The sequence below is a fragment of the Lissotriton helveticus genome, chromosome 1_1 (assembly GCF_964261635.1).
Source record: "Lissotriton helveticus chromosome 1_1, aLisHel1.1, whole genome shotgun sequence".
In the NCBI taxonomy this organism is placed as follows: Eukaryota; Metazoa; Chordata; class Amphibia; order Caudata; family Salamandridae; genus Lissotriton; species Lissotriton helveticus.
Genome location: NC_136057.1, coordinates 1,526,336,303 through 1,526,408,391, shown reverse-complemented (window position 1 = coordinate 1,526,408,391; position 72,089 = coordinate 1,526,336,303).

Here is a 72,089-nt window from a genome sequence, read left to right as displayed (position 1 = left end):
ATAACTTTACATAGGCCTGATATTCGTAGTATTCACGAGGACTGGAAAATGACATACCAGAGGTGGACACAACTGTAATTGCGTCATTAATCGGACATGGGGAATAACATATGCATATTGGTCATGCACACATAACATATGATGGATGAAGCGTAGGGACACAGAACATGGCAAAATTTACTTTTCCACATTCCCTCCTTGTCACTACGTTTCCATCAGGAAACATCAATATTCATGATACCATCTATCATTTCATACAGTACCATTTGCTCGTCTCGAATTGTCTTGGAACGGGATTTAGAACGGGGCTTGGGACTAGGAATACAAGAGGTAGCACACATGCTGCAAATCGCAGGGCCACATTGTATACAGAGGCAGCAGCTGAATATGATCGCTACTGCAATACCTAGAAAGGACAGGACTTTCCATCCCCATGCGGAAATTATATTCCAGAACCAACCGGACCATGTCCAGGTGCCTGGATCTTGGTGTAACAGATGGGCAATTTTATGGAGTCTGGTTATAGCTGAATAAACAGACGGCGCGTTATTTGGAATGAAAATGCAGCAACTAGATCCGATGACTCTACAGGCCCCGCCCCTATCGGCCAGTATGACGTCAAGGACGAGACGATTTTGCAAAACGACAAATCTCATAGCAGATTGTTCTTCGGTTAGGTTACCTAGAGCAGAGGCAGTCTCATTTACTACAGCTTCAAGGGTTCTTGTTAACCTACGGATCAGTTTACTATTCTGGACAGGTCCTACAAAGAAGAAGAAACCTTTATTGAAATCTGTATACTGTTCTAGAGTAGTTTCAGTATAATCGACAATTGGGGACTCCCTTCTATGTCTAATGTGTACTAGATGTGTGTTTCTGTGATAATCAGATGGGGCTAGGAAAACAGGTGGCAGTAGGAAGGCAATGTAACAGGTTCCCTCCCAATCGAGGGGCAGACGAACATATGCGGTCTGACCACAAATAAATAAGAATGACGTGAAGCTTTGAAAACAGATTTCCCACTGTCACTATACTGGATAACAGTAATACATTCACTATGACCTACATGTATGGAACCATAACTACGGACACATAATTCGCCTTTGACAGGTAGTACTGAAATAGCAGGTAAGTCTGGAGTAGTATCAGACTGAACATTCAGGACCATGAATTTCGACGAATAATTACCTAAATTATACACTTCATTTTCTAGATCTAAACCTGTTCTGTGGGGGAAACCTTGCTTGTCTGAGAAACATGTACTGTTAAGAAAAGACATATCTGTTGAGGATGACGTTAACGTGGACCATGCTCCACACGAACCATTGTGTGAGAATGGATAAGGAAAGAGTGGCAGAACTCCCTTCGGCATCTGGAAAGGGGGGAGTCGACCACACACCCAACAATTAGTGGCATTGCTGGTCTGGTGTGAATAATGTAACATACGGATAAATGTGTTGTTACGCATAGCGAGGCGGTAAGAATATTCGTGAGGAGGCAGATCACTAAACGTGTGCTCTACTGTAGCATTAGCAGACATATTAGCATGAGGAACTGGAAAATACAGATAGAATGCATAGCTGGTGCAGGAAATCATTATGCTGATGAATAATACGAAACTCAGAAAAACGATACATGGAATTGAACTTCGACTGACTCTCTCACTATGGGGGTCTATTTTATACATGTCAGAAACAGTCTAACCGTTTCACCTAGGGGAGGACTTATACAATCAAACTGACTGACTTATTTTACTAGACCTGAGCTTTAACTTATACTCCTGCTGCGGAGTTTTCTCTAACAAGGGAGGGGTTGTAATAATGTCTTGTGCGGGACAGTCCTTAAGAGCAATATTCTGGCAGTCCTTCAAATCCTGGGAAATGTTTTTAGAAACGGATTTCAGTCCTTTAAAAAGTTTAATATGAGAAAGGTGGATCCATCCTTTTCTGCCTTCCAACTTGACGGCAGTACGGGTGGTCAAGAGGACCTGACGTGGCTCCTTCCAACGTGGTTCCAGCGGACTTGATCTGTCAAAATTTCTGATCATCACCAAGGAGCCTGGAACGATCTCGTGCGGTGCCACCTCGGTATTGTCTGGAAATGCGGCGGCAACCTGTGAACGACATGAGTTGAGGGCAGACATCAAGGAAGCTAGGTAATCTGTCAGCATATTACATGAAACATCGGTAATACTTCGGGGTCTAGGAGAACCCCACATGTTAGGGGGGCGGCCGAATACGACCTCATACGGGGACAGACCTGATCTGGAATGTGCGACCATGCGCATATAAAACAAAGCGACTGGCAGAGCTACTAGCCAGTCCACACCTTTTTCTTTACAGACTTTTGCAATTCGGATTTTCAGAGTCTGATTATGTCTCTCTACGAGACCGGCTGCTTCAGGATGGCGTACACAATGGAACTTCCACTGGTACCCTAACAAAAGGGAAACGTGCTTCATTAACTCTGAGGAGAATGGCTGACCGTTATCAGAATATACGACTCTAGGGAGTCCGTATCTAGGGAAGAATTCACGAACCAACTGCTTGGCAGTGGTCGCGGCTGTGTAATCTGGGACTGGATATGCTTCTGTCCACCTGGACAAAGCGCATACAACTACAAGGACATACTTGAAACCTCGACATCGCTCCATTTGAATATAATCCATCTGGAGGACTTCAAAAGGGTGGTCAGGGGGCTGGAAACCACCTTGTTCCACCGGGACACTTTTACCTGGATTAAACTGACAACATATCATACAGGTACGGACTTTCTGCTTGGCTGCAGCTCGTAAATGCTTGTTGAACCAAATGTTCTGGATACTGTCTAACATAGCTTTTTCTCCTAAATGTGCTGGACTATGTGCGGTATTGATAATGACTTGAACCATAGAATCGGGAAGAAACCATGTGGCTCTACCCTTCGTTAACCATCCTTGATCTGTCTGGACCCCTCCTTGTTCAGCCCATTTCTTGATTTCATCGGGAGTAGCATGTAACTGGATATCTATGACATCTTGAGTAGGGTCCTTAACTGTCATGCATGTAATCGGATCTGGAATATGTGTCTGATTAACTGGAATGTCTGGAGTCTGTGCTGTAAGCTTAGCTGTGCGGTCTGCTAGATCATTACCTTGGGAAATAATGTCAGTAACTTTCGTATGTGCTTTGCACTTCATGATAGCAATAGATGTCGGTAAATGTATGGCATCTAACAGGGCTTGAATAAGGAGACCATGCTGAATCTTGGTTCCATGAGAAGTCATGAAACCTCTCTCCTGCCAGAGCACTCCGAAGTCGTGTACAACTCCGAATGCGTAACGTGAATCTGTGTAAACATTAACTTTCAGGTTCTTGGCATGTATACAGGCTTGTGTCAGAGCGACTAGCTCTGCTGCTTGAGCGGACAGGGTATCAATACGGTGTGTTTCAATAACTTCGGTGTCGGTAGTCACTGCATACGCGGCGACTAGTTCTCCTGTACTAGTTCTCATACATGAACCATCCACATAAAGTGTCAGGTCAGGATCTGGTAACGGAATGTCTGTCAGATCATGTCTTGGCTTAGTCGTAATGTCAACCACTTCCACACAGTCATGTGGGTCTGGATTTGAATTAACTGATGGTAACAGTGTAGCAGGATTCAGAACGTTGCAGCGTCTAATTTCTATGTGTGGCTGGAACAGTGTCAATTCATAACCTGTTAAACGTGCAATTGTCAAGTGCTGTGTTTGTGTTCGGTTTAAAAGAACTTCTACTGAATGTGGGACTTGTACTGTCAGAGTATGCCCTAAAACTATGGAATCACTTTGTCTGATAGCTAGTGCTGTGGCTGCAGCTGACTTGAGGCACGCAGGCAACGCCTGGGCGACTGGATCTAATGTGCTCGAAAAATAAGCACAGGGCTTGTATTGTCCTGCTTGATCTTGTGTGAGAACAGATAATGCTGTACCTTCGCGTTCAGTAACGAAAAGTGTAAAAGGCTTACTGTAGTTCGGTGTAGCTAGAACTGGAGCTTGGCATAGGGCTTTCTTTAACTCATTGAAACTAAGTGTATGTTCAGATGTCCAAGGGAGGACAGTCGATACGGCTGCCTCCTGTGTCGTTAACTGTATCAGTGGCTTGGCTAGAAATGCATACTGGGGAATCCATTGTCTACAATAAGAAGTAAGGCCGATAAAGGCACGTACCTCCTTCTGGGTTCTGGGCTGGGGAAGACTCGCTATTAACTGGATACGGTCGGGTGTCAACTGCCTACCCCTCTTGGACAGCAAGTGTCCTAAGTATACCACTTGCTGGACACAGAATTGAAGCTTCGAAGGTGACACCTTGTGCCCCATCTCGGCAAGGAAATACAAAACTGTAAGTGACGCTCGTTCGCAGTCACGTTCAGAACGGGCTGTGATCAGGAGATCATCGACATACTGGAGCAGGGCAGTGTCAGTTGGCATGTGAATATTGTCTAGTTGTCTCTTGAGTGCCTGACTGTAAATACTAGGACTTTCTGTGAAACCTTGAGGAGCGCGTGTGAACATATAGCTCCTTCCATTTAAACAAAATCCGAAAAGAAACTGGCTGTCTGGATGAATTGGAACACTGAAAAATGCATTCTTGAGGTCTATGACAGTGAAGAACATGGCTTCGGAATCAATGGCTGTTAACAGGGAAGAGATATCTGGGACAACTGGGTACTGAGGAATAATACATTTGTTAAGCTCTCGTAAATCAATCACTAATCGATATACTGGGGGTGCATTCGGATCAGTACGTTTCATGACTGGAATGATCGGAGAATTACATACATTGGAGTCAGTTTCTACAACTACTCCTTGAACAATGAGCTCGTCAATAATTTTGGATAAGGCTGCTACAGCCTCGGGTGGCAATCTGTACTGTCTGATTCGGGGTAACACTACACCTGGCTTGAGAGTCACACGATGGGGTGTGATTTGCATGTAACCTACATCAGTTGGACCTTGCGCCCATAAATGCTGTGGAACATTAGACAATCTTGAATCAAAATCTCGCAATACATAGTGACCCTTAAAGTCACGTAGGAACAGACGTATTCCCTCTGGGGAACAGCAAATAACTGCACCTAATTCTTTCAGTGTCTTAATACCTAATAGGTTTTCTGGACATGACTTAGTAAGTAACAGATCAGTAGTACGGGACAATGGACCTACTTCTAGAGTGACTGGCTTAGATATCTCATTAACTATTGGCTTTCCTGAAAATCCAAGGGAAACATTTCTTGAGCCTGAGAGCGGAGCCCCTGGAACTTCGGCATGACTAATTGTGGTCCTACTTGCCCCTGTATCGATCAAAAACTTTCTGTCTTTCCCTAATACTTGACTGTGAACATAGGGACCTTCTTGATCTACAGGTATCTCGATGAGAGGCAAGCCTACCTCCCTCTCTAGGCTGTTTCATGAATATGGCTGGTACTCTGGATACTCAGACTGTGCATACTGGTACATCTGCGATGTAACGTGCTGTGTTGCAGCAATAGGCTGCGGTGCGGAAACTGTCTGTTGTGCATTCTGTGACTGCGGAGTCTGTGAAACTTGTTCTTGTGTCGGCGGATGTGGTCTTTCTTTAGTCTTACCAGTAGCTATGTTATGTTTCAGAACTGCACACTCGTTTATAAAATGACCTGGCTGTTTACAATAATTGCAATTCCCTTTAACGGGAGCTGCAGGATGACTGGTTTGATTCGGACCCCTCTTCTGACTGTCTTGAGGAACGGTTTGTGCAACTAGTACTTTCATTTTCGTGTCTTTCATACGTTTTCTCTCGTGTTCTTGCTCTTCTCTAATTCTATTCTGGTGATACTGGAGCATCTGGAGCATCTGGGACGGGGTATTTGCTTGCCAGGTGCTTTCGACTTTCAAAACTCGATTTTTAATTTGTGGACTTGAATTCTCGACTAATTTAGTAACAAAAAGGTGAGGGTATGACTCACTACTTGTCTTGAGACCACTGTTGATACTGAAACATTTCTCAAATCTAGAATAAAAATCACTAATATCTTCATCTTGTTTCTGTTTACAGGCTGAGATTGCATCCCAGTCTTCCTTCCTAGTTGTCAATAATCTGGGTAAAACTTGAATCAGTAATTCTGGTAATTCTTTACATTTATCTCCAAGACCGGTACCTGGTACTCGTGCCTTGTCTTCAGCTTCTAGAGCTGTCCAATCGATCTTTTTCTCTCCCACCTCCCATTCTTTTTCCTTTAGCTTTTCATACACCCCTGCGGGTAACAGGACCTTTAACATTTTAATGATGTCTGGGTAAGTGTATTCTCCCATACGGAGCATGTCTTTTAATTCTCTATGGAACCCTGCTGGATCTTTGTCATGACAGGGAATTAATTTCTTCATTTCAAGAAGTTCCATCTTTGAAATCGGAGTGTATACAAACACTCGTTGCATTACGCCACCCGCCCCTTGGACTGGGTGGACCTCTCGTAACGGATTCTGTCTGTCTATGTAGAATGATTTACTTTCTGGGGGTGAGACATGAACAAAATGCGGGTTCAGAAACGTTCTATATTTGTGACGCTGTTCTAGAATGACACTAATTAAATCGGTACCTAGACCTCTCCATCTATACTGAAGTAACTCGTTCAGGACATCGTGTAACGGGCCTGGATCAGAATGTTGACCCTCATACAGAGTAATGAGGTACTGGATCATATACATACCCACCAGTCGTTGCTCGGCTGGGGGCAGTTTCAGAAACATTTGTGCCACTATTTCGTCTGGAAAAGTGGTAGAATCAGTAATCCATCGGACTGCTGATCGGGCTAGTTCTTGTTCATGCATGGTACTTAACTCACTATAACCGATTCGTGATTTCAGGATGTGATCGGTAGCTTGAAATACTTGTTCTAGAGAACCTTGTTCTGGTGCTGGATGATGAAAAATAGACTTGTGTTCTAGACGTAAATGGCGATCTGGAAATCTAGATTTTCCTACATACGCTATTCTGGCGGAATTCTCGTCTTCCTCTTCAGGATCAGAGGTACTTTCTTTCTCGCTTACTTGTGCTGCTTTACGCTGGTCGTGTAACCTTATTATTTCTTTACGAATTTTCTTGTACATACTCTCCATGGCACCGACGGTCTTGTGCTTACCCTCGGCTATATTATCACTCCACCTTGTCAGGATTCTCATTTCGGCGGGATCTTTAGACGGGTAATCTTGTTCTCTTATTAGACAATTGATCAGGAACTTTAATATCATGAGCTGAATCTCGGCTTTCCTTTGAGACATAATCTCGCCAATACTTTCTGGATCATCCCCTGTACGGATGAAACGATATATTCTGTCTAGATCTTCTTTCATATTCGGCAAGGTGACTAGATACTCGGTCACTCTCCTTACACGTAAGGAATATAAAACCATATTATATTCGCCTGGAACTGGATCATAGACACATTCGTTAAGGGTTTGCCTGATTTCTGTAACAGACTGATGTTTGGGCGTGCGCTGTAACGCTTGAGCATGTAATTCGAGTAATGTTGAACGCTTGTGTGGCGGCGGGGTTTGAGGAAGACCTCCTCCTGCGGCCCCTAAACTGGAATCGTCGATTGACATTCTTCGTGCTGACAGGGTCGGTAGTTGTAACGTGGGCTGGACTTGTATGGCGGACTGGACCGGGGGAGCTGTTAAGGGCACCCCGGTGTCTGAAGGAGCAGGAAGTGCCTGATTTACAGGGACTGGCGGAGCGCGAACAGGATTTGCATATTCTGGGACTGTGTCGTCCAAGTAGGACGAAATAAAAATATCAGCTGCGGTCGGTTTGTGACGTAGCTTGGTCGGAACTAATGTTGGCGGGAAATTACTAGATGCCTCTGGGGTCGCTTTCGGCACACCTTCGGCAAGAAGAGGATACATACCCTTAATGAGGGCATGCCTCTGTCTGTCTGACTGTTCGGCTTTGACGTGTTCACCTATCTCGATCAATTCTCTTTCTTGGGCTCGTTCCTGGGATTCTCTACTTAACTCTGACTTTCTGACTTCTTTCTCGGTTCTTCTATGAGCTTCCTTACGCCATAACTCGATGGCATCTTTCTGTGACTGTCTGGCTTTCTTTTTCCATAATGCTTCTTCTACTCGCATGATACATTCGGCATCCCATGTACCCGATACGGGCCATCTATACTTTTCTTCTAACTGTTTGGTATACTCTACCCATAAATCTAGATACATTATGGCGCTTATGCCATGTTTCTGATACATAAAATGACCTGGACTGTCCCTCGGCGGGACAGGAACCGCTTCCTCTAACAGACCCTTTCTAGTTTTTATCTGACGTAACTTGGAAAAGAGCGGCATGACTGAACTGTAATCTGGACACAATACAATACACAATGAAAACACAAAATCACATCACACTCATACCACAACATTAAAATACATAAAGAACATTATAAATAACAGTTCGAACAGAATATTACCTGAAATACTGAGAACAGAAATACAAGAATTTTCTCGAGAACGGAACAGACTAGAGTTACTGGATGCACTGCTATAACAGTACGGAACATACCGGTCCCATAAAGGGACGCATCAAGACCCGTATCCACCTAGGTGAACACTTCGTTTGTGAGTCTGGGCACCACCAACCCACGGACCAGGAGTCAATTTAGATTGGTCCTGTCTAGATACTACCCCAGCAATGGTACTCACCGGGCAGCACGGAACGGAAGGCCTCGGACTGGACTGGACGACGGACGACGAACTTCGGACTTCAGTTACAGGTGGGCCTCGGACCTTGGACTCTCGGCTTGGGCTCTGGTCGGGACTCGCCGCGTTCCTCCACCGTCTCGTTTGGATGCTGGACCGCCTCCTCCGTCTCCTCCGTGGGCCTGAGGGATACTTGGAGCAGAAATATCTGCCAGTGCACGGTATGGTTCCGTCACGACTGCAGAGGGTCAGGGGGTCGGCGTGGCTTCACCGACGCGTGGGGAAAGGGCAAGTCCCTGTTCGGGCGCCATTATGTGGTATATAAATAAATAATACCGGATCTATTTTTGAATGAATGAATGAATAACAGATAGCTCAATAAAATAAGAGTCAAGATTCGAGGTAGTAGGAGTTTCTGCAGGTTTATTACAGCATAAGGACAGGATCAGGACAGCCTGCATAGGAACAGAGGTGACAGGGCCCAGCAGGACAACTGGGGCCCAGCAGCTGCCGGGGCTTGATCTGGGATGAGCGCGCTAACTTTTAATAACAATACATTGACTTATATACATAGCGCAAACACATAGCATTACATTGCAGTAGGCGTAACAGTGGGTGGAGCAGAAAGCATGACGCGTAGCAGTCGCGAGAGATAACAGTAAAAGTAGGTGTAACTGGGAGTATACTTAGGCATGTGATGAAAACGTAACAGAATATGTCATGAATGGGCGGAAACATAGGAGGGGGCTACCTAAGGAGCCGGGACCTCTAACCTGGTGGTGCGCGAAAACAGGCAATGACGTGTTACTAGGAGAAGCTGGGGGCTACGAACTCTGTGCTAGGAGCAGAGACTTGAGTCTGGAGGGTCGGAGCGACATGTACCTAAACCCTATCTGGTATCTGATGTTTAGGGAACATGTTGATATAAACTAGAAGTCATGAGAGGAAAAGCTAACTTGACTCTAAGACTGGACCATGCATTATTCTACATGTAATGCGTGATGAAGAATATTAAATGACCATTAATACAGTATTTCTCTAACGTGGAGCCGAATAGGCTAGACAATGACGGAAACTATTGATGCAGTTCAGTAGCTTAGGAATGCAGAGAAGAAGGACTGAACTGATAGCAGGAATCATAACATACTCTTGGCAGACTCGGAGGCAGAGCCAAGCTGCACCGGGCACTGCGAGGCAGGAAGTAAGTGAAGGGTCGAGGATACAGGTGGGGGCTGTATCGCTCCTTAGCGAGGCTTTCAGGAGACAGGAGCTGAATCCAGGGTCCGGGCCCTTTTGAGGCCTGGAAACGGGGACTTTACAATGGAATAACGTGCACACTGAGAAACGTGGCAACATAACTTTACATAGGCCTGATATTCGTAGTATTCACGAGGACTGGAAAATGACATACCAGAGGTGGACACAACTGTAATTGCGTCATTAATCGGACATGGGGAATAACATATGCATATTGGTCATGCACACATAACATATGATGGATGAAGCGTAGGGACACAGAACATGGCAAAATTTACTTTTCCACACTCGGCTCTCCCTGCTAATATTTGATTTGGGGGAGGAGAACTCGAGTGAGTCCCCAGAACCCCTATTACTGAGTTCATTGATATAAATTCCTCTCCCTTGAGTACTATAGTTCAAACCCATTCCCATTATGGTAACTGGTTGTCTAGAGCAGCCAGTTAGTCAGTCAATTTCAGACAACCCAGAAAGTACATCAAAGTGGTAAGGATGACAAAATAGAGGAAGCTGTGTAAGGGGACGTGTACTTGAACACAATCACGCAAACTGTTTTCTCGAAATGAATTCATGATGTGGTGGATAGAAAAAACCCCAGAGGTGAACCTCTATCGAATCACCAGGTAAATCTCTAAAGTGCGTATGGGCAAAGCGGGCGCGCCATGCATTACTAAAGTTAATCACAACACAATCCCCTTCCCCACGTTTGGTCATATAACCCCGCCAGCTCACTCACCTGGCCAGATTAATTTTTTCGGAGCAATTTATCTTTGGCAAAATTCTCTTGGAACACCAATGAGCTGATTTATTAACAAGGCTTTGACAAGTTTCTTGCTGGCCAAGGACCAAACGGGGAACCCCCTTCAAGATCACAGTATATGGTTTACATTCCAGGGGTGAGTTTAGTACATCTTTTGCACCCCTCTCATTCTTTGAATCATGCACTGGGCCATTTGTATGTATATTTCCTTGTGGTGATCTACCCCTATCCATCCTGATTGATCTAGATGGATTTATAACCCCCTGGCCCAACTTTTGATTATTCCAATGGGAGTTCCCAACCAAAATGGAATCCTGTGGTGTTAGGACCATGGGATTATTACTATCATTATTACGAAGGGACTCTGTACTAGTGACTTGGCTATTTGCAGTAGATATTGTACTTAAAGGGATCAAGCGATTCAATGAAACACTAGGGATAACATCATCTAGTTTTGAACCTGAACCTCTTGGACAAGTAACATTATCAAACTGTTTATCAGATACTGTGTTATTACCTAGGCCCATCAACACTCTGTCAAGATGCTCTTCAATTGGTGTCAGAGCCTCTTGTACAATTCTACTGCATTTTTCAACAGTGTTATCCATTTCATGTGATGTGCTACTTCCTCCTCCCAACCAAGTCTTAGATGTGTTTCCAGTTAAGTGGGTTTGTTTAGTTCTCTTGACCCTTGGAGAGTGACCTTTTGATTAACAATCAGCCTCTGCCTGGTCTGTTTGTTTCCCTTTTCCTCCGGGTGCAGCTTGTGGTACAGTAGATTTCATCACTAGGCAAGTGATAGAATCAGATCCTACATTGGGGACATGTAAAACCCCCTGACTAAAAATGATTACAGTGGGTGATAGAGGAGGTTGTGATCTCTGCACAGGAGCTATTTATAGTGTAATTACTTGAGCTTCAGTTGGGACAGGTATGATTGGGCAGGGAGATAATGAGAGGCTTCGCTTAGCGATGTCTATCTTCTTAGGTATCGCCCCTACCACTTTTAGGAGATAACCATCCAAAGTTGTGTGTAGGGGTAGGTTTTCATTTTCCCATGATACAAATTGCCTTAGTGGTGAACAGCGAGGGGGGAAAAACAAAGATATTTTACATTCATGCAGCTTTACAAAGCTTAGTATTAATACCAGCTGTCCCCAAACCCAGATGGAAGAAAACCAAGAGAGTTGGCCCAGTCCAGTCTCCTCCGGGCTCCTCCGGGCACAGACAGGCCTGCCCTTTGCCCAGGCACGCCCAAGCGTGTCCTGCACCATGGGAGCCCAAAACTGCCTTAATGCACCTCCGGCAGAGACAAGATCGCGTTGGCGCCTCCTGGCGCGTTGAGAGATAGGGATGTAATCCCTTGGGCTGAGGGCAAAGTGTAAAGTGCTAGTGCAAGGATAACAGGCTCCCAAAACTGCCTTTATGTCCCTCCAGAGCAGACAAGATTGTGTTGGCACCTCCTGGCACATTGAGAAATGGGAGATGTAGTCCCCTGGGCCGAGGGCAAAGTGTAAAGTTCTGGTTCAAGGATAAGGGGCTCCCGCGCCATGGGAGCCTGAAACTGCCTTTATGCGCCTTCAACGCAGACGAGATAACGTTGGTGCCTCCTGGCACATTGAGAGATGGGGATGTAGTCCCTTGGGCTGAGGGCAAAGTATAAAGTGCTAGTGCAAGGATAACGGGCTCCCAAAACTGCCTTTATGTGCCTCCAGAGCAGACAGATTGTGTTGGCACCTCCTGGCACATTGAGAGATGGGAGATGTAGTCCCCTGGGCTAAGGGTAAAGTGCAAACTGCTGGTGCAAGGATAACTGGCACCCGCACTGTGGAGCCCGCAACTGCCTTTATGCGCCTCCGGCGCAGATGAGATCATGTTGGCACCTCCTAGTTTGTTGAAAGATGGGGGGTATAGTCCCCTAGGCTGAGGACAAAGTGCAAAGTGCTGGTGCAAGGATAACAGGCTCCTGCACCGCGGGAGCCTGAAACTGCCTTTATGTGCCTCTGAGGCAGATGAGATCGTGGTGGCACCTCCTGGTGCATTGAGAGATAGAGGATGTAGTCCCCTGGGCTGAGGCAAAGTGCTGGTGCAAGGATAATGGTCTCCCTTAAAGATTCACTTAACATAATAAAGGTTACAAGAATGTTAAAGTTTGGAAATAGAATTTGATAACAAAATCACAGAAATTCCCTGAAAAAAATTAAAGTTACAGAGACATGGTAGTTAGGCTCATATTTTACATGTATAAAACCATGGAGACTCAGCAGTCATAGTTACCTGTGCTAACTAGAACTTACACCCCCTCACATATTACATCACTCATAACATGATCAGTGACAGGACTTGTGACTTCTCAAATGACATCCGTTGGTCTCCTTTCTGTTCTTATCGGTTTTCCTCTTGTTGTGTTGTAGATAGCTTGCAAAACAAAGCGCCGGGACACTCTCTGAGTAGCCGTGCGCTATATAAAACCCCAGTATAACATAACATAACATCACTGATGACCATCACTGATGACAACATCCATGGAAGCACTAACACTCCAACTCACACCCCTATACAACCTCACACACACTTACAACCACTCACATACCCATTCACAGACCCATTCATAGAGCCAGACACCCACACGTTAACTCATACAGCCACTCACACACACACTCCCTCTCCCATACAGCTACTCATACAACCAGCCACTTACCCATACAGCTACTCACAGTCACACACTCACCCATGCAAATACTCTCACCCACACACACGTATTCACCTATACAAACACTCACACACCCACTCACTTACACACCCATACACTCTCAAAGCAGACAGTCATTCACCCATACAAGCACTCACACACTTACTCATATACCTACACAGCCACTTACATACCCATTCACACATCCATGCAAGCACATCTTCTCACTCATTAGTAGTGCAGAGAGTGTACTAATTTTACTTTGGGGTACCTTAGTATACATGTTTAAATCTCATAAACCTTTAGCAAACATTCATCATCATCATATAACTGTATTCAACAGTTAAGTCATAAAAGCACAGCAATAAAAACCATAAAAACATTCATCATAGTTCATTACAGTTTAAAACTCCCATTTTTAGGCATTTTGAATAAATAATAAAGAAGTGATTAAATTCCATAGATAACTATCGAATACGTTTTTAAACTTAGTCTTTAAAATAAAATTGCTTCATTAAAACATTTATAGCATCGCATTTCGGTGTTTCATTATCAATTTTAAAGTATATTTCTGGATCAGATAATTTGTCATTAGATAGGGAAACCTCACGGACGCATTATGGTACAGAATATGCATGGGAGAACACAAACTATCTCAGGCAATGGCCCAAGGAGGGAACAAGAGGCAGTAAGGCGCTGGGAGACGGTCAGCCTCCACTCAGAAATATTAACCACAATAGAGACCGCTCCCAGAAAATGACCAAATGAAATTAAAGTGATGTGCCTAGTGTTTTTTTGAGATGTATTTTAGTTTTTATAAAAAAAACTCGAGACCCTAAAACAATAAAAAGTATGCATAAGGTGGCCACAAGAGTCAGACTTTGTCGTCAAGGGTTGCAATTCTTGTGACCTGAGTCAGATTGCAGGCTGTCAGTGTACCATTGGAAAAAAGAAGTTCCAACTATGTATTTCTCTTTAGTTCATTTGAAGCCATGGTATATCATCGTTGAGACCATTTCTAGAGGTACTAAGCCTGTATACCCATCGTTGTTCTCTTATGTGAAGGGCATGTGTGAGGTTAGTTTTCTCTTTCTTCAGTACTTTCAGAACTGTACACTTCAGATCACATTCTGTGTAAATCATCTCAAGAAAATGTCTGGTTAACCTCTGGTTAACCTAGTATTGTCTTTTTTGCACCTGAAGGTGCTGCGGTGTTCATTAATGCGAAGCCTCACTTTATGTGTGGTCATACCAATATACATTTTCTTGCAAGGGCAGGTTAACAAATACACCACATTGTCAGTGTTACAGTTGCTGAAATTGTTTATCACCCATGGTCTGTCAGTGCCTATATCCACTTCTTTCATCATGCTGGTAAATTGGCACGCAACGCAGTCACCGCATGGGTAGTGACCCACAGGTCGTTTGTGGCCCCAAAGTGTTAGCTGGTTTTCTCTTTTTTTTGTTGTATTTTTTGTATATACTAGTTCTTCCTTGATATTTCGACTCCTTTTGAAGGCAAAGAGTGGTTGTGCCCATTCCTTCTGGCTTGTGTTTAGGATGTGCCATTTCTTCCTAATGATGTTTTGAACCCTGTTTGAAGCCGGGGTGAACGTTGTCACACAGACAAGTCTGTCTGCTTTCTCTTTGTGTGTAGTTTCCAAGAGTGATTCACGATGGTTATGTTTTGCTCGTTTCTTCGCTTTAGTTATCAGTTTCTTTGGGTAATGCCTGGCCAAGAGTTTCTTCTCTAGATCTTCTGCTTGTGTATTGTAGTCTGTTATTTCTGAGCAGTTCCTTTGTGTCCTCAGGAATTGTCCCACGGGGAGGTTCTGTCTCAAGAATTTGGGATGATAACTCTCAAACAGTAACAGACTGTTCTTATCTGTCGGTTTGTTGTGGACTTTAGTCCGTATGCCTTCTGAAGGTCCCGATCCCCTAAATGATGTAATGAATACCGAACTCAGCATCCCCCGGTAACCAGGGTTTCATGTAGAACACGTTAGGTTGTTATACACGTGATTCGTCACGTGGTTGTTTCAATTAAGCGTCTCCCAGGTAACTAGGGCTTCCACGTAGAATGTGTTAGGTTGCAATACACGTGACACGTCACGTGGTTATTTCAGCCAATCGCGCGTTGGAAACACGCATATTGAGGCAAGTCAGGCATACTGCTGCGGGACACCGGATATCACTCTGTGTCACACATATGCAACATAATTTCCCGATAGATGAAGCTTCTATTACGCCTCCTTCCAGGCAATTGCACCAATGAGGTTGGTTTTTTAAAGGACACGCTGAAGACACTGGAAACTCAGTGTCATCAGAAAGCGCATACACACCTGTAGCCCTTCACCGACCACGCTGACTCAGGGCACTACTATAAAATCCGCCTACCTCGGTATCATTCTATCGCCGGGGAGGTGGAGAGATGCATACTATAGGTGATCAGACGGAGACAGTTCCTTGAATCAGTGAGTTTTAAACCCTGCATTTTAATATTTCATTGATATACAATGGATACCCGACCTTTGATACAATATGCTCTGTATATATTATACCTCGTCTTCTCTCTCCAGCACAGTGTGACCACGGGGATTCTCCAAACCCTCCCTCCCCTGGGGCGAGTCGTCTTGTTTTGAAGGGTAAGACTTATGACTTGGAGGTCTCTCCAGTTCCCAGCAGATTTACTGTTAACTGGCATTTCTCCTTTCTTTAACCAATCCCACATCACTACAAAAGATGTGGGCCAATAATTGATTAATCTTTTTGACCAAATCCTATTGATCACATGCTCAAAATAATATGTGCTCTATCTTTGTATATATTGTTACAGGTCAATGGACCCAGCCAGTGGAGCGTGATTAGTGATCACACCCACAGAGTGGTACTACCAACAACGATTGGTAAGATTGGAGCCCCCCCCCCCCTATTCTGGTCCTGATGAAAGCAACGTACCCACTGGGACATCTGGCAAAAACATGTTGACCTATTTTTAAATAACTTCACAGTGGCGACGGGATGATTGGATCCTCATTCACCGCACTTTCCATTTTAAGCCCACACAGTCTCCCTTTTGAATAAAGCTATTTTGGGTGCACTGTGATGGCCTTTTAAATTCACTTTTCTTTGTTTTGGGCCCCCACTCACTTTATAAGTGCATCCCTGTCTCCAGGTGCATGCCCGCCCTCCACCAAACGCAGTTTCTGGAGGGCGAGGACTGGCAGATGATGAAGCATGACACCTGGTGGTGTGTGATGCCAGTCCATCACTTTTTGTGAGATGCCCCAATATCACTAGGCACATCACTTTAATTTCATTTGGTCATTTTCTAACAGAATACGCATGACAACTATAAAAAATGTACATCATAGTATTTTAGAAGGATGAGAATACCCACTCCTAGCTGTTCGGAGGTAACATTTTTGATCTAATGGACCAAGCCCAGTTCAGAAACTACGCCATGGCTATAGCCAGTGGAGGGGAAGGATCAGAGCATAATATTCTCATAGCCTCGTCATGTCTTCTGATACCCAACAAGTTACAAATTGGTTTTATCCACTTGAGGCGTGGTTGGGCATATGCCGGGCAAAAAAACATTATATGACTTACTGATTCATGTTGATCCAGACACCTGGGGCATTTATCAGTAATAGCTCCAGCCCATTTACCAGTGAACAACCTTGTTGGTAAGGTGCCTACCCTGAGCTGGAAATACAATTTTCGGACATAAAAGCTTTTCAATAAGATGCCAATACTTCTCTAGCGCTGGCCAGGACTTATGTTCCAGAAACCGACCAGTGAGATGGTTGGAGAGGCCTTTAGAACAAGTTGCTGAAAGTACCATTTCCAAATATCTTTCCTTCAAGATCTTTTTTGAAGGAAAGTTAACATTAAGGGGAACCTCCCATAACTCAATCATACCCATTCTCGCTAACAATGATTTTATCTCTTTCAGCCATTTTATTTTATGGAACGTGTCAACTTTAATAATTTCCATTAGGCCCTGAGCATAATGAGATAGTTCCTCTGTACACCATATTCTATGCCAAAATAGTAAGGGTCGAAGTTTGGCCAGGTCTTCCACTGATTTCCTACCTAGATCCAGAAAGAGAGGTATAAGTGGGGTACTTTTTGGGACACCAGTAACTTTATGGAGAAATACGTTCTCCGACAGAGACAAGTCCTTCAAATTTTCAAAACCCCACAGTTCGGCACCATATAGAGCCGAACCTAACATCTTCGTACCATGTATTTCTAGTTCGGGACTAATCGGTTTTGTTAGTGAGGATTTGAATTTAGAAAAAAGAATCCCTGCTTGTTGCTGGAGTTTTAGAGCAGCCAGGTCGATTTGGCTTTTCCAGCGCATATCCTTCTGTAACGTGACACCAAAATAGGTGAAAGCCTTAACCTGTTCCAGGGAGAGTTTTTTCATATACACGCTGCCTCTAAAAGATCTATGCTCGTTGAAAGACATAAATTTGGTCTTGGCAGTGTTTATTTCTAGTCCACGCAAGAGGCAGAACTCTTCAAACCTTTGTAGGGCCCTCTGGAGACCGCTTGGTGTTTTGGAGATAATCAAGGTATCGTCCGCGAACATGAGGATTGGGATATAGTTACCTGCCTACTTCGGCGCATCCGTGGGGGCCCGAGAGAGATGATCCGCCACCCCGTTGATGAAGAGGAAAAACAGGGTAGGCACCAAAACGCATCCCTGCCGCACTCCTCGATCAACGGGAAAGGTTTCCGTCACCTCTCCCTGCGACCCCCACTGGATCCGGGCGAAGTTATCCTCATGTAAACGGACGATCAGTGAGAGCAGTTCCGGGGCCATCTCCATATCCTCCAGAACTACCCACAATTTACTTCGTGGTACTACGTCAAAAGCTGCCCTCAAATCAACGAACACTGCATACAGTGCCCCTTTTCCCAAAACCACTGTCCTCCAATAAAGTGTAATAAAACGGAATACTTGGTCAGTCGTACTTGTCAAAGGACAAAATCCGGCCAGTAATGGGGTCAAGATGTTATATTTCTCCATCCATGTCTGAACCTTACCCAAAACTAATCTAGCCATCACTTTTTGCATTGAGTCAATTAGGCTAATAGGCCTATAATTGCCTGCGATTGACTTGTCTCCCTTTTTATACACCGGAATCATGTCTGCCCCCTTCCAAGACGGGGGGACAGCAGCTCCATGTGCGATAGCATTAGCCAAATGAGCAATATAAGAACACCACGTTTGCTTATCATTTAAAAATACATCGGCTGGGATGCAATCCATACCTGGAGCTCTTCCATCTGTTCCTGCGTCTAACGCCTTATTGATCTCTTCAAGTGTAAGGACCGCCCCTTCATAAAATGTGTGTGGATATGTGTCAATGTTCCCTTCCCTATCACATCTTGCGTACTGTGGCTTGAAGTAGTCAATCCATAAATGTTGCGCTACATTAAACTGGGGGCGATCCGGGCATACTCCCCTATCCCATTTAAAAGTATCCCAGAACAATTTTGGATTCTTTGCCCTGCATGCTTGTTTTAATTCCTGCCATTTACACTCATCCCATAGATTTTTTGCCTCCCTCTGCACTTTCATCTAACAGACCCGTGCCGCTCTTACATTATTTGAATCCCTTTCTCTCAGTGCCAAGGCCAGCGTAGCCCAAGCTTGCCGACAAGACTCATTATACCAGCCTCCGGGATTCTTGATATTTTTCCTCTTGACTGGGCCTGACAAACAGAAATGGGATTTTAATCGAGCAAAAAGTTTGGTATGAGTGTCGGCCATGAGAGAATCAAAATCCTTGTTACTAGTGCACGACCCGAACTCTACTAATACGTTAGTAACATCTTTGTTTATAATGGCCAGAGTCTCAGGATGTTCAACAACTTTACTCCATTTGAGGTGCACATATCATTGGATAAGATAGGGTCAGGTGCTATTGCTCCCTGATTTGCTGGTAGCACCTTATCCATGCTCAAATTGAATAATGAAGTAAGGGGATTGTGGTCACTTTCTAGATGTCCCAGTATGGCCATATCCTTGAGACAGTGCCACAGTTCTAGATGCACTAGCAGATAATCTATGCGACTGGTCCTATGGCCATTATCATATGTTCTGGCACCCTGCCCATCGGATGGTGTTCGTTCATTAGCGGCCCTCAGTCGCTTCCTCATACATAACCCCTTTAATTGAATGGCCACCTCTGTCCACTTTTTAAAGGTGGTATCTCAAGATGGGGGATACCCCACCTACTGTCTTCCTCCTCCGTGAGGCATTGATCTTCTTGCCCTAATGGCTCAAATGTCGTGTTGAAATCCCCCGCTATAAGTGGCACCGTATTATTAGGCAGGTCATCTAATGCTGAGATTACTTCTGACTTATGCCCCCCTGGATGTCCTCTTGCATAGATGTTGTAAATGTCTAGTTGGCCTGATGGTAAATTGAGTCTCACTGCTAAAATGTCATTGTTTGAAACAAAAAGTTTACGAACTTTACAACTCAAGGCCTTCCTGACCCATACTACTAATCCGCCAATCGGTCGACCTTTATCCTTCTTACCAGGTGGGACATAAAAATTAAGATAGCCCAACCAATGGAAAACCCCTGAAAATAGTCTTTTGAGAGATGTATTAGATTTTTAATAATTATGAATTTTGTAATTTTGATCTGCTATGTAATTGAATTTTTTTAATGTGGTACTTTTATGAATTTTATGAAATTCGAATAAAGGTCTTTTGAACTTGAACTTGAACTTGATAGCCCAACCGAAATACAGGATCCACCAACCAAGTCTCCTGAAAGAGACAAATATCGTATTTTTCGATAAAGTCAGACCAGTGGGGCGAAACTAGTTTGGATCCCAACCCCGCTATATTCCAGGATAGCATCGATGTTAAACAATTATTATGGGGCAAATCTTCTAACTTATCAGACCAGCTACATGAATGAGATGGACTGTGTACTTCACTATACTCATGGGGTAGAATGTGGTTTATTTCTTCCCACGATTGAGTCAGTAGTATCTCACAACCCCGTGAATCCAAATCTCGTCTTTCAACATTAGGTTGGATTCTGTTACCCTGGGAATCTAATGCCCCATTCTGAATACCAGCCTTTCCCACAAATTGATTCATACTCATTTCAACATCAGCTTCCTTTGACACTACTCCATTTATCCTCAGACTATGCTTAGATAGCCGTCAGTGGCAATCTTCCAAGCCTGACAATACATCATATCTATTGGTCATACTTATTCCCCCTATGTTATTCCAATACCGCCTCCCTCCGTCTAGTGTCATATTCCTGGGGGGCAATATGTGTAGGGGGATAGAAATAGGTCAGGGATAAAGTTTGTATTAATGTATCTGGGCGACCCGAAACCCATTCACAGATATGATCAGCAGCCCTTCTGTCCCTAAAATTAATGTTTATACAGTCTCCCGCGATGGACTTTTTCCATGGCCCAATCCAGTTCACGCGCCTTGTGAACACATATTTGGTAGATACCATGGGGGGGAGAGGCCTGTTGTAATTAAGCCAGTGGATATATTTGTTCTTAAGCTCCATATACTCCTCCCTTCTACCCTGGCTCAAAGATGGAACCCCCGCAAGAACCACCACATATGGTGTGGCTTCTGGGGGAAGATCTATACACGGCAGCCCCTTTGTTGGTGCAACGTAGGTGATAGTATTGATCGCTTGGTGCGATTCGGTTATAGCCCATCTCCCATCCCCGCCCTTCCACTCAACACGGTTTGGTTGGTCTTTGCAGTGTCTCTAGGTAGGGATGGTGAAAGATTAGGGGCAATTACTTCAGGGACACTGTTAACAGCTGCATTACTCATAGGCAATGGGGAAGAAGGAAAATCAGATTCAACAGTTTGCTTAGGTTGTCTCTTTTGATTTTCTGTTGCCCCTTTGTCCTGATTCTCACCCCGTGCCTGAGCCGAAGCGAACGACAGTTCGAGACATGCAAGTCTGCTTTCAATCAAGTTAAGTCTGTCGTAAATGGGGAGACATGTCTTTTTTAAAATGTGCTCCAACTTTGTCCAGAAGTCCAATCCTAACTCAGCGGGAAGGGCATCGCCACAGCTTGAAGACAACGTAGGCTCTTCCGTGATAGGCTGGCATGTGACAGGGCTATGTGGGGATAGTGGCATTGTACTGCCCCTTGCTTTATCGGATTATTGGATTTTGGCTTTCCTTCCTTTCAGGGGGGCCCCACCCCGCTTCCTTTTGGAGACTGAACCAGCCATCGGAACAGATGACCCCAGGTTAGAGCTACCAGCGGATCTTGTTTTGACACTTACTGTCGGAGAACCAGTATGCGCAATATTAGAGATAGGGGCATTTCCAGAGCTTAACATAACAGCTTCACATACTGGGATACAAGGCAAACCTCCAACAATTTGTAATGGTTGGTCCCCCTCTCGCACATCGTTACCATCTGGTCTTGCGAGCTCACTATTTAGTGGGGGTTTGGTGAAGATGCCCGGGCCAAACTTCCCATTGGTGACCATTTGTTGAAGGCAGGGTCAAGAGATAATCTTCTTTCTGTCAGCTCTATTTCGTGGGCCAGGACAGAGAAAGCTCTTGTGAGGAACTGAACCAGAGTGCCGACTATTGACCCACCATTGGTTGATTCCCCGCCTCTCCCAGCTTTAGAAGTAGTAATTTTCAGAGAGGGTTAAAAGCACCTACTCCTTTCAGTGCTCAAATAATAATTGATGTTTAAACAATCTGTAGCTGATGGCAGGGAATATATCATGCACTGACCTTGTAGTAGAATTGTTAGGGGGGAGCCCTGTCCCATCCTCAATCGCTCTCGAACGGGCTCAAACGGGCCTGCCCTTGGCCCGGGCTTCGCCCGGCACGCGCCCGCGCCGGCGAGGTCCTTATGTAACAAACAACCAGGTGCGGGCGTGGTTAGCGGCCTCCTGGGACAGCAAGTCCAGCGTGTCTCTCTCAGCCGGTAGGTGTGCGCTAATACCCTCAAAATGCTGCGGCTCCCATGGAGCGGGAGCGGCGAGGTCCTTACGTAACAAACAGCCAGGTGCGGGCAAGGTCAGCGGCCCCCTGGGACAGCGAGTCCAGCGTGTCCTCTCTAAGCCGGTAGGTGTGCGCTAATCCCCTCAAAGCGCTGCGGCTCCCCAGCAAACATTCACAATCACTGGATGATGTCATCAGTGATGTCACTTGAGATGTCATGAGTGATGTCACTGACCATGTCATGAGTGATATAACAAGTGAGGTCATAAGCAGCACATTTCGGGGGCCTAAGGTATATATGTATATATGTATATATGAATGTATGTTACTGTGCACAATATTTACTGTGACACAGTCAAGGGTAAGACCAATTGATGAATTTAAAGAATGTTTACTGTTACAGCTCTTCAATCAAGTTGACTATGTTTCACATATTTAACCCCTTCGCTGCGGGGCAAATTCCCCCGGGGTGCGAGAGGGGATGGGGCTGGGCGTGGCGCTGCCATACTGAGGACGGCTCCCGGCCGTCATGAGCACATGACTACCGTGACTCATGACGGCCGGGAGCCGTCATGTGCACACATAATTTACTCATTAATGTTTGTACACTTAATTCACATTGTATGTCCATCACAATTTGTCTAGCATTCTCCTAGGAAGGCTGACCATCACACATCAATGAGGAAACTATATTCCTAATATGTTTAATCATTCACTTCACCTTTTTGAATCATACTGAATCCCAGTGGAATCTGTTGCCTTTTACATAAATGAACAATTTATAGGTTGCTGCATTAAAGATAATAGTTCCTGAACTACCTAAATATTTCCATATCATGTTTTGCTGCAAGTTGAGTCTTACCTACCTAACACAAAGACCTCTGAAGGAAAAATGGGGCTTATAAGGCAGGTGGAAGTACCAATACCTGAACACAACATCCTCATTGAAATCCCAGTTTGGTTATGTTTCCCAAATGCAATTCAAATCCCATCTTACAAAGTAGGTTTACAAGAACCAGTATCTCCTTCTGCTTGCTGTCTAGTATTATACATATTTCGGCATGTAAGCATGAAAGTCATGTCAAAGTCAATGACAACTTGAGCAACTGTATCATTCATACAATTTTCCCTTTTCCTTGAAATATCCTGATGAGGTGTTCATTATGTAGCTCTGTTACCACTTTTTGCCTGATGTAATTTGGAACTGGAAATATACTGGATCCTTGGTAACCAGGTTCCCAGTGCCCTATCTCTTTCTAAAACACTGTACTTTGATTGGCAGAAATTCAGCTGCCCCTGCAAGTCCATAGTAAGTGGTACCCCTGATACCTAGGGAATGGGTATTTTAGAGGCACCTCCGGGCTGCAGCATTGTTTGTGCCACCCCAGGGCCTCCTCACCAAGGCCATGCACTGATATGCAGTCTGCATGTCTTGGTGCAGGAAAATACGAAGAGTCAACATGGCACATAGCCCTGTGTGCTTTGACAACCATGCACTGCATACGATACAGGTAAGTCACCCCTACTGCAGGCCTTTGCTCTAAAGCAGGGTAAACTATATCCTATGTGGGGGCATATGCACATAAGCAGATATGCCCCTATAATGTCCAGTCCATTCTGTGATGTTGTAAGTGACCAGGGAAGCCATAAAGTATACATGGGCTGGAAACTTGTCATAACAAGTTTCCTACCTCTATGATGGCTTCACTGATTTCTAAGATGTTGGGTACAAAACATCTTGTCTAAATTAAGCCTCACTTTTGCCAGTGTCGGATGTATTAATAAATTCACACAAGAGACCATTTTAGAGGGTCCCTTTGAACTTAACCAAACACTAGTGGGGTCTCCGGCCAGTTTTCACCAGCCTGCCACCACCAGGCTTGTTTCTGACCTCATATATAGCGAGAGCCAGCATTCTCTGAGGACAGAAACAATACCTGTTCTAGGAGGGGGTGTTTGACACCTCCACCAGGATAGGATGGCCTTCACAGGAAGGAAGCTTCAAAGGCTATGCTGTCTTTGAAATCCAGCCCAGGAACCTCCAGATAGTGGGGGAGGTCAAGCCCCTTCTCCTGCTCCAGTTTTGGTGGGGGTGTAGAGGCAGGAAAAATTGTTAAATGGGGAGGAATGTCCCTCTCAGCCTGCACCACGCCTACGGCGGGGCAGGTGAGGTGAACCCCTTTCCTGAAATTCCACCTTCTTGAGATGGTGAGAAAACCTCCACTCAGGGTTTCGGTAGTGTCTCGTATCATAAGAAGTGGTCACTAAAGGGTATAGACACCCTAAAGGTAGATAACCCATTGGCTATTACCTGTCTCCTCTTGTAGCGCCCCTAAATTAAGTATTTAGGTGACTTCCTGAGACCTGAACCTCAGAGTCATCGGACCAAGAAAGACCAGGACAAAGAAGACCCTCTGCATGAGAACTGAAGACCTGCTACAGAAAGAAAAGGCACAAAGCCTGCCAGCTACAGTAAGGGCTCGACAATCACTGCTGCTATGTCATCCTGAACCCAGCAAGGACTCTAGGAACCCAGGAACACCTACAGCCTTTGTAAAATTGATGATATGCTCCCTTGGAGTGAAGGTATCACTCCCCTGCACACTGCAGGCACCGATCCTGGGAAGTCTGGTTTGCTGACGTGCTGCTCCCCGACAACTTTGATGCAGCAATGAATCATGCAGTGATACAATAGCTCTGGAGGTTCAAATATGCCTCTCCACCAAGTTTGGAGGCACCAGGACCTACTGGAGTCACAGCGTACCAATTCACGGGTTACTGGGCGCCAACAGTAACAAGCATTGGCACAGCCAATAGGTCTCTATTTTGGGGCCTTATAAGTGTTTAGCCATGCAACAGCTGATGTTGTTGCACCAAGGCTATTGTGCTGCATACCTAAATACTTATAAGGTCCCAAAAGCGAGACCTAATGGCTATGCCAATGCTTGTTTCAAATCCTGGGTGCATTGGTGAAGATTACCTCTTCCCTTGTTTTTCCCCCCTTTTTACAGTTCTTGAGTCTAATGGTCTGCTGGTTGTGGTTGAGTGAATATGCACCAAACATGGTAAACATGTCAGTTGATTTTGAAGGTAGTGTTAGATGATAAGGGGAATCAGTGGATTACCATGATAATGGGGTGGTACTGTTATATATTTTAAGTCCATATATGATATATGCTCCGGTGTATGGGGCACCCTTAGGAGAGGGCAGTGTAGAGTCCGGCAGGTCATGGATAAGGGTGGTTCCAGCACCCGCGTGCGAGAGAATTGGGCCTTGAGCAAATAAAATTCGGAAGTTGCTTACTAGGAAGAACAATAGAAGCCGAAACAAAGATTAGAGAAGCAGAAACAAACACTTCCAGGATCAGTCAGCTCAAATAAACTAGGGGTGCAAAACCGTAAACATGGGTTAAAGCAAAGGGTCACCAGACCCAACCTCTTAGGAGCACCGTTCATTGCAGTCGGCTCATCAGTGACATACAAACTGTAAATGAAGCGAATGAGCCGTTTGAAACAGTGGAGTCTGTACCATGTAAGAGCATTGTAACACAACACACGCTAAAATGGTGCAATTCACTTCTGAAAGACTGTGCCCAAAATGAAATGATATACAAAACTGCTATAAAGCCCCCACACCACCAACGAAACCCTTTGTTCATGTAAAACAAAACATGCTTTACAGTGCTTTTTTTTTCTTTATTTTATAGCCTATATGATAATCTTAATTGTGAATTTACCATTAATAGCACCTATACAGGTAGTCTAGGACCACAAATAGATTTTATTGACTGGTTGCTTTTAAACATCTTGCAAGGTGAGGCCCTGAGCAATTGCGCACTTTGCCCATTCCTTAAAACTTCTGAGGCAGCGAGATTTGCCAGTGGCCACTGAGTGAGATGCCACCACAGAGAGAAGGCTCGTTGGCACACACTGGCTTGGTGGCAGGTGCGAACTAAGGCTGCAGGGATCTGGGCACAGACCTGTGATGCAGTTACAATAGATAATAGCACCCCTATAAAAATACTCCTCATCGGCCTCAGCTGTGGCCAGAAGACTGCTAGTTGCAGGGAGTGGCGGGTGAGGCTGGAGGGGGCTGATGGAGAAGACTGCTGTGACTGGGAGAGGCTCTGCATGGGAGAAACCATGCGAGGTGATACCGGGAAGGAGGGCTCCGGATCTGCAAGAAGAGATCAGCAGTAAGAATAAGTCAGAGAGCAACAGGATGAAGGAATGAGAAACAGCAAGAGAAAGGTAGCGCAACAGCAGAAAGAAGGAAGAGAGAAACAGCAGTAAGAAGGAAGGAACGGCAGGCAGATGGGAGGAGAGGAGTAGCAGGACACACACATAAACAGGAACATGGGAGAGACCAAGTAGAAAGATGTAAGAGCAGCATCAGGAAGGAGGAAGTGCAAGAGAACAAAAAAGGGAAGAGGGGCAGGAAAAGCAAAAATATGACCTAAAATGATTCTCTTCTGAACCGGAAGCCACTGTAACGTACGCAAGAGGGGAGCAAATTCAGCCCCTGGTGGCAAATTGCAAATGAGGTGGATTGCCATGTTCTGCACCACATCTAATTTTGATAGCAACGTCTCATTTGCCAAAGCCAGCAGTAGTAGCTCCATTATGTTCATCATACGTGGTCTCTTTTCGTCCATCCACTAATTCATTTGTCTTATTCATCTTAAATACTGACTTAAAAAAATTTGACTCATTCATCTTAAACACTGACAAACAAATTTCAGCCACCCACCCACTCCCCTAGCAGTTAGCTATGATATGTGCATAAGAGATGAAAGACGGAAAAAGAGCAAATTGACTAATGGATACATTGTAGGTCTAGTTGGAGCTACAGATGCATATTAAATAACCGGATAGGTGAACAAACTCAACATTAATTATCAACTAGCATCAATCCCCAAAATACTAATCTGCAACTTTGCTAGTGTAGCCCAGAACATGCATGTGTGAAAATGTCAAATGTAAGCAAAAATGTCCCTAATGTGGGCTTTTGCACACTAAGGGCCATATGTAGGTAAATCAAGAATACCGAATCCTTAATACCGATTTTTACCGAATCGGTATTAAGAATTCGGTAAACGCGATGTAGATAAAAAATCGGTACACATTACCGATTCCTTAAAATTCGGTAATAAATACCGAATGTGAACGAATCGGTAAAAAATAAAAATACCGAAAGACAAATACCGAATCGGAGTTACAGAATACATTACTGATTCGGTAAATACCAAATCGGTAATTCAAAAATTCGTAATTCGTGGAATCAGCCAATCCTGTATCACCCAATTACCTCCCAAACAGGAAGTGGCCACTCCCAGGCAGGTGCACAGGACTTGGAGCTCACTGTGAGGAAGGCAGGCAGGCAGGTGAGCTGAGGAGCCAGCAGCAACAGAGCCTCACAGCTACAAGCAAGAAATTTAAAAACAAGATATCAAGCATTGAAATGGCAAGCCAGGACAGGGAGAAGGAGGGAGGTGATAGGAAAAGAAAACTGAAGTTCAGTGACAAGGAGCTGGAGGTACTGATCCAGGATGTCAGCCAAGACTATCACAAGCTTTTTGGAGCCCAGTCCCACCAAGTGCCTGAGTCACAGAAGAGGCAAATCTGGAGTGGCATTCGGAACAAAATCAATGCCATAGGTGTGACCCAGCGCACCATAGAGGACATCAGGAAGAGGTGGTACGACCTCAGGAAGACAGCAAAACTAAGGATGGCAGAGAGACAGAGGCAGGCTGGCAAAACAGGTGGAGGAAAAAACCGAGCCCCAGCACCAACACCACTGGAACTGATGGTGGAGTCCACCATCCAGCCGGAGAGTGTGAGTGGCATGGGAGACGCAGACAGCTCCGCCAGAGCAGCAAGAAAACAAGGTAAGAAGCATGCCCAGCATGCTGTGTTACCCCCTCCCCAACCCCAATCCCCATAGTGGCAAAGGAGCTCCCACTCCACTCCATGTCTTACTGATTACATGCAATGCATTATGGGTGATGTAGTCAGAGTGAACTTATGTATAGGACAGTCAGGCTAGCAAACACAATAGCATGGTAAAGTAATTGGCTACGTCAGGACAATCACTGTGCTCTGTAGGCATGATGTTTAATGTAATTCCATTGCAGACAGTGCAGTGAGTATATCTACATTTGTGTCATTACAGGCGAGTCATCTCACAGTGCAGCAGAGGGCAGCAGAGCTAAGTCAGCCAGGCCAGAGGGGAGGCAAAATGAGGATGACAGCATGCCTGCAGGGACCACAAGCTCGGCGCCATCAACGCCATCAAATCCTCCACCACAGCCATCACCACAGCGCCAGGGAAGTCCGCAATCCCCTCTCACGCAGTTCCCACTGCGAAGATCACCAACACCACCACAGTCAGGCAGGAATCATGCCGTGGCCACCCTCCAGCAGATGGAGGAGTCGTCAGAGGAGGGCACAGTGGGCGAACAAAGTCCAATACGTGAGAGATCCAACAGGGAGAGGGCTGGTACTCCATCCGAGGTCGCCCACATTTCATCCAGATGCCGCAGGTCAAGGCCGGAGAGTCCAGAAGCATCCGAGCAGGGTGAAAGTGTGTTTGCTGGACTGGAAGGCAACATGCTGAAGGTCCAGCGCCTGCAATGGAGGGAGATGAAATCAATCCACAGGGAGGTGGCACACATGAACAAGCACATGCACAGGATGGAAAAGGGCATCAGTGCAATGGGAGATAACATGAGTGCGGAAATGGAGAGAGTAGCAACCTCTGTGGACAACCTCTGCAGCCAGCTGGAGCAGGACCGTCTTGGCAGGCGCAGGGAGAGGCAGAGGCTCCAGGCCTATGCCAAGTTCGTGAACCGGCTGGCCACTGCAACATCACTGATGTGTCGCAGGTCCATCGCCATGCAGGAGGAGATGGCGCATTGCAGCAGGGATGTGGCCAGGGGTATGGTGTCTGTGACCTCAGCTTTAGAGCTCCTGCAAAATGCTAAGGCGGCCACAATGGAAGGGGGGGGGACAGTGAGGAGGCTACCAGCCGTGGTAGCATTACGCTCTCACCCACCGAGTGCAGGAGGCACAGTGAACGCCACGGGGCTGCACAGGAACAGTCCAACACACCAGACAGTGTTGATAGGGAACATGCACGTGCAGCGCATGGACACAGGAAGTAGAGACCTATGCCTGTTGCCATACATGAGATGGGTGATGTAACCCAAGTCCGATTGGACATTGACACAATACTGGAGGTGTTCTTAATAAACACCTTAACATGTAACTGTTACTGGCTCTGTCTCGTTACTCACTCAGAAATAGTTTGACGTAATCTCTGCCCGTCTCTGTCTACCATCATGTTCAATTGCAACACCAGCTGCGCAGGGCTCTGGCTGAGGGTTGTCCTCGTCCTCTCAGTCAGTTAGTTCCACTGCTCTTCCTTTTTTTGTGGCCAGATTGTGTAGCATTGCACATGTAGCAATTATCTTGCAACATGTGATGGGGCTGTACAGACGTGCACCTCCAGTTTTGTGGAGGCAACGGAATCTGCTTTTGAGCAATCCAAATGTGCGCTCCACCACGTTGCGTGTGCTCCTATGTGCCACATTGTATCTCCTCTCCCTTGGGGTGGTTGGGTTGAGATATGGTGTGAGTAGATAAGGCCGGAGGGCATATGCGCTGTCACCTATGTACAGAAGAAAGTGGCATGAATTTGTGTGACCAACAGCTTGAGCCAGGGTGTACATCAGGGTGTGTCACATTGACTTACTTAGTAGGTATCCGTCTCCAAATTCACCAGCAAGCAGACGTGTATGGATGCCACTGTTCCGGAAGATGTACGAGTCGTGGCTACTCCCGGGGAATTTGGCCACGATGTCAGTTATAATGTACTTGGTATTACGTATCACCTGCACATTGATGGAGTGGGTGGATTTGCGGTTTCTGTAGATGTATTTACTTGCTGCAGGTGGGCAGATGGGTATATGGGTCCCATCGATGCAGCCAATTACGTGTGGGAACTGCGCAAGTTGGTAGAACTCCAGCTTGGTCATCTGCAGCTCCGCCTGTGTACTGGGGAAGGAAATGTAATGTTCCATTCTGTCCATCATGGCATCCAGGAAGGTGTTTAGGAAACGGGATAGACAGCTCTGTGACACACCACCCTCTGCGGCTATCACACCCTGAAAACTTCCTGATGCAAGGAGGTGCAGGCAACAGAGTACCTGGACATGGGTGGGAATTGCGTGGACCCTTGGTGTCTGATGCTCCAGATAGGGTTTTAGTTCCCGTATTAGGTCAAGGATGGTATCTGGGTTCAGTCTGTACTTCTCATGGAATTCTGGTTCAGTCAATTGGAACAATGTGATGCGCAGTCTGTACACCTGCTCTTCCCGTCCCCAGATCCTCACTCCTGCTGCTCTCAAGCGTAGCCGCCTTGCTATGAGGTAGAGGGCTGCCATTGTGTTCACACAGATGCATTTTGGGCCTGTTTTTATGCACTGCACCTGATTACCACCTGCTCTGGAAAAGTGGTAAATACTGATTCGTTATTACCGAATTTGGTCATATTCGGTAATAACGAGGTTTGCTGCATCGCATTTTGGGGGTTTTTACCGATTAGTTATTTACGATTCGGTATTCATTGTTTTGGTATTCTCCAATCGGTAAATAAGGAATCGGTAATTTTTTACCGATTCGTTATTATCGATTCAATTCGGTATTACGTACATCTCACATGGCTAAATACCGGTCGGTAACGCCGAAAACGACCCATTTTCGGTGTTACCGACCGATATTTGGCCACCTACATATGGCCCTAAGATAGTGGGAAACTATACTATTCTAATGTTAACATCACGAAGAAAAAGTGTCATGAGAAAATACAACTTCTCACTTTTTAGAGCTAACTATTGTACAACATAAATTGCAGCCAGACCTTTTCAGCATGAATCATCTGAAACAGAACCGACCCACTGCTCACAGCAAACAGATTCCTCCGCCTAAGCAAAACAAATTCTGTCAATGGACACCTTGGGACTCACAGTCTCAAATTTACATGCCTTTTGTCATTTTTCCAAAGTCACCAGGCCAACAAAGGTCGTGCTTCAAAATAATTAACTGGAAAACATCAGCATTATTGTGGGGCCATTTAACAGTGATTTGTAAAACAAAGCTCTGCCCTCTGAGAGCAGAGCATCCTGAGAAAGTGTACTGTAAAGATTTCATCTTCACACTAGGTGGGTGCACTCTTTACGGCAAATAGCTTTGTGCAGCGCCAGTAACAGTACGTGTGCACTCCGTACAAGGCAAAGATAAAAACAGACAGAAAGGGAGAGAGAAAAAAATGGAGCGGTGGAGACAGACGTCGCCGGGTAGGTTGATGGGATGGGAGTTAGAGAAAACACTGTAAGAAGGCAACATATAGTCGTGATACGTGATAGTCGTGATACATGTATTAGTGACGACACAAGAGTGTTAAACATGGCATAAATAAGGAATCTTAAATGCAAAAGTAAAGGTACTAATCGTTGTAGAAAACGTGCAAAGTAGGCTGTGTCATGCGTGCGGTGCAATACTTGTGATTTTCACCTGTTCATGATACACTTAATTTCACCATGTGGAGGAAAGCGTTATTCAAAGTGCTTGCGCATGTCTACCTAGTGTAATAATATAGACACATAGACTTCCAAAACATGGGCACATCTATTACCGCCAATTACGTAGACAGAATAGTAAAAAATCTCACGTGGGTGTTTTTTATTTTTTTTATTTGCTGAACATTTGTGTCCTTAATGCATGTCAAAAAGCTGCTGGCGACATTTGCAACTGCAAAGTTTCAGTTTCACGACTGTTATTTACAACTGCGTGTTCGAGAGTGTGTACGTGTGGCAGGCATGTAAGATTGTGCGTGTGTACGATAGAAAAAAGAAAATAATATAAGAGGTGGCGAAGAGAGTTTTTCATTTAGAGAAATGTTAAAATAGAATGTGTACAAATGTAACAATGCGGGTAATCTGTAGTTAGAGGAAGTGTTGAGAAAAACATCTTTATTACTTTTTTGCTCAATAATGAAAAGGCATTTGTTAGGCAGGCATGCCGTGTTTTTATGAAAAACTTACTAAACTGAACATCATAGTCGCCAACAGATGTCACTGTAGTCAATCTGAACCACTGTGGAAGTCTGAAAACCAAGGTTATGAGAGTTCCTAAACTAACAAGCATTGGCCGCACGGCCGTAAAATTAACGCCACACGGCCGCGACATTAAATTTAAAAAAAAACACGAGTGGTGACGCGAGTTGCGCGCACACACGCGCACGACGGTAAAAAGTGCTGTGCACGTTGCGCGCTTGTGCGCGTAATAGCAAGCTGGTGGCCGGCCTGGGTAGCACTTTTCAACCACCTACTAAATTTCTCGCAAGAGTAGCGCATGCGCTGCCTCTAGCGAGACCTAAAAACCAAGAAGAGGAGTCCACACTGGACTCACAAAGCACCAGAAGCAAGCACCCATCCAGGGACATCAAGACACCTAAGACCCACTTCCTGAGTGGCCCAGCTGTCCTGAGATTCCCTCTTCAAGTTGCCTGCTCCTGGCCACGAGGACCCTAAAGATGCACGATACCCGGCCAAACTAGTATCTCTACACCTTGCCCCACCAGCCCCAGCACTGACCAACCAGCTCTGCTCCCATGGTCCCCAGGCCCTTGTGACCTCCTCCCTCTAAGGAGACCCACCGGACTTACCTGTAAGTCCATCTGTGAGGTGCATTTTCAAGTGCCCCCCTTCATTTTTTCACACCAGTTTCCCTCACACTCCGCTTTTACCCAACCCAGAATGTTCCAAACTTCTCCTGCCAGAAATTTAGACCTAGTCCCAACATTGACCTAAAACAAGAACATGAACTTCCTGAAAGCATTGCTTGATTTTATAGGCAATTTTCTTTTTTCTATACATAAATTCAAATGGTGCGTAATTACGTACAAATGTTTTAGTGCACTATACATAGTGCCATCTTCCTACAAGCGCAAAATGTTTCGAGATTTGGAGCAATAGTGCACCACACCACATATTTTACTGAAAATTTATTTATCTGAGATAGGTGATATTTGGGAGTCCTAACGCATGTTCAATGTGAACAGGCTAAAACCTTATCACCAGCAGTTGGAACTTGTATTTTTCAGTGGAGGTCTCACCTGCAAATGCCTGCTCCAATCCCAGGTCTTACATTTTGTATTAAAGACGTTACAGGGGTTGCTGAATTATGACCTGAAATGGCTGCATGCCAGTGATGGCTGGCATGGCTTGTGGGTGGGGGCGGGCTTGGGAGGGGCACAAGGGTCGTGGGTCTAACAGGGGGTTGCAGCTGTTGTGTGGGGGAATAAAAAAAACATATAAACTTAGCTTGAAGCAGGTCCTGCATCTCTGCTCCTGCTCTCCTGTCTCCGACTCCGGGAACAGGAAGCAGGCAGCCAGGTTCCCTCCCCTCAGTCAATCACAGTGCTGCAATGCAGCATTGTGATTGGTCTGAGGGCCATGACACAGCGCTCAGCCAGGGTCCGGAGGGGTGCAGGCTGTAATGCAGCCTGCATGGAGAACGGGGAAATTGTGCATGACAAACAGTCATTGTGCACTAAGAAGTGGGCAAACCACTCCTCCCCTGCTCCGAGAGAAGAGCAACCCCACCCACCTGCCCACTCGCAAAGCAGGAGTAAGCAGCATAAATTATTATTAAAAATGTAGATTATTATCATTTTATGTTTCTAATTGCCACTGCTTAAAAGCAGTGGGGCGAGGCTCCTCCACCTTTGCAGAGGAGCCGCCACTACTGCATACATTCAATGTCAACTGTTTAGGCATGCAGATGTGCTCATAGAAACCTGTTCAGATCCTCTGGAACAACGTGAAGGTATTTTTTGTATTAAACAATGAACAGATACAGTGTGGGAAGCAACTAGCAAACTGTGCAGTGCTCTACGGTCCTCATTGATTACCAGGTGGTTAATAGAAAGGTGGAGTCTCTCAAGGCTAAAACTGAGTCTATTATGGATTGGTAGAGCATAACTCCCCGACCCATGTGATGGCTTTTGTAAAACTAAATCTTACTATAACTTTGATGAAAATGATGATCTCTTCTTTGCTCCTCTCACACTGCTGACATCTTAAAAGCAACAGAAGAAGGTGAACTAGACTACTAGCAGGCTTTGATGAGGTAAAACAACTGTTGGTGAGGCACCTATCTTGTCATTGGTGGACTACTGTCAGCGCTTCTTTGTGAAGACTGACAACTCAGATTATGATTTGACACAATTCTCAACCACTCTCACTGTTTCTCATGCTGCCATTCTGAAGGTTTGGATCCACTTACTGTGCACAGCAGCTCTGTTGATTTCATTCTGGCTTTGGTTCGGATGTCCACTGCTTAGAACTAAGTGTTCTTCAACTTAGCTTGACCACAGTTTTTTGTCTTGAGTTCAGTCTTCTGTCACTCTTTTCTGGCATGAGGCTTTGCGGAAGTTAGATGTTGCAGAGTTCATATAATTGTACTATAAACCAATTGGAATCTGCTCACAATTAAGGGAGCTGAGACTTGGTGAAATTCAGTGATTTGAGCAAGAACAATGTGGTCAAGTGGAAAATGACAGACTGTGAGCAATCTCCCTGATACACAGTTGGTAACATGAATACCGGAGCGCACACTTTATCTGGGTTGATTTACAGTAACATTTTGTAAAATCGTGCAAAGGCGTAAAAGTTAATTTGCTAGAGCAATTCATTCGCTTTTTCATCAGAAACTAAAGTGATTAAGGTCCTGACTACAAGTTTGGTGGTCCATAGGACTGCCAACCTCACAGTGGAGATGCGGTGGCAGTCGGGGGTTCGCGATCCCTGGCAGTGGCATTGTGGTCTGGGGAAGCAATATGCGTGGCGGTACTGCTGTGGCACCTCCATTCATAACACGAGATTCACCATTGCCATCCTTTTCATGGAGGTGAGCCAGCCATGAAAAGGCTGGTGGCAGGGAAACAAAGAGGACCCCTGTTGTCCCTGTGAATGGGAGTACATGCAGAGGGGCACATTTTGTGCCCACCCGTGTGCATGCACCCCTGCTCCTGCATGGCATGGAGTGCTCAGTCCAAGCCATGTAGGAACGTGCATTGGCAGTCCCATGACGATGAGGTTCTGAGGCTCACTTATGACCCTTTAAACTGCACCGCCGAGGAACCGCCAAGATGCCCGCCCCCAGACCATGTAAATTTTCATCATCTGGTGGGCGGGCGGTGATCGAGTTTGGTGGACCACCAACGTCATAATGAGGCCCCAAGACAGCAATGGTACAACTAGAACAATGATATATCTTGAACTTGGCTGTAAACACAACTCTGGCAAAGGAAAGTTCTGGTGCATTCAGAGTGATATGGTGATCAAAATGCTGGCCTAAAATGTGACTATGCACATTTTTACATAAATAGAATCCTGCTATGTACAGAGTTTAATCAGATATGTGGCATAATGAGTCTTTCCAGAATCCAAATCTTGACTTAATCATAGAGGATAGTTTCAGAGCTGTGATATAATGAGTATGTTGCTTTTATTTATTACCTTACAGAATTGGTTATTAAACTATACCATAATAAATAAATAAATAAATAATATATGCATAAAAAAAGCGATTTTTTTGTATGCTCTGTATTGTGAAGGAATTTGAAACTAGAGACTTAAAATTAGTTTGGATTCGTAGGAGGGGTGAGACTATAGCACACAGAGCGTGCTGAATTGAAGGACTGATATGCACTAAGAGAGCATGCATTAGGAGCAAAAATATAAAGTTATATTTCACAAACCACATTTTGAAGACCTCTAACTTTCCCTTTAAATTTAAAAAATATATATGTTTGCGTATCTTTTGGTTTTGATTTGAATAAAGTATTGTATATGTGTGCATATGTTTGATGTATACTTATTTCTGTATTGATTTAGACTCAGCATGGCTTACTATTCGAACGTATTTCTCTGATTCCAAGTAGGGTTGCCGATTAAGTTTTTGCAAAGGCCCCGTAGTAATACTTGAATGGATTTTAAATAAATCGTCTGTTCTCAAATTTAATATGATCTTTCTCTCTGTTTTTATCAATAAGGCAGGTAGCTCTAGTTTGTCTGGGACATTAATATGCTGGTCATGCAGGTAAAAAAACACGACAGGCAACAACCCTAATTCCAAGGGGCATATTATCAAGTACGGGGGTTACATTATCGCCGCTTTTATAGGAAAGAAACTGCCGATAAAACGGCGATAATGGGCTTGATAATATGCTCTATGAATTCCAATCGAAGCCCATGTTAGAAGTCTTCACATCTAACATGGGCTTCGATTGGAATGCATAGAGCATATTATCAAGCCCATTATCGCCGCTTTATCGGCAGATTCCTGCCGATAAAGGCGGCGATAATGTAACGCCCTTACTTGATAATATGCCCCTTGAGTCTCTTACCGATTTTGATATTTTTAGGGATCCCTAGTTCATCCAATAAGTGTGCGTCCCAATAATCCTTTAACTGGTAAAGGTAAGAGTCCAAATATATTTAGGTTCGAGTACGGGAGCCTGCTATACAGGTTGTGTGGAATGTTATTATTGGATGATTTGAATAAACACTTGCACCGCATAATAGTGTGTTTATTGAGCTATAGCTCTCCCAGGTGTCCTAAATTATGCATTCCCCTGCCATTTGTTAAAAGGTCACTGTTCAGACTTGGCTTTCTTTTGAGCTCCAATGAGGAGTCATACCTGTGCGCGTGCGGCGCTAATAGACTTTCATCATCAAAGTGACAGCGCCATGATAATGTGTTATAATACATCATCGGATCAACATTGTTCCTTGGCTTCCTACTGTGAAAATTGTCAAGCATGAGAGGCACCGTGGAGGCTCCAGTTCTGCAGGATTCATTTCCAGGTGATGAATATGCAGTTTCCGCAGTGATTGAGTAGACGACGGCGTCAAGCACCCGGAAACCTGCTATAACAAGATGTTATTATTATCGCCTCTCTACAGTCTAACACATTTTCAGATCTGCTGTCCTTACTAGGATTATTATTTTGTATTTATTTTGCTGGGGCCTAGCTCTCAGAGCACCTCAAAGGCTGCTTCAAAAGCCATTTATAAAACAGTAAGCAGAACCCCATGTCCACGTTAGCTAAAAAGATTTGAAAACGCAACACTTTTTCGTACAGAGGACGTTTGAAACACTACCCTCCTGTTGTTTAGGGGTAGAGAAATATCTTTCTCTTGAACATTCACTGAAATAAGCGGTTTACAATCGGACTTTCGAACGGGCTTTAGTTGCAAGAGTGTAGTGGAATATCGCCCTCTAGCGGCAGCTCGTTAGTTGCAGTAACAAGCACGAACATTTGTGTTTTTCTTTCTACTATATATAGTGAAGGATGCTTCATAGTCAATTTTGTAAAACCACTCCTATGTTGTTCAATGAAAGGGCCCACACGAAATAGAATTAAAAACATCAGATTTAAAGGGTTTCAGGAAAATATGTGTATTATCAGCCTTTCTATAATGTTGAAATCAACGCGTGCCATAACCGAATCGTTTATTTGGCAACTGGAAGTAAAAACGCTTTAAATGCAATGATTTCGACTTCATGTTCGATATTGAAGCACGCATGGGTGCCTCAAGGTAATCATATGGGCTGAGCAGTAAACAAAGCCGAATACAAAACACGGCGCTATCTGCAATACTTACGTTTTTTTGTGCACTTGTAAAATAATGACTTCCGTCATTGTTGAAAATAGAAAAAAATCATACTCCTGGAACCCATAAATGCCAGATTTATGAAGGCCTTGCGCCGCCGGTGCGTCACTTTTTCCCATGTTAAAAATGACGCACTGGCGGCGCAAGGCCTTCATAAATCTGCCCCCAAGGGCCTCATCCTTGCGCCATCGGAACGTCACTTTTTGTGACGTTCCGTGGCGCAGAAGCCTGCGTGATATTTATCAGGCAGCACTAAGCCACTTTTTTGGCTTAATTCTGCCTGATAAATATCAGTCCCTTCAACGCCGTGTTCTGCGTTAAAGGGGCGTGCAATGGGTGTTGCTGGTGGCGTTCCCAGCAACATCCACAGCCTTTTGACACTGCCCCAGATTTACGAGAAATCGTAAATCTGAGGCAGTGCCATAAGCTTACGCCAGGGGAGGCGTAGGGGAGGCGCAGGGGAGGCGCAACGGGGAGAAATGTCTTTATTTCTCCTCGTTTTTCCTTTTTCTATGTGTGCTGCATTCTGCAGCACACATAGAAAGAGGAAAAGCCTCTTGTGATTAATTTTGTACAGGAGGGTTTCCCTTCCTGCACAAAAATAATCATCTCCGCAACGGAGGCACCCTTGCACCATTGTGCAAAGGTGCCTGCGCTGGCGCACGCAGCCCATTGTGCGCCAGCGCAGGGGAAAAGGACAGGAATGCGCCGTATCTCATAGATACGGCGCATTCCTGCCTTTTTCTTTTGCCGTAGGGAAACGCAGCAGGAAGGCCTGCTGCGCTTCCCTACGGCGAAACCTCATAAATGAGGCCCCAAATTGGCAGATGGAAACCTACGCTGACGCCCCAAAAAGACTCCTTAATGGGGGCACATAAGAAAGAACGGTAATACATTTGAAAACCCCACACATATTACTTGCACTGTGTAGAGCATATTTATGTGGATTTGGTGCAGGGCACGCAGCACGTCCGCAAACTGCAGGGCTGCCCTGGGCCCACGCAGGGGGCCCTCCTAAGAGGGAGCCACACTTAGTGCCATAGGATGGCACACTGTTAGCCTCCCCTGTAGTTTCACCTGACCAAGAGAGTGCCGCGGCCAGGTCCGCAGACTTTTGGCAGTGCCGGCACCCACCGACCTCCGTCATCTCCTGCCCATTGTATTGGCCACTAATGTCATTTCTGCCGGTTCGTAGCCTAGCGAGAACCCAGGGTGGACAGGATGCTCGCATGGCCAGGCCTCACACAGCACAGACAATGGTGTGACAACGCAAGACAACTGTTTATAAAATACGCTTTGCGCCAAGCAGTAGAAACTGATTTAAACCCAAAGGGGTTCCTTTAGAGATGGGCGGTAATGGAAAGCTTCCGATTCCTGGGGAGACTTGCTAGTGGGATTTTCACCACCGTAGCCGGGGAGTGGAGTTAAGAAGCTACGGTGCAGGATTTACACAGGGAAATGTTGTTCTGCTTAGCACAGGATTTCCCATCATCACGCAATTATAAATCCGATTTCATAGGCCGTGCTGAACCAGGCCTAACGCTTCAATGACTTAAAGGCAGAAGCACTGTTTTTGGCATCTTTTAATGGTGGATAACATCGGGGGCGGCCTAGGCGATGTAGGTGCCCCCATGCGGCCTACCCTGTGGTCCAAGGATAGAGGTTCAGACGGATGTATGACGTTACAACGAAGGCTATTACAAGCCCTAGGGGAGGCCGAGTGCCCATTCTTGGCTTCGGAAGTAGTGGTGGCTATTAGACACTTGACTCCAAAGAAGGCGGCCGGTCCTGATGGGATCCCAGGGGATCTGTTGATTGAGGAACCTATGGCTTGGGCTAACTTAATTGCCTCTATAATGAATTTGATTGCCAGGGGACACCCTGTGCCAGACTCCTGGAAGGGGGCAGAGGTGGTCACTGTGTATAAGAAGGGGGCTACAGAGGATCCTGCCAATTACAGACCTATCAGCTTGATAGATATAATCCAGAAAGTGGTTGGCAGGGTCATTATCTCTAGGGTTGGCGATTGGATGGAAGAGGGAAACATCCTCTCCCACCTTCAAGCAGGATTCCGACGGAAGGTGGGTACGATGGACCAGGTCTTTCGCTTTTTTGTTATCTATTGGAAGACAGTTACCATCAAAAAGGGCAGCCTTTATATGGCCTTCATAGATCTCAAGACGACTTTTGACCTGGTCCCTCGAGTAAAACTGTGGGAGACGCTAGAGAGGATGGGTTTCCCCGGTTCACTCTTGAGTTTAATCGCAAGGCTCCACGAGGGGAATTATGCGAGGATCAGATGGGGTTCCCAAGGACAGCTGACAGATAGGGTGCCCGTGAGGAGGGGAGTCCGCCAGGGATGTGTCATGGCTCCGACCCTCTTCTCCTTGTTTGTGAACGGAGTGGTGGACCATCTGAGAGGAGAAGAGACGGATGCGCCATCCCTGGCGGGGGAAAGAATCCCCACTCTACTCTTCGCGGATGATACCATACTGATCTCTAAATCCCCGGTGGGACTGCAAAAGCTCTTGCATCGTTTTAGCACCTTTTGTATAGATAGAGGCCTAACAATCAATACCTCGAAAACCAAGCTGATGGCTCTTTCACCGTCTAAAAGATTTAAAAACAATTTCACGCTCAATGGGGCTCCCCTGGAGATGGTTGATTCATTCGACTATTTAGGGGTGCGGATAAATAGTCGGATGAATTGGAAGGACCACTTGGCCAAAATGTTACTTGGTCACAAAAGAGTAACAGGGGTGACCTTGAGGGAGCTTCGGGAGTCAACAAGTAAACCAGTGACACCGGTCATGGCTATTTATGAGGGCCAGATACTCCCGGCGGCATCATATGGCTCCGAGTTATGGGGGTTTGAAAATGTTTCCGAGTTATCTCTAGCAGAAAATAAGTTTTTGAGGGATGTGGTGGCTCTCCCTGCTTCTACTCCGCTGATCCCTCTGCGGCTAGATTTGGGTAGACGAGCCCTAAAGGATTTAGTGCGGCTGCGCCCGCTACTTTTCTGGGTTCGGCTGAGAAGGACCAAGGAGCTTGCCAAATATGCTGCAGGGTTGGATGAATTAATACTGCTCGATACTGGTAATAAGGTTGGCTGGCTGAGTAACGTGAGGCACCTGTTGATCCAAGTGGGTTTGAGTGATGTGTGGGAGACTCAAATGCCGCCGCCCAAACTAGTGATTAAGAAGTTATACTGGGAGTGGGTGCAGGTTGAGGCAACACGTAGTGGGGCAGGGGGTTTACTCACTGAGCGGTTTCTAGAGTTTAAATGGGCTAGAAAGCTGGAACCTTTCCTTGACCTCATAACCAAGCCACTAGACAGAGCCCTCTATTTAAAACTAAGGTACGGGACTCTACCAGTGCATGAGTTCACTGCGGGGTGGTCAAAGTCTGGTGGTCGATCACAGCCCTGCCCTGGTTGCGCGGCTCCTAAGGAGTCTGTGGCCCATCTACTCTTTGCCTGCCCCGCTTACAGAGTGGCACGAAAGATCTGGCTGAAACCACTATGTAGGGGGTTGGGGCTGAGGTGCCACAGAATGGCCTTACGAGTTTTATCTACGGATTCAACATCTTCTGCTATGGTATGTGGAGTGGCTAAATATTTGAGCAGTGCATGGCTGACTCGTGCGAGGAGACTGAAGTTGCATTCCAGGTTATTAAATGATCAGACTGGATGTAACTGAAGGCACTAATCACTATCAATAACGAACAGTTGAGAATGCTAACTGGGTGCCATAATAATTAGAAATGTATTGTATATTTTGTAGGTTTTTTATTCATGATTTTACTGTTGATAGTTCATTACTCTTTATCATGTAAAATGTACTTTTATTGTGTAAAATGTACTCTTTTATGGTGATCAATTTTACCGAATAAAGAAGATACAACAATATCAGTCCCTTCAATGCAGTGTTCTGCGTTAAAGGGGCGTGCAATGGGTGTTGCTGGTGGCGTTCCCAGCAACATCCACGGCCTTTTGACACTGCCCCAGATTTACGAGAAATCGTAAATCTGAGGCAGTGCCATAAGCTTACGCCAGGGGAGGCGTAGGGGAGGCGCAGGGGAGGCGCAACGGGGAGAAATGTCTTTATTTCTCCTCGTTTTTCATTTTTCTATGTGTGCTGCATTCTGCAGCACACATAGAAAGAGTCTTGTGATTAATTTTGTACAGGAGGGTTTCCCTTCCTGCACAAAAATAATCATCTCCGCAACGGAGGCACCCTTGCACCATTGTGCAAAGGTGCCTGCGCTGGCGCACGCAGCCCATTGTGCGCCAGCGCAGGGGAAAAGGACAGGAATGCGCCGTATCTCATAGATACGGCGCATTCCTGCCTTTTTCTTTTGCCGTAGAGAAACGCAGCAGGAAGGCCTGCTGCGCTTCCCTACGGCGAAACCTCATAAATGAGGCCCCAAATTGGCAGATGGAAACCTACGCTGACGCCCCAAAAAGACTCCTTAATGGGGGCACATAAGAAAGAACGGTAATACATTTGAAAACCCCACACATATTACCTGCACTGTGTAGAGCATATTTATGTGGATTTGGTGCAGGGCACGCAGCACGTCCGCAAACTGCAGGGCTGCCCTGGGCCCGCGCAGGGGGCCCTCCTAAGAGGGAGCCACACTTAGTGCCATAGGATGGCACACTGTTAGCCTCCCCTGTAGTTTCACCTGAACAAGAGAGTGCCGCGGCCAGGTCCGCAGACTTTTGGCAGTGCCGGCACCCACCGACCTCCGTCATCTCCTGCCCATTGTATTGGCCACTAATGTCATTTCTGCCGGTTCGTAGCCTAGCGAGAACCCAGGGTGGACAGGATGCTCGCATGGCCAGGCCTCACACAGCACAGACAATGGTGTGACAACGCAAGACAACTGTTTATAAAATACGCTTTGCGCCAAGCAGTAGAAACTGATTTAAACCCAAAGGGGTTCATTTAGAGATGGGCGGTAATGGAAAGCTTCCGATTCCTGGGGAGACTTGCTAGTGGGATTTTCACCACCGTAGCCGGGGAGTGGAGTTAAGAAGCTACGGTGCAGGATTTACACAGGGAAATGTTGTTCTGCTTAGCACAGGATTTCCCATCATCACGCAATTATAAATCCGATTTCATAGGCCGTGCTGAACCAGGCCTAACGCTTCAATGACTTAAAGGCAGAAGCACTGTTTTTGGCATCTTTTAATGGTGGATAACATCGGGGGCGGCCTAGGCGATGTAGGTGCCCCCATGCGGCCTACCCTGTGGTCCAAGGATAGAGGTTCAGACGGATGTATGACGTTACAACGCAGGCTATTACAATGCCTGCCTTTACAACGCGGTTTTACATCGCAAACCTTTACAACGCTTAGAGGTGCTGGGTAGAGAAAAGTTTAATTTTCTATTCCAACTCCAGTCCCCGTGGACACTAAGGAAGGTGTTGGATAGAAAATTAAACTTATTCCCTATCCTAGAGCGCCCCCTCAGCGCAATGCGTTGTAATGGTTTGCGTTGTAATGACCGCGTTGTAATGGTAGTGCGTTGTAAAAGTTTCGTTGTAAAGGTTGTTCACCGGTTCAGATGCCTATTCTAAACGTGTGCTACGAGGGACCCTCCCTACCCATCAGGTTTTCTATCTAGAGTTAAATACTAATAAAAAACAGTGAGCTGTTTACTGTCATTAAAGAACTGAAATGCAGAAAAGTATAGATTAGAGCGTATTGAGTTTTCCCCCCGACTTTGAGAATCCTAATGTTTATTGGGGTAGAAATGAATTCCAATTATTAAAAATAATACATTACCATGGTCTTACGTTTTAAAGTCGGAGTTGGTGTTGTCTCCAAACCAATTCCCCCCTGAACTTTACTGCCTACCAGAAGGGATGACATATAAATTCCACCCTCTGTCTGATGTATCGTTTCCTATACATTGATTTACACACATGATTAGGTAATATGTGTGTGTAATGTAAAGTGCTCCGACACCTTTCACTTTTATGGGTGACTCTATAAACTAATTAGATGCATCTGAGTGAGAGTGGTTATGGTGACATAATGGGTATTTGGTAGTGCAGGGAATTCGCTGTGCAGGTGGTCATGGATGGGGGGACACGCCCAAAAAACATTGTCGCACAGGGTGCCACCGGTGCTATAGCCGGCCCTGCTGTTAGGGTTCACCTTTCGTTCCTGATGATTCTGGCAGTTGAGCACGTTCCTTGTGTCACTGGTAGAGTGCAATGATCTTGTGTCCTTTTTATCTTGCATGCGATATGCCTGAGATATCCAGGAGTTTGTGCAAAGCATACAGAAGGGAGGGGCGACAGGGACACGCATCCTTTGGTTGGTTTTGTTAAGGCATCAAGAATTTTGCTTACAGGAAGGAAGGAAGCTTTTCTTGCCCACATGACCAAGAAGCATCGGGCATAGGGGATTTTACTCAGGGGCAACCATTTAATAGGGGCTACCTTTTCCGCTCTGTCTAGTTACTCAAGGGGTACGCACTTATCAATTTTGTACCTTGTTTTAACCCACAAGGTGAGAAAGTAAAGTCTGGACTTCCGTAAGTGCGGCATTGGAAGCACCACTGCGATCTTCAGCAGCAAGTTCACCTTAAATCTGACTGGGTGGTTTTCTGGTGTAGACACAATCGCAATGGACCGCACACCGCTAGCCCCTCCTCCGGATCGCCCCTAGGGACTCTGGTACATGGAGTTCTTGAGTGGTTCACCCCAGTGGGTGCAAGTAGGTACTTGTTGGACTGATGATCTCCAGTGGTTTTCTGGTGTAATAAGCACCGTCAGTTAATTTTCACCACCGGCGCCTCTGACAGTCTGCCAATAGGTGGCACTGTCTGCCTTGGAGAGAGAACCATTACAACAGGCACTGAGTAAGTCAAGTCATTGTTGACTATTGCCTTCTGCCCAAGCCATCCTGTTAGCCTTGGGGGACTGGATTGCCTCATTTGTCACACTTTGGGTTCGAGTTATAGAGAGGCTTGTGAGTTCTGTAATTTCGATTGCCAAATTTGCGGCGCTTCAAGGATAAAGGTTGAATGCCTCCTGACAAGTTCGGCTTGCAATTTTTGGTTACATTGGGTCTGGTGATTACACTATCCTTTAACTTGCGGTCAGAGAAAGTAGATAAGCTGTTTTGGATATGGCAGTGCAGGATATGGGACACTTAGCTGTAAGCCAGCAAACATGAAACACTAGATCGTCTTCTGGAAATGGAATGCAGAGGTGTCAGTTGTGTGTGGAAAAATGCTCCAGTAGGCAGACAGCTCCATGGGTTAAGGCGTAGATGGCAAGGATCTGGGGTAACCAGCAAAGTTTTGCTTCCTAGGTTTGTAAAGTTGATGAGCTGGGCCAAGTTGTGCTGCTAAGCACCATGCTTAATCTATAGGTCACAGTTTGGAATAACTACCACATGCCGTGCATAATCTCTATGTCACAGTTTTGAATACTAGCACACGCCTTATGCACAGTTACTATTAGGTTCGGAATCCTCTACTCCAGCACAACATCACATTTATTGTCATTCAGGATACATGTTATACATTCTACCGACCCCAATGAGAGGTAACCACGCAGCTGCGGCGATGTCAATCTTTACGGGCAAGAGGGGCGAGTAGAGAGTGCAACAAGACACCTGCAGCAGGGAGTGCTGCCAGGAAGCAAAGAGTTGGTGAGTAAATGGGTCTGGCAGGTCCCGTAGGGGTGCCTGCCACCTGGCCACTGCAGGTTGTTTATGGTGATCTCTAGGGACTTAGGAGGGGTCATGAGTAAGTAAACCAGGGCTGAGTCACATGCGGGGTGTGGCGATGGTGGTACATACATCCTTTCACAGGATCACCCCCTGTTGGGTCTAACTAAGACTATCTCTAAGGACTTAGGAGGGGTCATGGCAAAGTAAACCGGGGCTGAGTCACATGAAGGGTGTGGTGGTGGGGGAACCTACATCCTTTCACAGAATCACCCCCTGTTGGGTCTAACTAAGGCTATAGTACAGCATCGGTGCTATATTGAATCATCATTAACACCAGTAACTGTCACATTGGTAGCAGTAAAGCTTTTGTTTATTTCACCCGGGACTGGGGCTGGCAATGTCTTCATACTTTGCGGCCAGAAACGGAATAGGCACAGACATATATGTGATTGCGCAACGCGCACTCAGCAGTAAAGCAAGCTAAGTTTCAGCATAATCCAGGATACCGTCAGTGAAAACGGAAGGTTGGTCCACACGCTAATAGGCGCTTTCTGTCAGCAGGGGCGGGAGTTGTCTTTCCCACGAGGGTGCAGTTTGCCCTATAGTGCTGAATTGGAGGGGATAGAGCACTATACGGACAACTACCAGACTACATTTTGAAGTCATAGTTAAGAGGGTGCAGGTACTTTACTCATAAGTTTTCTCCATGTTCCCTGATCATAGGGATTGCATGCTACCAGTTGGTTCAGTTAGGCACATTTCCCTTGGGAGTTGTCAGTTACCATTGGGACTGCAAGTTTATGGTCAGGCGGTTGGCAGGCCTGTTAGATGAGGGTTTGTAGCTCAGGTATGTCCAAGTAAGGGTTAGGAGGTCAGAAGTCTGCCCTGGGATTCAAGTTCACAGGCCTGTTGAGCGGCAGAACTGATAGGACCTGTGTTCGACCCTCTGGTCACAGGTTGAGATCCTGGTAGGTCCACTCAGCATTTCATCCTTCTGAGGTCGATAAATCAAGTCACATGGAGTTGGGTAACAATAACAATATGTGAATTCTCCCGCCCTATAGCCTTAGCTGGCAGCCTTGCAGGTTGTGGAAGTTGTCATCCAACAAGTGTGCTACGGTCCAAAGATTAGGGAAACGCTGGGTTAAAGCACAAATGCGCTACAGGTATTAAAATACATTTCCCAAGAATACTAGCAGAAGTTGGGGGGGCAAGGCGTCACCTAGGGTGGTGACTGACTTGTTTCGAAGTTCCAACAAGAGCTATACACAGGGGTGTGAGTTGAGCATCAAACTGGGGACCGATTAAATATAGTGGTCTGAAATAACCCCCCGGCTGGTGTGGCAGGGGGCACGTTCAGGGGAAGCCATGGAGACCTTGCGCAGGAGGGTGAACAGCGCTATGGGTATAGTCACAGAGAATAGGGGTTTGGTTTTAGCCTGTATGGGTTACTGCACGCCAAAACCACAGGGTGTTTAGATGCAGAAGGGGTACATCTGTCCAAAGGGGGAATGGACCTATTCTTGCTTGATCTGGGGGAGGCCTTGGAATCAGCAGGGTGTAGGTAACTATGTCTTTTGTGGTGGGGGGCCCTGGGGTGACGGTGGCCACAACTAGTGCTGTGGCGGAGGTACAGGGCGATCCAGAGGCTGTAAGGTACAGTAAGGGTACCCTCTGCAGGAGCACAGTAAGGGTGCGGAAGCCAAAAAGCCCCATGGAGGACCTCACGTTGGACCCTGGAGGAGCGACGGCACCCTGTTAGTCCTTCGGCGGTTGTGGACCTGAGCAACCGGGGGTTGCCTGCAACACTCCGCCCCCCTGAGCTGGGTGGGGCGTGAGTAAGGGGGTGGATTGGCGGTCCACCGGTGGGAGTGGGCTATCCCCTCTCCCAAATCGACAAACACCGGTTGGCAAGGGCCACCGGGTAGGTTGGCTCCTCAGGTGGGCAGGCGGCGAGGGGCTGCCTGCCCTGGGATCGCCCGTAAGATAACCCACCATGTTGGCATATTTGTTATGCAAGTAAACCTGCAGCAATTTTCTCCACTAAAAATGTGTTGTGTCTGATTATTTCTCTGAAGTATTGCTGTGGGAAGGATGGGGAGTGTGCCGATATTGGCACTATGCACTGCCGTCAAAGTGAAAGGACAGGAATCTTTGGCATACTGCCTATTCCTGTCCTTTCTCACTGCGGTAGTGCCTTTTCAGCAGCCTAGCGCCAATACAAGGAAGGGTGCCTGCATTACAGGCAGGATTGTTTTTGTGCAGGAAAGGGCAGCTTTCTGCACAAAAACTATCCATAGAGGTGTTTTATTCTTTTTATATTTGCTACAGGATGCAAAACACATAGAAAGTGGGAAAAACTAGGAGAAATAAAGCTATTTCTCATCGTTAAACCTCACCTGAAGAGGCGTAAGATTTTGATGCATTCACAGGTTTAAAAGCCCTTGTAAATCTGAGGATGGGTCGAAAACCATGGGAGTTGCATGGGATCACTCACTGCAATGCCCATGGTATGTCTCCATTGTACAGAATAAGGTAATACATAAAAAAATATAGCTAATTTTTATAGAAATGTAGACACCAAATTAAAATCAATACAAGGTGTATTACAGAAGTTATCAACTTTAAAGTGTTCAATAAATCAGTTCTTTGCACGGCTGTCAAACTTTGCGGTCAATGGGGAAAATCTGAGGTGTCCATTCACTTGTGGGGTGAGTTCAATGGAACCCACTTGGAGTTATGGTCTTGCAGGTCCACAGACCAAGGTTCAACAGTCAGAAGAGTTTTCCCTTGACCAGGGAAGTCCGGGAGCAGAGGTGACTTGGCTGTCCTTGGTGCTGAACGGGAGCTGCAGGAGCTGTCAAAAACAGCACTTGACAAAACGGTACTTGCATATTGAGTGCAGAGGAGCCCCTTGGAGGGGCTCTGGACCAGGAGTCACCAGTCAGAACAGCTCTACCTAGCTTGGCAGTCTCAAGTGCAGAGGTGTGCCTGGCTATCCACGGTGCTGAAAGGTACCGTGGATGCTGGCTTTGACAGGCATACCAACAAAGTTGTTTTTGGGATGCAAGAACTCAATAACTGTGCCACAGGAGTGGAGAGGAAATGATGCAAAAGGTTCCCTCCTCTTGCGGTGCTGAGTGAAGCAATTAGTAGTCAGCTAGACCACCAACAAGCCTTGTTCCTGGCAAAGGTCATGACTGGGTCATTCTTCTTCTAGAGGTCCTGAGAAAGAAGTAGAGGGCTGAGACTTGCCGGGGTTCAGGACTACACTGTCTGTAAGGCACCTGGCCAGTTACTTTTGGTCTGTTCCACAACAAAACCCAACTGTTTGTCCTTCTTTGAATAGTGTAGTGAGGTATGTGCCTGCCGACTACAGGGGACTAGTAAATCTAGACTTAGGGAGTCCTGGTGAAGTCTTTGGGTCACTGTGGGGTTCACCTTTTCTTTTGGAACCGGTCTCTGGTCCAGGACGAGTCGTGGTCCAGCAGGTACGGGGGCTGCAACAGGTGCAGTACTTCGCGCCTCTTCTCTGAGGACTCCTTCCTTGCCCTGACACCATTTGTTTTCTTTGGCCCACTCTGGAGTTCTGTTGTCAGGGCTGCCCCTTTAATCCTGGGTTTTAGGGGAATTTAGGGGTGTGATTGCTAGTAGCCATGGGCTACTAGTTCAGTGACACCAAACTAACCAGAACTCATTATTCCCTTGACTTTTCAAGATGACTTGAGCCATACTCGGTTGCACAGACAAGCGGGCCCCCCCTTTAGGTGTGACTAGCCTTTGGGGATTGTACACCTACTGCATACCCAATTTCTCACCTGTTCTCAAAAACGAGTGCCTGAGGGCAGGGGCAGGTCAATTTCATATTAGAGGCTGTGAAAACTTTGAGGCTCACCGCACTGATGAGTCTTTCACTGGCCATCCTGGGACGGCAGAGGTGTGACCACCATCCTGCCCAGGCCTTTTGTCTTACATCCTCTGGGAGTGACAGCACTCACCAGCAGGAGGCAAGACTTTTGTCTTCGTGGCAAACTGCTCAGAAATTCCGCCATGGCGTAAGGGGATTCAGGATCGCGGTGGCAACCCTCTAAGGGTGCCCCCCTGGGTACATGCTAGCTTACCCTAGACACAGAAATTGTGTCAGGGGTGAAAAATAATGGTGTTTGATAGAAAACATGACTATATTTGGTGGTACCATTGTGGAGCTGGCTATCTTGGTTTTGTCCCGTAGCCAGTTCACATTAGCCTATGTATGACTTCACCATTAACATAATGCACCTTGCCTCTGGGCTTTAGGAGGCTTACCTTAGGGGTGACTAAGATAGATCAAGGCAGTGAGGGGAGTCTGTCACACATTGGATGTGCAGAGCGTAACTTGAGCAGGAAAGCTGCTCATGCAGGCTGTTGTAGCAGCCTAGCAGACTTTACTCTTAATCGGGTCACTCAGCGTGGCACAAATAGTGCTGCAGCCCTGGTGAGTCCTTTAACACCCTTGCCCTGGGTACCACTGGTATCATATATTAGGAACTTATAAGAGGGTTAAAGCATCTTGCCAATTGGGCATACCAACTCACATTACTTTTTCAGGGAAAGAGCACTGGCACTGGGACCTGGTTAGCAGGCCCCAGTGCTCTTTTAGCTCTAAAACCACAACACGCAGAAAAAAATGTGGGGGGCGACCTTCCAAAAGGGCACTTTCCAACATTGGGGATGGGTCAAAATCCATGGGTGTTGCTTGAGAACACGCACTGCAATGCCCATGGAACGCCTTCCTAGCGCAGAGAAAGGCAATGCAATGATTTGAGCTGCCTTGCTTTACTCCATATCTATGTGGACATTGAAAGCCATACAAAATGGTTTTGTGTAGCCTCATAAATATGATTTGGGGATTTGCACTGCTGTTGCATCATAAAAAGTGATGCGACGGTGGCGCTAGGAGCTCGTAAATATGCCCCTTTATATTTGAGGCACATTCTGACAGTTTGTGCACCAGCATGTGCTAACAGGTGGCCACTGGCACAAAATACTGTCTTTTATGTGCCTAGCATAAGATAAGAGGCTTATTAATAAAATATACTGGCTTTGGCAGAGCCAATAGCCCTATGTTTGCATTAAACTAATAAATCCTCAAACAAATACAGGACCTAAGAACACAATGCCACACACACCATACCTCTGAACAAAACGTCCAGCTCCAGTAGTGCCTGCATCTTTAGGAAACATATACAGGGGTTATGTAAGTATGTACCCAGGATACTTAGAGCAAACTGAAACACATTAACACCATTCGTAGATCTTTCTCCATACTCATTAGGGGCCCTGAACACACCAGGAGGGCTCCTGCTGTGTGTTTGCCCCCTTAGGGCACCACTCTCCGGTGATTCTGTGCTAGCCAGGGAAGTGATTTACTAGTGACATCCTGGGGACATTAGTAAGCTTCCCTGAGATACATTTAGCCTATTGCTTACCATTGGTTTTGTCATTTACAACTCACATTTACTTGCTTTCTATTTGCTGGCTCTATTTGGTTTAGGCTGTCCACCTCGAGTTCGCCCCTTCCCTTGCCCAAACCCTATTTACTGTATTTGTCCACCAGAACTAGATTTCTGTAAACAGGCCTTTAAATCTTGTTCTCATCTAATCACATTTGCTGTGACTTCAAAGGCAGAGGTCAAATGGTGTGCTCTGTCTTCCAAGGAGCTTGATGTTTACTTTTCTTTCTTTGACTTCAAAGTGAGAAGATTTATGTGACAATCTCGCTGGCTATGAGGGGAGTGCTTGAAAAAGTCTGTACAATGTCATATTTGTTTTCTAGCACACAACAAAATTTAAATATCTGTGAATGAACTGAGTAGATATTAAGAATATATCAGAATTAGAAAGCACAAATAAATCACATTGTATGGAAATACTGAAGTGTGTTGGAAGCAAATATTTTAGTTCAATGAAAACAAATAAATACAGTAGGTGATGATATGTCCGCACATTATCGTTTGTGCACTGTATACGTTTATCAGTAAAACTGTAAACCTGTGCAAATGTAACAGTCATTTCAATTGAAGATGTGTTGTTTGTAATGGCAGTGTGCTACCGCACCATGCATTCTCCAGTCTATTCCACTCCAATTTACTCTGCACCACTTCATACTATGCCACTTCACTTTACGCCGCTCTACTCTACACCACTCTACTTTATGGCACTGTACTCTACCCCACCCCAGTCTACTATGCAGCACTGCACTCTTCGCTGATTCATTCTACCAGTCTGTGCCACTACGGTCAATACCACTCTACTCTACAACAATATACTCTATGACACTGCACTCTACGCCAATGCACTCTAGTCTGTACCACTCAATTCTATGCCTGTGCATTCTATGCCAATAGCGGTCCGTGCAGGGAGTTCCATGGGGGCGGTGAGGCGGGGCACACGCAACAAAATCTTTTTTATACATTTAAATGTTTACTTACCTCCCTGCATCCATATTCCAGTGTTTGCTACCCCCCAACCTGCCCCTCCCCCGCCCTGTCTCACCGCCCCACGGAACTCCCTGCACGGACCGCTACTGTTCTACGCCAATCCACTCTAAGCCCCTCTTATCTACTTCTCTCATCACTGTACTCTACCGTGCATCACTCCCCTCTGCTCTGAAACAATATACTGTACGCCAGTGCACTCAGTGCCACTGCACTTTGTGCCATCAAACTCAGCGCCAGTTCACTCCACTCTACTCTGCACCACTACACTTTACTCAGCATCATTGCACTCTACGCCCCTGCACATTTTACGCCAATCTACTCTGCACCAGTGAACTCTATGCCTCTATACTCTATTCTGCACTACTTTACGCCACTGTCCTCTGTCACTGCACTCTACGCCACTCTATTCTGCTCTATTCAACTCTACTCCATGTCACTGTTCTCTATGCCACTCTAATCTGCACCAGTCTTGACACTGCACTCAGCACCATTGTACTTAGCGCCACTCCACTCAGCTCCATTCCAATGTAATCTGAAACACTGCCATTACACCAATACACTGTACACCATTTTACCCAAAACTAATGCTCTCTATGCAACTGCACTCTACGGCAATCTACTCTGCACTCTACACCACTACACTCTATTCTGCAAAACTTTACTCCACTGCCCTATACGCTGTTGCAATTTATATCACTGCACAATATGCCACTCTATTCCACTCTGCACCGCTGTAGTCTACGCCACTGCTTTCTACGCACAGTAATGAGACAGACTATTGAGGTCAAAAAATTTGAACTACAAGAATTTCGAGTTGGAAATATCGTGGAGTGGACATATCGAGTGCAAGAATATTGTTGTCAAGAATATAGTTAAACTCATTTACAAAGCTATGATTGTTTAAAAAATCGACTTTTAATTAGTGTTATGTATTTTAGTATATAATTTAAATGTATGGATATATATTTTTGCACAAGAATTTTTTATGTTTTTAATATATGTGTTACATTTTTAGTAGTTATCTATTTGATCCTAATTAAAAGTTGCATTTGTTAGTTCCATAGCGGGTTGGGGATTTATAGGGGAATAGGGAGGGAAGTGATTTAATTATAATAAATTAATGATTTCCTTTTGAATTTATTAATATTCTTTTAATTGAAATTGTATAGTGTTAATTGTGTGAATTAATTCATTATTACTTAAATATTAATTGGCTGTTAATTAATATTATGTAATTAATTAATTGGTAATTGTGTAATTTTATTAGGTGTGGGTTGTGGGATTTAGAGGGGTAAAGGGCAGGAAGTAATTTATGTTTAATTAATTACTTAATAATAATTAATTAATTGAAAATTAGATATGGAAATTGTGTAATTAATTTTATGGGTGGGTTTTGGGGTTTATAGGGATAGAGGGTGCAAAGTAATTTATGTTTACTACTAAAAAATGAAGTGATATTTAATTAGGGTAATTTGTTTTTTGTGTGTGGATTTTACTTTTACAGGGGTAAACGGTGGGGAGTAAATTAATTTTACTTAATTTATAATTAGTCGTTAAATGCCATTAGCTTTTTAATTGAAAATAAGTTTTCATTGTTAATTAACATTTCCCAGTTAAATTATTGTTGTGGGTTGTGGGGATTATAGAGGTAAAGTGTGGGATATTTATGAGTTTTATTTGTTTTTTAATGAATAATATTTCTTTAATTGGTACTTAATTATGTTAATTATGGAAGTACATTTTTGAAAATTCAGATGTGGGATGTTAATTTTGTGGTGCTATAGGGTAGGAAATAAAAAAACAAAATTTCTATAATAAGTAACGTTTTTTTCTAAATATTTTCTAATTAAAAATATTTATTTGTTCGAAAATTGTTTTTTAGTTTATTTAATATAACAGTTGTAAGTATTTGTCCTATGTATTCAACATTATAGTATGCTTTTATTTTTTCAATTTTTAATATTAAATATATTTGTATTTTAACTTGTAACATATTTCTATTTATGTATATATATTTCTATTTATATATATACATATATATATATATTACGCTCACAAAACCTTATCACTACGATAAGATAAAACAGCACTCCGGCAGTTACTGGGACACAGCTTTATTAACAGCAAACAAACATTTCGGCGATAGCCTTCCTCGGTGTTTTCTTACCGGTACCATGCAGTTTAGAGATTTAAATGCAATTTTGCCAGAAGTGGTAAACAACAACAAGGGACTTACCCTTCCTTGCACCACAGTGGGCGCCATCTTGAAATGGGTTATATGTTTCCGAAAATCGGAATTCTCAAGACAGAAGGGTCACGAAAGCGATAAAGCCGTGGATCGGCTTATGTCCCTAACAGTATGAATACCTACTGGCAAACAAAAATCTAGCATATAAAACTACAAAATGGTGTTCAGCATATTCCATAACATGACTATCAAAATTCATTTATCATTTTCTTAAATTATTAAATATACTTATGATTACAAATTACGAAATAACCACCATGCAGCGAAGGCTGTCCTCCCACCGAAACAACAAAGAAAGAAACACAAAAACCAAGAGGCAAAGAAAAATCTCCGAAAAACATGATACATTTCATAATCAAATTTTCAGCAAAGAAACTAGAGAAAAAAGTGTGTGATATCAGTTTCAAACACAGTTGACACCTCCGTTCAACAGGTAGACAAATTGAGTACTAAGTACATGAAGACCCATTCATTCAGTGATAAGTGGCATTATATCTCTCATAGTCATAGCTTAATGCAATATATGGGTGTAGAGATATCATTTACATGATTAGCATGTTCTCAGATGCATAACCAGCCCAATATGGCATATAACATGTAGCAGGGGATAATAATTATTACTTCCCCAGGTGTACTGCCATTTCTTCCCCGCTGTTCATACCTTTCGGGTATTTGGTGGACAGGTCGATGATGTACCTTGACTCTAGGCGTCGTAGCCGCCTGAGTCTGTCACCGCCACGTGGATTGTGTGGCACGTGATCTATACCAAAAAACTGCAGTTTGCTACGGTCTTTATTATGATATTCCGCGAAGTGTCGCGCCACTGGGTATGAGGGATCGACTTTGTCGATTGCCCTCATGTGCTCCAGCACTCTCAACTTCAGTTGGTTGATAGTGCTCCCGATGTAACGTAAGCCGCACGGGCATATAAGGCAGTACACGGCATAGATAGTACTGCACGTGATAAATTTCTGGATTTTGTTAGTTCTGCCTGCGTCTGGAATATCATAATGAAGTACCCTACGACTATTGGCACATGCCTTGCATTTGCCACAAGGAAAGAAACCACTCATGGCTCTTAAGGTGTTAACTTGGGTAGAAGGCACCTCCAAGTGGCTATGTACCAGCATATCTCCTAGGGACCTTGCCTTGCTAAAGGTCACCAGTGGATGTGGTGGAAGATCTTCCCTCAACACTTCATCGGTCTGTAATATATGCCAGTTTTTTCGCATTGGAGCTTTAAGTTTGTCCGCCCCCAGGGAATATGGTGTAATCATCCTAAAGATGTCTTTTTTAGGGATGCCCCTTTCTTTGGGTTTAGCTCTAAGCAAATCATTTCTAGGGATCTTCCGGACTTTAGTAAGAGTACTCTGCAAAAGTTGCTCTTCATATCCTCTTGAGCGAAAGCGTGCCAGGCAGTCCGAGGCAGCCGCCTCGAATTCCCGGTCTTGGGTGCTGTTCCTCTTCAACCTCAAGAGTTCCCCATATGGGATGCTCTTGATTAGCTTGGGTGGATGTCCACTTTTGGCATACAAAATAGAATTACCCGCTGTTTCCTTGCGGTACAGCGAGGTCTGGACATGGCTATCCTCAACATATACTCTAAGGTCCAAATAGTTGGCTGCCACCCCACTAATTGTGCCAGAGAGATGAATGTTATAGATGTTATCGTTGAGAGATGTAATATACTTCTCTGCCATATCTTTTGTACCCTGCCACACGATGAACAAATCATCTATGTAGCGGTACCAATGTACCACCCTGCCGCTATCCTGGCCTTCCTTCCAGCTCCTGGGCACCTGCTCCTCCCACCAGCCAACGAACAAGTTCGCATAGCTGGGAGCAAAGCAGGTGCCCATCGCCGTACCGGAGATCTGTCGATAGAATTTGTCCTCAAACAGGAAAATGTTATTAATTAAACAAAACTGTACAAATTCCATCAACATAGCGTTATGATGTGCAAAACGTATTTGGCGTTTGCCCAGATAGTGTTCGATAGCAGCCAATCCATGATTGTGGTCGATGATCGTATAAAGGCTGGTGATATCCATCACCAAGAACAGATAGTCCGGTTCCCACTTCATCGTGGCCACTTTGCTCAAGAAGTCCTTAGTGTCTTGAATGTAAGACTTCAGTTCCAAGACCAGTGGAAAGATATAATTATCCACGAATCTAGACATATTTTCAGTCAATCCATTAATGGAAGCTACAATTGGACGGCCCGGCGGGGAGATGTTGTCTTTGTGTAGCTTGGGCAAATGATAAAAGGTTGGTATCATGGGATTATTGCTACGTATATATATATATTACCTACTGGCGGTCGCCAGTAGGTATATATAGTAAGGATCAATTTCCATAGGGAAATCGCAACATTCTATTTGGAATAACTTTGGCGCCGGTTGAGCAATCAGGCTGAATTGTTCAGCAACTTTGCCTCGCGGCTCTCCGCTCCTTCCCTGAAAGTTTGGGGGGGATTCGTCAAGCGGGGGCTGAGATAAAAGGGGGGTCCCAAAATGTGTTTTCCCCATGTTAATTTCCATAAGGCGGTCTGTCGCAGTTTTAGCTCGAACGGCTGAATGGATTTTCACCAAACTTGGCAAAATTGTAGGGACTGGTAGCCCGATGTGCCTTTGCTATCTCTCAAGATATGTGCTCCAGTGGATTTTGAGTAATTTCGGTTTAAAAAAATGTATATATCTGTAAGCGCGCCCCGGTACGCGTACCGGGGAGCGCTCCGGGCGCGCCACGCAATTTGCGCACAGCAAGCTGATTGGTTCTCGGGTGTCTGTAAACATTCGAAACAGTCAGCAGCGGCCGCCATCTTGTGTCTCGGTAGGATTGAGATACAAGAGGTGGCAAAAATCAAAGGGGGAAATGAGCAAAAGGGGGCAGGGTACACCCCCACTGACCCCCTAGGTTTGATGTGGGGGCCATAAAAGGGTCCCGTGGGACAAAAAATTAATTTTATTTTTTTATTTTTGCGAGGTGAGCGCCCGGTACGCGCACCGGGGAGCGTACGAGGGAGCGTCCTTAGGTGAAAAATTGTGAAAATAATAGTGTAAAATATTCATTTTGAGTGATTACATGTAGGGTAGCTCTGAAAAGAGCTTTTGGGTTCTGTGGCTGTTTTAGGTACCTACAAGTGTGTCCCACACACACCCACATGCACACAACCCCACACTCACACACCCACACACTCCCCACACACACTTCACACATGCACACTTCCACCCACAGTCAAACACCCCACACCCCCACATCGACACCTTACACATCCACAGCTACACCCACATCCCACACACCCACACTCAAACACACACCTCACCCCCCTTCCACCACACACACACACACACACATGCACATACACACAAATATCTCACAGACACACCACACACATCCCACACACACATCTCCCCCCAACACACACAGAGACAACACACAGACACATCCACACATCTCATACATACATACACATCCTAAACACATACCTCCCACACCCACACACACCCCACACACACCTCGCACACCCACACTCCCACCTACACTCAAACACCCCACACACCCACACCCACACACACACCTTACATACCAATATCCCCACCCACATCCATATACCCCCCACACCTATACACCTCATCCCCCCTAGACACACAGACACACACATACACACCTCGCAGACACCCCCGCACATTCCCCACACACACCTCCCCCACCCCCACACATGGGGAAAACTCAGTGAAACACTAAAATAATAATTTAAAGTGCTTAGAGGTAGGGTATCTCTGAATAGAGTTGTTGTGTTGTGTGGGTGATTTAAGTACCAACATGTAGGTACCAATGCAGAGTCTTAAATTCAATGTACACCGTTTCCTCTGTAGATATCTTGCATGTTGTTACAGAAGTTATTGTGGTATATGGAATCTATACCATAGTCTGTCAGGGAAGCAGAAACAACATGGAGGCAGGAGATGAAAAAGAGATGTCAAATACACATTGGAGATAATATAGTGGGAGAAAGGAAGTAACTATGAGCAAATTTACTATGTAACACAAATACGTTGCACAGTATACTATAAGTCTGACTTTATATTATAATCAATTTGGTACTAGTTTATGAATTACATATAATAATGAATAATGACTCGAACAATTTTTGATTATTAAATATAAATTTATTTTTCTGATTCTTTTTCAAAATTTAATAGAACGTCTAACATTTGACTGTCCAAAATGTTCTCTTGTTGAGTGAACATAACTTCCAACATTTGACTGTCAGAAACGTTCTCATATTGAATTAACAAATCCACAGATTCTACACATTGTAGAAGTTCATGGTCCCGTGATTCATCCATGAATTCCAAGTCAATGGGTTCAATGATTTCCTCATTGTTCATCTCTAGGACAATTTGAAAGGAAATGTTCTGTTCTCCTTCCATTTTTGTGCTGAAATTTACATTAAAAAAAATCAGTAGAAATATGGCACTGTTGGGTTTAAGTTCAGACAGGTAGTTTTGATTTTTTAATAGTGAAGTTAACTTTGGGCAATGTATGGTAACAGGCAGGAAGTAGAAATATTAAAAAGTGCTTGTGAAGAAGCGTAAGTAAATTCATAATTATAGCAGAGAAGCCTAAGTCAATTTATAAATATAACAGAGGAGCCTATCTCTATCTATAACTATAGCTGAGGGACAGTAAATAATTATCAGAAAACGTTTTTACAAATTAACTTAAAGTGCCCCTTACAAATTATCAACTTACTTTAGAGAGAGGTGGAGAAGAAAAAATGCGAAAATCCTTTCAAGATGTACCTCAGGTAGTTGTAGTCAAAATGGCCGTGTTTCCCTCTCATTTTTTATTTATATTCATGTACATAACCAATCAAATGTCAGGAAAAAAAAATATAAAATGAAAGTAACATTTTAATTGGTTGTCAATTCTAACACTTCAGATGTGTTTTTGTTATGTAATTTACCTCAGGATATTCCACCAAATTTGGGAAAATGGTAGGGACTGGTATGTAGTATTGCCTATTCTATATTTGGTGAAAGTGTCTCCAGTGGTTTTTATGTAAATTATCTTTTATTATTTTTTTGGGAGCTCTTCCCGGTGCGCGCCCCGGTACGCGTACCGGCAGCGCTACGGGAGTCCTCCATTTTGTGTTTTGGTAGATTTGAGTCAGAAAATGGTGGACAAACAACGTTGGGAATGGGTATAAGGGGGCACGGTTGGCACTCCCTGACCCTCTAGGTTTTCTGAGGGGGTCGTAGGAGGCCCATATAGGACAAAAAAAATATATATTTTTAAATTTTCGCGGGGGAGCGCCCGGTACGCGCACCGGGAAGCGTACCGGGGAGCGTACTTTGGTGAAAAATAGTGAAAAAAGTTAGAAAAAGATAATCATTTGGAGTGATCAGAGATAGGGTAGCCCTGAAAAGGTCTTTTGGGTTCTGTGGCTGATTTAGGTACCTACAAGTAGGTACCAATGCACAGTCTTAAATTCAGGAGGAATATTCTATTCCCTTCATCTGAGAAGTGCACACCATCTCCTCTGTAAATATCTTGCATGTTGTAACGCAAGTTGTTGTTGTAGATTGAACCCATTCCATAGTCTCTCATGTAAGCAGAAACAGATTTATTCACATGTTTCCGTGCTTTTTCAAATTGTGGACAAAATTGGTTGGGCCACTTCCATTTCTGCCTTTGGCCTCTCACAACAGGAATAAGAGTGAGGCAAACGCTTTCTCATGGAGCTTCACAATTTTACAAAATACAATTCCTCTATGTAAACAAACTCAATATGCTTCCTACACTGATGTAAAACACAGGTAACATCATTGTAAAGAGTCAAATTGACACCTGTCTCTAAGAATGCAGACAGGGATATGTTTCATGAAGCCTAGTCCACTGCACACTTAGATACAATCCTCACCACCTAGGCTCACCAGGAAAACCCAAACATGTACCTTTTTTCCCCATATTTAAAAAGTGACCCATGTATGCATCATTTTTTAAACCTTTGTGCCACATTATACTCACAAATGTAAAATACATTTATTTTCCCCAAAATCGTTTTTGATATCAAATTTAGGAAACACAGCACAGATCATATTTACAATTATCTGCCTCACAACAGGGATAAGACTGAGGCAAAATCTTGCACCTGCCTCACAACAGGAATAAGACTGAGGCAAACGCTTTCACATGGAGCTTCACAATTTTACAAAATACAATTCCTCTATGCAAACAAACTCAATATGATTCCTACACAGATTTAAAACACAGCTAACATCACTGTAAAGAGTCAAATTGACACCTGCGTCTAAGAATGCAGACAGGTATATGCTTCATGAAGCCTAGTCCACTGCACTCTTAGACACAAGCTTCACCAACTACGCTCCCCAGGAAAACCCAAACAAGTACCTTTTTGCTGCATATTTAAAAATTGATGCATGTAGGTAGATGCGTCACTTTTTAAACCTCTGCGCCACATTATAATCAAAAATGTAAAAAACAGTCATTTTCTCCAAAATCGTTTTTGACATCACATTTAGGAAACACAGCACAGATCCTATTTACAATCATCTGCATCACAGCAGGGATAAGACTGAGGCAAAATCTTGCACCTGCCTCACAACAGGAATAAGACTGAGGCAAACGCTTTCTCATGGAGCTTCACAATTATATAAAATACAATTTTATAACTATATAACTCAATATTTTCTTGGGAAGCATAGGTGGTGAAGCCTGTGTATAAGAGTGCAGTGGAGTTAGACATAGGTCTGATCTTCTTTGTAGTTGTGGACAGAGCTGTCTTCCACTATATTTTTCAATACACTCCTCACCTTTTGTGCACCACTGGAGAATCCTCACCTGATCTGAAACCCTGTATTGATCGTTTGCTTTTTGTCATTGCTTTGTTGTTTGGTAATAGTGGTCTATAATGTGGTACTGTTTTTCTTTAACACAGATTGAAATCGTTATTTGAAGAAAAAGCAAAGATGCCCACAAAGGAAACGACAAAGAAAGAACGCAACCGGGAAAAATCAAAAATAGCAACGGAATTACAGCATTCTTCCACAACAGATACTTCAAAAAACAGGAACAAAGCTCCTGGTAAGACAACTAGGTCTTTTTTACGCAACATATGTACATCCAGAAAAAATAATGGACACCATGTACAAAAAGAAAATGAGAGAGTAAAATTGAAAATGAAGGAGAGAAATTTAAAGAATCCTAAAACTGGAGCAGGAGAGAATAAGTGTATAGGAATAGAAGGTAGAATCAGTTTAGAGACATTCGTAGCCGAATGTTTCGCAATAGGGTGGTTTTAAATTTGTTAAAAAACATTAGGAAAGGTAAACAGAGAGCTGCTTTTTATAAGAAACAGAAAAGTGTAGAGAAGATTGTTGATCATGCTTTTGAAGTTAAGAAAAAATTATTTATTTTAATACTCAATAGAATTAGGACACTTAACAAGACAATTGATGTTTTCAAATCAAACAGTAGATGGAAAAGAGTAATTAATCGGACTAATTTTTGTAACGTTTTTTCTGGAGAATGGATGCACAGTTCAAGTTGTGAGCCATTTTTTAATGAGGAGAGTTACTTCCAGGAGAATGATTTAGTGCATGCAGTTGACACCAGTGGTCGAGCGTATGAAGTGAAAGACGGTTGTCCGATTGAAAAAGAGAAACTTGTGCCTAGAGAACCAGAAGAGGTGTTATCTGATGGAGTTTTAGGGAGACGTACTAAGGGACCAGTGTACACTTGGAAGTGTAGTAGTATTTGTAGTGTGCGACAGGAATCAATTGATTTGTTTTGTAATTTCTTACGTACATATAGTAAGAAAAGTCTAAAGCAGAAAATGAAGTTGTTGCAAGACTTAGATCCTTGCAGAGTGAGAGGAATCACAGGTTTGCAAGGCCATTCACTGGCTTGTCTTTCTAGAAAAGTCTGTCAGAGTGTTATTCATCATTTTAGGATGTTAGCAGTGCATCATACCAAAATGAGGAAATTAGTGAGAATGTTGTATTATGCAAAAAGTCCAGCACTTTAGCTTAAACAATTAAACAGTGCTCTTTTGCATGGAACAGAATTAGATGTGAAGAAGATTTGTGAAGAAATTGAGATTTGTTATTTTCGTGAGCAAGAGGACAGTGTAGAAATTGAGACAGCAATTCAAGGTAATGTGGAAGACAATGTACAGATTTTAAATACAGAAAAGTTTGAGAAGGAAATTACCAGGTTTAAGGTGAAATCAAGTGAAAGGCCGAATTTTACTTGTGTGTGTTGTCGACGGACTCATTATAAGATTCAGACTAGGTTAGTTGATTTATATGCAAAAAGTGAAAAGATGGATAATTTAGATTTTTCACAGCCTGCTGGGCAGAAAATCTGGATTTTATTAAAGACACGGAGGCTAATATTATGCAAATTCTCCTTTATTGCCACAGCTCAGCAGTAACAATGAAGAGAATAGAGAACTTATGAACATTCTAACAAAAGGTATATAGCACGTGAGCACACAGCCATCTTCCTTCTTTGTCCAATGCTGCGAAACAAAAGATAAGGCCACGAAGAATTCCAGACGCCAAACGTAACATCTTCATCTTCATAAAAAACAGGAGGTGAAATTCCTTATTCTGAAAGAAGAAGTAATATAAAGGTGTTAAAATATAACCCCATGGGAGGGGCGTATAGAGGAGGGATAATATCAGCCTCCGTGTCTTTAATAAAATCCAGATTTTCTGCCCAGCAGGCTGTGAAAAATCTAAATTTTATGGCATGACACGGAGGCCAACATTATGCAAGTTCAAAGTGAATTGAGAACATTATCAATCACATTATTAATAGGTCTAAAATAACATTTTTTAAACATAGTCTCATTAGACCAATCTGCGGCTCTTAAAATATCTTGGAGCCCTCCACCAAGCATAAAAGCTTTAGAAGCTGAAGCACCTCTGAGAGAGTGAGCTCCAAAAATCGAAGTGTCAACACCACATTCACTCATCACTTCTTTCACCCATCTTGCGAGGGTAGGAGAGGAAACTGGTTTGTAAGGAGATCTATGGGAGATCAGGAGTTGTGTCTCAGAACCCCTCAAGTTAACAGTCCTTCTTTCATATTCCTTAAGACATTTAACAACACACAATCTTTCATTTTCAGGAAAGAAAGGATAGAAGATAGAAGAAGACATAGTTTTAGTCCTTTTTTTGAGATAGAAACAAACTCCCTCAGGTTGAAAGGCTCTGTTTGAAATGTCTAAGGCTTTAACGTCTGAAGTCCGCCTGAAGGAGACTAAACAAAGCAAAACAGTAATTTTATAAGAAATACGTTTGAGAGAAAGGACATCGTTCTCTCCCCATGAAGAGATAAGATACAAGATGTTCCTCACGTCCCACAAGGCTGAATACTTAGGAGTTGGAGGGTTGAGAACACGCATGCTTCTCATAATTTTTTTGGTCAAGAGATTTTGACCAACAGAAACACCGTCGACTAAGGAGTGACCTGCAGCAATCGCTGATCTGTAAACATTAACAGTTCTATAACTGAGGCCAGAAGCGAAAAGTTCTGAGAGGAAATTAATCACTTGAACTAAATCAACTGAAACGGGATCGTGATGTCGTTGAAAACACCAGCGAACCCATTTGTCCCATGCCAATCGATATGCCTTCCTTGTCCCAGGAGCCCAGGATTCGGATATGAGTCGGAAAGCATTGTGCGAAAGGCCAGGGATTTGCCATTGTCGCCTGAAATCTTCCAGGCCGTCATTACCAAGATGCCTCGTTTTAGGAGGGGGTGAGATTCGTCCTGAGGGCCCAGGAGAAGACGATTGAAAGACGGGATCAGTATTGGGAAGTCTATTGCCATCTCCAAGATGAGGGGAAACCATGCTTGAGACCTCCAGAGGGGGGCTACCACTATCATACTCTGAAGGTATCTGCAAGCGTGTAGGAGGAGGCGCGGGAGCATTACAAATGGCGGGAAGGCATATGGCTTTAAGTTCTGCCAATTCTGGAGGAAGGCATCCACTCCAGACGCCTGAGCTGAAATATTTCGTTAACTGGGTGTTCAGCCTGTCTGCAAATAGGTCTGTCCCGAAGGGGCCCCATTGTTCCTGAATGCTCAAGAAAATCTTTCTGTTCAGTCTCCAATTGCTGGAATCCTTGAAATTCCTGGAGAACCAGTCTGCCACACCATTGTTCAAACCGGGAATGTGTTCTGCTGTGACTGACAGTCCCTTGTTCAGGCAATAATCCCAGAAAAACTTCGCTATTTCTGTCAGACCTTTCGAATGCGGTCCCCCTAGTTTGTTCACGTACCTCACTGCAGAGACATTGTCCATGCGAAGCATTATAGAGCATCTCATAGTACTCTGTGTAAAGCTTCGAATCGCAAAGGAACCAGCTAAAAGTTCCAGGCAGTTGATGTGCATGCTCTTCTCCTCGCGTGTCCAGCGCCCCCCTGTCGACAGGTTGGCGCACGTTGCCCCCCAGCCTTCTAGACTCGCATCCGACTCTATTATCATGTCTGGGGATTCGCCGAAGATCGCATTCCCTTTCCATGCTTCCGCATTCTTCAGCCACCAAGAAAGTTCTTCCCTCGAGTCTACGTCCAGAGTGGTTAATTGAGTATAGGATTGTGACGCCCTCAGAGTCTTCGCTTTGAGTCTCTGAAGAGCCCTGTAATGAAGAGGGCCGGGGAAGATCGCTTGAATGGTCGAAGAAAGGAGACCCAGGATTCTCGCTAAAAGTCTTAAGGGAAATGAATCTAGTAAGAGAATCTTTTTTAACTCTTTCCTGAGTTTCTTTATCTTTTCCTTTGGTAATTTTAACTCTCCTGAGAGCGTGTTCACCATGAAACCCAGGAACTGTGTCTCCTGAGAAGGAACAATGCAAGATTTCTTTGTATTTATGACAAATCCCAGATATTCTAGGAGCCGGATGGTAAGATCCGTGTGTCGAGAAATGGTCGACTTGGTCTGAGCCATAATGAGGATATCGTCTAGGTAGATTATGAGCCTCACACTCCGTTCCCTTAACCAAGCTACCACTGGGCGTAATACTTTGGTGAAACACCAAGGAGCTGAGGATAGGCCGAAAGGGAGACTGGAAAACTCCCAGAGTTTTCCCTCCCAAGTGAACTGCAGGAATTTCCTGTGAGGGGGCCAAATAGGGATGGTCAGGTAAGCGTCCTTTAGATCCAGGCGTGTCAGCCAGTCGCCCTTCCTTAATATGTCTCTGAGTAGGTGAATTCCCTCCATTTTGAAATGGTGGTAGGACACCCATCCATTTAAGCTTTTTAAATTTATCACGGGTCTCTGGGTTTTGTCCTTTTTTCCACTAGGAAAATATTGCTTATGAAGCCTTTTCGAGTGCTTCTTCTTATCGCTCCTTTGGCGAGGAGGTCTTGAACCTCTTGAGAGACAAGTTTCTCCTGATCTTGAGAGAAAACAATCTGTCGTGGGTGTTTTAATTGAAAGGGAATGCCCTGGAAGTCTATTTTGTACCCTCTTACAGTTTGTAAAACCCATGGGTCCTGAGTAACTAGATTCCAATTGCCAGAGAAAAGGGCTAGTCTGCCGCCCACCTTTACAGGGGTATCTAAATGGTCTCCCATTATAGTTACCTGTTGAGAAGGTCTTGTTTCTTCTATCGCCACGGGTAAATCTTCCTCGGCCACGTTGTCTCTGTGGGTAGAAGGATTGATTCCCATAGAATGAAGATTGTTGATATCTTCCTCCTCGTCCGAAAAAGGGTCTTGAAGATGATTGTGTACGGCCGGGGAATCGACCCCGCATTCTCCCGGCCCGTCCAAAAATTCTGTCCTGGAAGACCTTTTTAATCTCGCGTTGGGATTTCTGGATTGAACTAAAGGCTCCCACGTATTTGGCCATGTCACGAATGAACTCTTCTCCAAAAAGAAGTCCTTGTGAGCTAGGTCCCGCCTCCTTATTAGCTAACTCAATGAGTTTGGGGTCAATTTTTAGAAGCATACTCTTCCTTCGCTCGTTAGATATAGCGGTATTGGCATTGCCCAAAAGGCAGATTGATCTTTGGACCCATTCTCGTAATTCTTTGGGGTCAACGGGAATACCTCCCACGTAAGCATTCTCTGCCAGTTCAAATATTTTGGTCATGGGACCAGTAATGTCTAGAAGGCGGTCTTGGCATGACCTTAACCCCTTGTCCAAGCCTTTTCTTGGGTCTTTTGCCCCTTTCGCTATAAATGCAACCACCTTTGGGTCTAGTTCGGGAGTGAAGGTGATTTTATCTGGGAGTGCGGGTCGAGGGCATTCCGACCTTAGTCTTGCTCTGACTTCTTTTGGGATTTCCCTTCTTAACCAAAAGGATATATAGTCTGCGACGTGTTGGGATGGTATCCATTCTGGAGAAAGTGGGTGTTTAATTAGTAAGGGGTCAAACATATTATCTCCAAACGGGTCAGTAATACCCATCTTAGATCCTGATGCCTTGTTTGCCTCCTCCGAGTCTCCCATTGACTCGTTTTCCCGGACCTCAATGTCCGAATCAAAGGTAGAAGAGCAGGAGAGTTCTATCTCCGCGTCATGGTGTTCGTCGCTATCAACTTGAATAGGGAAGTCAGGACCTATCTCTTGTCCTTCTGTGGTGTCCGAGACACCGTTCTGGTCTCCGCCCTGATGGCGAGTTTGAGCCGGTTTAGATGATGCCTTATGTTTCTTAGATGGCAGGGAAGATTGTACTTCTGCGGCTCTTTTCTTTGGGGCCTTAACCGCCCCTTCTTTAGCGCCTAAGGAGCGAGCACCACTAGTAGAGGGCCATGCCTCAGTAAGCATTTCAAAATTTTTATTGATTGTGTCCATCAACCTTTTATTAATGGTCTCATTGAACGAGCTCATGGCTTTATCCATGGCTTTAGCGACCATTGATTCTAGTTTTGAATCCAGTGAGGCATCAGAGTTAGTAGACATTCTTTAATTAATGCAAGTTGAGCAATTGGTTAAAAAACGGTCCTACCTCTAGTGCGTTTGGTCCTACGTCGAGTAAGCTCAGTTTCTCTTTAATTGTTAGTTTCCCCTTCTTTTTTTTTTTGTTTGTTAATAATGGTTCGTAATAAGGGGGAAGCAGGCGTAGATAAACAGGGTCGCGATGAAAAACGGAGGCGAACCAACTGTCGAAAGCTTGTGGGTAGCCGTGACAACGACGTAAAAGTCGTGTCGGCAAAGGTCCTTTCCTCTAACGGACGTCCCCTCCGCGGCGCGTGTCAGAGCGGCGCCGCGGAGGGGAGAGAAAGCCGAAAGGAGGGAAGAATGGATCGGGGATCACAATCCCAAATATGCAGCCCCGAGAGAGCAGGTAAGGAGGGGGGAAGGCGGTTCAACGCGCCTGTCGGGCCGCGGGCAGGTTACTAGCGGCGGCAAGGTCCAGGAGAGAACGCGGGCAAGCGTTCGCGTTCAAAAGAGGCGAGCGCGAGCGCTGAGGCGCTGAGGCACGGTCTACGCTACTCTGAAAAAAACGCTCCGAGGAGGGGGTAACAGACAGTGCCAAAGGTGTCGAATCAGAAAGGAAAAATACAGGCTCGGTAGGGCGGACGGAGCCCTAAGAGAGGATATAAGGGCACATACAGGACATATAGACCAGGAGCATGTTATAAATCAGGCACTCAATAACAAAAGCTCACAAAGGCGCATAGTAGGGTCAAGTGGACCCAAATATGCCAACAGCACAACAGAAATATAGGTATCAGTGAGCACGAATAAAGGGAGTACTTATCTGAGTGAGCAGCAGCAACAAAGAAGGAAGATGGCTGTGTGCTCACGTGCTATATACCTTTTGTTAGAATGTTCATAAGTTCTCTATTCTCTTCATTGTTACTGCTGAGCTGTGGCAATAAAGGAGAATTTGCATAATGTTGGCCTCCGTGTCATGCCATAAAATTATGAGTGGAAAGATTTAGCAACCAATTTGTGGGTGGAGAATTCTTTTGATTTGAGTTCTGATCAGCGTATTTGTAAATATTGTTATGACAAATTAAATCAAAACAGAATGCCTGCTAGAGCTGTTCATAATAATCTGGAGTTGATAGACATTCCCAGTGAATTGAAAGATTTAAATACATATGAGTCTATTTTGATTCAATGTGTCCATCCTTTTCAGGCAATTGTTCGCATGGAGCCTAAGATAGGGAAATTGCCTCCTACAGATTTGCAGAGAGGATTAAAGGGAAGAGTTGTTTATTTGCCCCTAGATTTGAAAAATAATATTGATACAATTGGTATAGAAAAAGTAGAAGAGGAACCTTTAGTTATTCTAGTTAATGGGGTTCCAACAAAGAGTAAAAAAATCTGGCAAGATTTAGTGGATGTTAGGAAAGTCAAAAAGGCAACGTTGTATTTAGTCAAAAACAATGAGTACTACAAAGATGTATGTGTTGCAGCAGAGGAAACAGCTACAGATGAAGACAGTGATTGTTCAGGCGGCCAAATTGAAAAAGTTGATGTGTCTAGAAGTGAGGAAATATATGAACATTATACTGTTCATCCTTTACATTCCAAAGAAGTAATGGGGAATGCAATTGACTTGTTTCAAATGAAAACAGCAAAAGGAAGTCCCATTAGTGTATGGGAAGAAAGTTTGCAAGCTCGTTGTGTTCCACTGCTATTTCCAACAGGTCGAGGTGGACGATATGACGATCGACCACTTCAAATTCCTGCATCTGAATATCGAACTGTAAGATTATATGCTGAAGATGCAAGGTTTCGTCAATGCATTCCCTATTTGTTTCATCTACTGTATGAAAGTGACTTGTCTGGGCTTTCTTATGCAGTAAACCATATTCTGAAAAGTGGAGCACATCTACAAAATGTTTCGGCGAGGGACTTTATGGAGAAAGTGAATCTTCAAGATAATATTTTAGAATCTCATCTAATCAATCTCATGGCATGTCAGCGTGGTACAAATGAGTATTGGTACCGTCGCCATGGGGAATTGAAATGTATGCTAAGAAACTTAGGAACTCCTACATGGTTCCTCACTCTTAGCTGTGCCGAGTATGCATGGGAGGACTTACTTCAATTTCTACGAGAGGCCAATGCTAATATACAAAATATAGAATTCAAAACACCTGGAGAACTGTGCTCTTTGGATCCAGTGAATGTATGCAGATATTTTAATCATAGATTTGAAGCTATGATGTCTTTTATTACCAACAAAAAAAATCCTCCCCTTGGAGAGGTTTTGGATTTCTTTTGGAGAAAGGAGTATCAAGCGAGAGGTGCTCCTCACATACATATGTTGTTGTGGATTAAAGATGCACCCAAATTTGGAACAGATTCGGATGACACAGTTATGAGTTTCATTGAAGAGTATTCAACATGTGCTGTTCCGAAAACTACAGAAGAAAACAGTTTAAGGCAACAAGTTTTACGCTTTCAATCCCATCGTTGTGGAAAGTACTGTCGTCGAAAATTCAGAAACAAGGACAAGTTCTACACAAAATGTCATTTCAGCTTTCCACGACCAGTGATTTCTAAAGGAAGAGTAAATAATTTGATGTCTTCTCTGCGACATACTGTGACGAGGAAATCACCAAAAAATACATACAATTTAAAAAGAGATGAAGAGTCTAAGTACATCAACGACAACAACCCAGTGATTTTGTCCATGTGGAATGCTAACATGGATATTCAATTCGTTGCTGACAACTCTATTGCTGTGGCTCGATATGTGACGTCTTACATCACAAAAAAAGAAAAGACAGAACTAAAGGAAATGTGGGAGGACATTTCACATGAAAAGAGTCTAAGCAAGAAATTATACAGTTACAGTCTGAAGATGTTGTCTCATCGAGAAATTGGAGCGTATGAATGTTCTGATCGATTGTCGTCAGCAAGTCTCTATGCCAAATCTAGAACCATCATTTGGGTGAGTCTAGGTCTTGCTGCAACACGAAATCGAGTTTTGAAATCTGTACAAGAGATAGAGTATTTGGCGGAGAAAGAACCAGAAAGTACAGATATTTTGAAGACAAACATGTTGGATACATACTATCCAAATAGAAGTCATCACCTTGAGAACGCTTGTCTCTATGAAGTTCTGCAGAGATATATTTATAAGAGGAACATCAGAGAAGATATCAATAATGGAATATATGGAGTCATTGGATGTGAAGGATGTCTAGTGAAACAGAAAAAAGGTCATTTGATTAATCATCGCAAATTGAGTTGTGATAATCCAGATAAAAGAGAATTTTATTATTTGGCTCTTTTGCAACTGTTTAAACCATGGCGTGAAGAAGAGGAACTTCTTGGAGATTTTCTCTGTTATGAAGACTCCTTTAATGCAACGAAGGATACCACAGAATGTCCTGTTTTTCCAAATTATCTGCAAATGTTGAATGAAGAAATAGAGCAAGAAGCCACAATTGCTGCAGAGATTGCGAGAGACAGTTCTCAAGGCAGTCAGAGTTCTGCTTCATTGAGTCAGGATCCACTAGGAGGACCAATTATCCAAAATGAAGCTGCTACTGCCATGGATGAGGTGGAAAGAGCTATGGAACAAGGTCAAGATGATGAAGTTAACTTAGAAGATTTGGTGAAACAACTAAACCTTGAGCAGAAACAGATATATGACGAAGTCACAGAACAGATTGAACATGGATTCAGTCATGAGAAAAAAGAATGCTCATGTACATCATTTAAGCCTGTCCAACTGTACGTGAGTGGAGAAGCGGGAACTGGAAAAAGTTTTCTGATTAAAGCCATTGCAACTTATCTGCAGAAAAGGACTGAATCACCGCTGTCTTGTGTTGTTACTGCTCCAACTGGGCTGGCAGCACATAACATTAAAGGGATTACTTTACATCGTTTACTGATGCTGCCAGTGGAGCATGATAACAAATTGGAGTATCACAAGCTATCAGGAGATGCGTGTTCCGAAGTTTCGAGAGTCCTGAAGAAAATGAAACTTCTTATCATTGATGAAGTAAGCATGGTGTCAAATATCATGCTTGCTTTTGTGCATTTGAGAATGCAAGAAATTCTTAGAACAGGCTATGATGTCTTATTTGGTGGAAAACATATTATTGTTTTTGGAGATCTTCTGCAGTTGACTCCAGTGAAAGGACAACCTGTGTTCAAAATGCTCACACATGAAGATACCAGGAAGTGCTTAGGGAGCATCGGAAATGTTAATATATGGTTAAACTTTAAATATGCAGAACTGCTTCAAAATATGCGGCAGGCAAATGATGAAGATTATAAAAATATTCTACAAGATGTAAGGATCGGAAAAGTAAGTCAGCAAGGGAAAGAAGCTTCACATTCACGATTAATTTCAAATTTGTACCCAAATGAAAACATTCTTCCAGAGAACATATTTAAGAAAATTAATGAGAAGAAATCTGGCATATGTTTGTTGCCAACTCTGAAAGAATGTTCCATGTTCAACAACAAAATGTTACAGTTAGAAAATGAAGAGATAGTGAATCTGGAAGCTATTGATAAAATAGAGCATATGGGAGCAACAATTATTTTGTCTGAAAATTTGAAATC